The sequence below is a fragment of the Cebidichthys violaceus genome, unplaced genomic scaffold, assembly GCF_023349555.1.
Source record: "Cebidichthys violaceus isolate CVI_PGR_0920_01 unplaced genomic scaffold, fCebVio1.0.p SCAF_21, whole genome shotgun sequence".
Taxonomy (NCBI): Eukaryota; Metazoa; Chordata; class Actinopteri; order Perciformes; family Stichaeidae; genus Cebidichthys; species Cebidichthys violaceus.
In genome coordinates this window covers 10003965-10059601 of record NW_027176384.1, presented here as the reverse complement: position 1 = coordinate 10059601, position 55637 = coordinate 10003965, and the positions used below count along the sequence as shown (strand labels likewise).

General features: G+C 43.2%; 5 protein-coding genes across 12 annotated transcripts; 2 read left to right on the top strand and 3 right to left on the bottom strand.

Moving 5' to 3' along the window:
* Window positions 1-15831: 15831 nt before the first annotated feature.
* LOC137877392 (E3 ubiquitin-protein ligase TRIM35-like) lies at window positions 15832-18537 on the top strand. Its single transcript, XM_068717283.1, has 7 exons — window positions 15832-15882; window positions 16054-16501; window positions 16592-16687; window positions 16773-17003; window positions 17118-17140; window positions 17231-17349; window positions 17538-18537. Exons 2-7 carry the CDS (start codon window positions 16079-16081, stop codon window positions 18080-18082), a joined length of 1437 nt encoding a protein of 478 aa, XP_068573384.1. The 5' UTR covers window positions 15832-15882; window positions 16054-16078; the 3' UTR covers window positions 18083-18537.
* A 1960-nt stretch (window positions 18538-20497) lies between these two features.
* Window positions 20498-40281, bottom strand: tulp3 (TUB like protein 3). Of its 4 annotated transcripts, none has more exons than XM_068717280.1 (12): window positions 40204-40281; window positions 33351-33389; window positions 31583-31634; window positions 27290-27452; window positions 26799-27029; window positions 23626-23759; window positions 23335-23526; window positions 23080-23192; window positions 22498-22615; window positions 22315-22413; window positions 22060-22231; window positions 20498-21955 (listed from the first exon to the last, which is right to left on the bottom strand). In XM_068717280.1, the coding sequence occupies exons 1-12, from the start codon at window positions 40221-40223 to the stop codon at window positions 21822-21824; spliced, it is 1467 nt and encodes a 488-aa protein (XP_068573381.1). In that variant the 5' UTR covers window positions 40224-40281; the 3' UTR covers window positions 20498-21821. The 4 variants fall into 4 exon arrangements, with proteins under 4 accessions (XP_068573381.1, XP_068573379.1, XP_068573382.1 ...); XM_068717278.1 differs by lacking the exon at window positions 40204-40281 and adding an exon at window positions 36387-36543; XM_068717281.1 differs by lacking the exon at window positions 33351-33389 and having other exon boundaries at window positions 40204-40254.
* Window positions 40282-40833: 552 nt separating this feature from the next.
* On the bottom strand, window positions 40834-42721 carry rhno1 (RAD9-HUS1-RAD1 interacting nuclear orphan 1). 2 transcript variants are annotated; one of them, XM_068716765.1, is made up of 3 exons: window positions 42657-42721; window positions 42264-42451; window positions 40834-42090 (listed from the first exon to the last, which is right to left on the bottom strand). In XM_068716765.1, exons 2-3 carry the CDS (start codon window positions 42426-42428, stop codon window positions 41377-41379), a joined length of 879 nt encoding a protein of 292 aa, XP_068572866.1. In that variant the 5' UTR covers window positions 42429-42451; window positions 42657-42721; the 3' UTR covers window positions 40834-41376. The 2 variants fall into 2 exon arrangements, with proteins under 2 accessions (XP_068572866.1, XP_068572865.1); XM_068716764.1 differs by having other exon boundaries at window positions 42556-42709.
* Window positions 42722-42870: 149 nt separating this feature from the next.
* foxm1 (forkhead box M1) lies at window positions 42871-47747 on the top strand. Of its 2 annotated transcripts, XM_068717273.1 has the most exons (9): window positions 42871-43015; window positions 43940-44425; window positions 44562-44695; window positions 44840-45019; window positions 45271-45399; window positions 45605-45664; window positions 46140-46188; window positions 46302-46474; window positions 46601-47747. In XM_068717273.1, exons 2-9 carry the CDS (start codon window positions 43984-43986, stop codon window positions 47471-47473), a joined length of 2040 nt encoding a protein of 679 aa, XP_068573374.1. In that variant the 5' UTR covers window positions 42871-43015; window positions 43940-43983; the 3' UTR covers window positions 47474-47747. The 2 variants fall into 2 exon arrangements, with proteins under 2 accessions (XP_068573374.1, XP_068573375.1); XM_068717274.1 differs by lacking the exon at window positions 45605-45664.
* Window positions 47748-48583: 836 nt separating this feature from the next.
* si:ch73-352p4.8 (cystine/glutamate transporter) lies at window positions 48584-53840 on the bottom strand. 3 transcript variants are annotated; one of them, XM_068717275.1, is made up of 14 exons: window positions 53718-53840; window positions 53502-53574; window positions 53195-53434; window positions 52642-52768; window positions 52438-52553; window positions 52203-52328; window positions 51871-51970; window positions 51665-51709; window positions 51437-51560; window positions 51244-51347; window positions 51036-51132; window positions 49666-49815; window positions 49411-49588; window positions 48585-49027 (listed from the first exon to the last, which is right to left on the bottom strand). In XM_068717275.1, the coding sequence occupies exons 3-14, from the start codon at window positions 53418-53420 to the stop codon at window positions 48963-48965; spliced, it is 1458 nt and encodes a 485-aa protein (XP_068573376.1). In that variant the 5' UTR covers window positions 53421-53434; window positions 53502-53574; window positions 53718-53840; the 3' UTR covers window positions 48585-48962. The 3 variants fall into 3 exon arrangements, with proteins under 3 accessions (XP_068573378.1, XP_068573376.1, XP_068573377.1); XM_068717276.1 differs by having other exon boundaries at window positions 53195-53428; XM_068717277.1 differs by lacking the exons at window positions 51244-51347; window positions 51437-51560 and having other exon boundaries at window positions 48584-49027; window positions 53195-53574.
* Window positions 53841-55637: the final 1797 nt, after the last annotated feature.

Genomic DNA, 55637 nt, shown 5'->3' with positions numbered 1-55637 from the left:
CTAAAAGCAGACTTGTGTTCGGCATGATGACGTTTTGTAGTCTCACGTAGCAACTTGTTTGCAATCACCTTTTTTAAGACACATAAAAGAATTAAAGTTCGCTCGAGGGGTCTTAAGTGAGGTGTTTTATATCGTACAACAAAACAGTACAATCTCTTAAGCTTGTGTTGACCTCTGACCTTGTTTCAGGCATCTAACCAAAAACCCATTCAATACACTCATTGACCTTGAGACGAGGGAATCAGAAGGACAACTCATGAACCAGTTTTAGGACTCATCCCTGCAGCAATCTATACAGAGAAATACAAATGTAGTATTCAAACTTTTTAAACAGCTGCTAAGTACAATACTTACTATATAAAACCAAGAATAGCAGTTACAGATCTACTTTAATAGTTTAAGGGTCAGGCAGAGCACTTATAGCAGAGACATTTCAGGGTGTGTGTGTGTGTGTGTGTGTGTGTGTGTGTGTGTGTGTGTGTGTGTTGTCTCACTGGCTAGCTCTGGCTAGCTCCCGCTACACTGCACAGCAATCATACAGCTGTTACCACCGGACCCACAGGCCCCCCCCCCCGTTAGCGCTGTTCACGCTGTTGACTCTGTTAACTCCGTTATCTGCTAGCCATCGGCCCTGACGTCTCCGTTTACAGAGCCATGTGCAGCCGGCTATACGGGTCTGTTGCTGCTGCGGTAGAGGGTCAATCACACTTTTTTTTTTAATATATATATAATATTTGGGCACAAAAAAGGATCGATTGCAGCTATAATTTGACTGGAGAAGTTCCGATACTACTTGTTACTGGATTATTATGGTCAATTCCCTAAAAGGTATAGAGCGCCGATACTCAGCCCTACTGTTGAAGACAATATGTGATTCTTTATAGGCTAAATGTTCCACTGTGTTCAGCTAGTGGCTAATGTCTGACATTGGTAGGTTTATTAGAGCTTTTTCCCTGAAAACTAGGTTGATAAGAGCAATGCGAATAAAAGTTATGGGCTGGAAAACCCAAACAATGAGCTAAAAGAAGCTAAAACACTCCGTAAACCTGAAGGGCATAGTTAGGTTATAATTCTCTCTGGGTTTGTCCCAACAAGCGAACTCTTTCACATTACAAAAAGTCATTCATAATTTTTTTACTGTTGAAACACTGATTATTGCAGCTTTAGGAGTCTATTCCCATCACAAATCTTTATGAAATCTCAACCTTTATCTCCTGATGAAGTTTATGGTTCTCATCTATTCCGCATACGGTAATGAACGGTACTCCATAATGCCCATTTAATTTCACAAGAAGCTCAGTTTCATTAATAAAGCATAAGCTGAATATTACTATTTATATCCCTGTGCCCTAGCTAATAATGGTAAAGAGATTTTTTTACTTTCCAAAGACCATCCTCGGTATTCCCCGTGGAATATGATTGGCATGTTTTCTTTCTCTTTTGGCAGCGAGCAACTTCAGGCGAGACTTTTTCACATTTTCATTGAAAGGCAATGTAAGAAGCAATAAAGGTTTACCTGTACTGCTTCCAAGACCGCAGCTGCAATTGTTATTCAGTCCTTAATGCAGTATTTAATCTCCATTTAAAATCTATTTAATGCAAATTAATCATCATACACATCAGCAGTGTTATGGTGGAAATGTATTGATCAGCAAGATAAACAGAGTGTCAACGAATGAGTGCTGATTTATTAGCCTGATACTTTTGTATGATAATGTGGTTCCCTCGTATTGGAAGCCAGCGATCCCCAGGGATCTTGGAGGATGTCAAGTTTTCAGTTACTCTTGGGTGACAGACTGCGGAGGCTGCTACCAGTCATACAAATGGAAATCTGATACAGTACAGGGTTCATTTTGCTGTGTACAATGTCTCAGAACTTTTTCAGCTGAATTTGAATGCGACTCCAACCAGAATAATCAAACATATCCTCTCCTATACTCATGTATAAGCATGTCAGTGAGAGCTCCTGTCCTGGCTGTCCTGTTTGAACACTGCAGAACTTAATTTATGACTGACAATTAATCTGAAGGAGCCAAAACACTCGAGCGTGGCCGGCGGAGCGTGACAGCTCTCGCCCCGATTCGTCTCCCAGCCGACAGTCTGGCCCCGTCACCCAGCGTTTATCTGCCTCCATACACTTCCCTCCCAAAAAACTCATTAATCTCTAATGGCTTAATTCTGTGTTCCCGGTATGGCCTGCGTATGTTCTCATTAATGGCTTTTCAATCTTATGCTATAGAGCAGAAGCAAGATTATGAAATGTTCTTTTCTTTAAAAAAAAAAAAGAAAAATAAGGCTTAGATTGGAAATAGAAAATGTACGTGATGCTTCTTGTAGTTATTTGATGGTGAGCGCTGCAGATAATCGAGGATGAGATCTGGTAGGAGGGATGATGACAGAAATTGAAAATGTATAAAAGCTTCAAGCAAGCCATAGTTCAAACAAAAAAAATTAAGAACTTGTGAAAGACGCTGAAAGACACGGGCCGAACTAAGTTTATAGAGGGCAAGGGATTCTTCGCAGCACAGTTTGTCCGTTATTATAAGAAATATCCACAGCTGGAGGGAAAAAAGTAACTTTAGATGTTGGATCTCGTAAAGCTTCTTATTTGCTAAATGTGTAAATTAAAAATCTCAACCGGAGGTGATCAAATGCCAAGAAGATGGTCCAGAAGTCTGCCTTTAAAAATACTTTTCAAACAAGATATGTAGTTTCTGGTGTTTTGTTCTTAACTGTTGTTGGGATTATGGATTCTCTCTCTCTCCCCTTCGGGTATTTGCTCTGCTGAAATAAACACAGCCGTCCATATTTTATTCCACAGAAAATACATTCCTCCCGATGTCTCAAAGGCAAGTCAACAATCCAAACTTTCAGTTGTCAAAACAAACCAAATTCTCCAAAAGAAAGAAAATGCATGCATGGTACACAAAAGCTTTGAGGCCAATTAGTGTGAGAATTGCTGTGAAAAAACAACAACAACAACTACAGAGACAGAATGAGGGCCGGAGTGAGAGAGGTGAGAAAAACTTAAATGACATATCATCTGCCCGGTTCTGTTTGTGTCATCATCCAAAAAACACAGCGCTCTGTGCTTGTGCTGGGAGCGTCTCGGTGTTCCCGGCAGTCACCTTTGACAATAGGATTAGTGCCGAGCTTGAGAAGTGAAAAAAAAAAAGTATCAAAACTGCCTGGGATCACCGCTATCACTGATGGAGACTGAACCCCCGAGGGAGCACTCCTCTTTCTGTTTGATTTGTTCTCAGTCATCTAGTCTGTAGCCAGTGGGCTGGGGGCTGTTTGCTTGGCACTGCACAGCCCTTTTATCTACCGATTGAGAGGAAGAAGGAAGCGAAACGTGGCCAAACGCTGAACCCTCCGCCTCCACCTCCTCCGAGGGAACGCTGAGGGAAAGCAGGCGTTGACCCGAGGACATCAGGCTCCCCTTCCACACACCTGATGTCGCTGTCGCTTTGTGTCGACGCAAACATCCGATTCTGTGTGATGCGACTTGCTCCGACCGTCACCTTGCTTCAGAACTCTGTACGAAGATGACCTACCTGTGGTACTTAAGTGAATTTATATAGAAGTCAATATCCTCATAATAAAACACCTCTGTCTCACTCCAGCTGATCACCAGTTGTCAGTGTTTGGAAGGGCCTGCAGTCGCAATCGATGAGAAAATAAATTACCACTCGCAACCTCGCCGGATGACTGAGGAGAGAGTTTGAGCCACAGCAGCAATTCAACCCTGTTCCACCTATCCTAAAAAAAGATTGAGAAATACCTTCGGTAATGAGACAGCATGTGGGTGATAGGGACCATATGCAAAAGTGATGGGTTCGTCTCGATTTTTTTTTTTTATCTCTCTTCTTCGGTGGGATTTAGCGAGACAGCCAAAAGTGTCTGTGATTGGCACCGGGCCCCCTCGCCCTCATTTCTCCAGTCGCGGGCTTCTCTCCGAGTCGGCCAAGCGTGTAAACACACATCAGCTTAGCGGGCGCTGGTCCTGCGCTTTGCAGGTGCTCACTGTCAATCCAGGAGGTGGTAACGTTAATAAAAGTCCATCTGACAACACAGCTCGGACCATCTGCAATCAGCGCTCCGCAGACTGCAGATTCTTCCTGGATTACTCACACCGCTCGCGGGACATCATTGAAAACAAAAACAGGAGGGAATTGTCGGCCTTTTAATTTGCAGGACTTGCTCCAGTCTACCTGCAGTATTTGCAAAAGTCAATTTATTCCCTTTGGTCCAAAAAAAAAAAAAAAATGTACTCAATCTTGATTAACGTGACCAACATGTTTCAAAATAGGAGGCACATTCTTCAACTTCTAAGAAATGGTCATGATGCTGGGAGGAAGCTAGCAACGAGAGAGACGCACCAACGTCCAGCTCGAATTAGAGACGAGACAAAGTAGAGTCTGTGTAAATAGGGACTTAACTTTTATCACAGTACGCCGAGCTCATTTTGATTAGCATCCATTTTTAATGAAGCCACATGCAGCAGCCTCAGCGGGAATGTGCTTCAGCAGTGAACAGTTTGTCATGGAAGGAATTGGACATTCTTGCAGCAACAAAGTGTAAGGATTAGCCTTTGCATTGCAGCGCCCCGTGCTTAATGCTTACTGATGAGTTTCCATCTATCACCGAGGTATACAAATTCTGTATTCTCATTAGCAAGCATTACATGTGGTGCATTACAATGCAGCCTCCCAAATGGTCTACATTATTGAAATTGGATGAGTGGGTTTGTAAGTTTAACCACAAAGGCAGCATTTTTTATGCACTTTTAATTTCCCCCAAAAACTTCTCTGAATCTGAATGTTTTTTTGTTGTTTTTTAAAGATAAGACTTTAACTTTATTCCGACTAAGCATGAATATTGATCACAGCATTAAATATGGACCATTTTGAGCTATTTGCATTCACAAGTCAAATTTTATGGCTGGCACCCTGTGAAAATTCACCCAAGCAAAGCCGCTGCAGTGATATGTGTTTCATTTGTGTTTTATTTGGGTCAATTTTAGCCGAGCAGACGGAGCAGAGCGCCAGCCACATTGATGTCTGTATTAGTGTCTCCTGGAATACAGATGAGAATGCGTCTGGACCGAGAGGAGTTCTGGGATTTCTACTTAATGAGGTTGAGACTAGCCTCGGTCCGAGCAGGTTAGGCCAGACTGTTTTGACCTTTAACACCCCATAACCATCAGTCACAAGAGCCTGACAGACTGCAAACAAGTGACCCAAGCCCTGGCTGGATCATGCATATCGCTCACTGAAGACGTTTCAATCTGTTGGCATGGCAGAGAGGACATCAGGGTGAAGTCCATTCCCAATTAATCTCTATCTAGCTATCCACTTGTTTACATCCATTGAAACAATACACTGTTTTTCATTTTAAAAATACATGGAAAGTAAACTTTGATACACTGTTGTAAATGTGTGTTATATATATATATGGAAAAAAATTTAGAGAAAAGAAATTAAAAATCATGGTGCCAACATACGCAGTCAAAAATGAATGTACAACAATATTTCAAAGAATAAATGCAAACATTTCTCCCACACTGCCAGATTTATAATCATTTTTTTTATTGAGTAAAATGTATTTTCTATTTCCAGTCAATGTGATTTTTTCAAGTTCATTTTTATGGTTTGAACATTTTGTATAGCTTTTGTTGAACAGCCACTGAGCAATAACTTGGTTGTGACCAATAAACAGCACTGAAAATGTCAGCTTTTATTTTGAAAAGGTAAGAATGTAAGGAGAGGATCTTGTCTTTGCTGCCTTTGTCAAGGCTGGATGAAGTAATAAAGTTACCGTCGTAATTCGGACTACGGAGCCTCCGTGTGGTTGTTTCGTAGATACAAACACAACTCGGTTGGCTCTGATTGGTTGTTGTTTTGGGGTTTTTTTTCCCGGCACGGAGGAATCTTGCAAATGCCATTAGGAGCACTAAAAGGAGGCAGAGGAACCTGCTTTTTTTCACAGATTATCTGTCTCATGTAAAGTTAATTATTATTTAGTTATAAAGCTACCAACTGCAGCTTTAATGCTCCCTATCTAGCTGATGGTGTCTCTGTCTCCCTCACAGCTACTACTCCTGTGGCCTTAAATTCAATCAAATCTCCACTCTGGCTGTCTGCCAGCATTATGATAATGAAACTTTACGAGCCACATTTGCAACTGGCTGGTTAAGCGTGCACCTGAAAACACAGAAAGTCATTACCCCTGACGGATAAGCTTTTGTGTCGCCGCAAGATTTCAAAACATTCTTTTGTCACCGCATATATCAGAGACATTTTCTGAATGTTGTAAGATAGAATAATCCACAGCCAGAAACAGCGTTGATCGATACCGCTACTCCGCGTAACTGCGCGGTTATGTGCCAAACACTCAATGAGGCGTGACCTCCACCGAGGGCACGTTGTGGTCAGGGAGGGAACACCAACAAAACAATTATCTCAGCTCGTTTCCCCAACTGCTCACCCGCCATACATCATTGTTTTATCAAAATCGAAAAGGCCTGGTTGAATACAGCTACTCCTCTGTCCATGGATCGATGGCTGATTACTGCTCCTGCTGTGGTTTAAGCGCCTTTCGTCGCAAACCCAAGTGCAGTACTACAGCAGCATGAGTCGATACAGACGTTTGCCCCATTATAGGCCACTTATAGTCAGCAGCCAGTTATTGTCTCCTTCATATGAGCCTAAAAAGATGGGCAAGAAAGGCTGTTGAAAGATGTGTTTTTTCTGTTGCGAGGGCCGATATTTTGAGGAAACAACTGGAAACGGAGGAGCCTCCTTCCACCTCGATGTGACATTCATTAGATTTAGGCCATCCCAAAGATATTAATATTTGAAAAGGAATGAAAAGAAGGACCACAACAAAGACTTCAAACATTGTTCCGACTCGCCCACACTAAACCTGTGATTTTTCAACTCGAGGTACTCAGCCAAGCTTCAGGAGAGTCTAGTTATGCAATTGCTATCATCAAATGCACTCAGTCGCGGCTTCACTTGAAGACTTTGCTGTGTCTCCTCTTCTTGAAAGGAGCCGCAGTGATAAAAAGAAGGTCTCTTATCAGTTTCTCGTTCCGCCATCTGCAATTTTTCCCTCCGCTTTCATAAGCATATTAAAATGTATGTCAAGGAAAAGATTATTAGCCCTGGTAGTCTGACATGTAAATGCAGCCAATTCTCTGAGTCATCTGGGGACAGCGTCCTCCTCTTTTACAAATCAACACTAATAAGGTACAAACAGCCACCGTAATCCGATTCAGCATACAAGTTGAAGCATAAGATGCAATCAGTATATTCAGCTCTCTGGTATCCCGGCAACATGTCTGTGTCCCTCTTCCCAAGCCTCTAAATCTTTTCTGCTAACCTATACATGAGGGAGTAGGAGGAGACAGGCTGGTTACCGAGAGGAATGCGAGTTCATTTCTGCCCAGCAGCTACTGCAAACAAGATGTTGATTTTCAAAGGACGAGCAAACCCTTATTTTAACGGGTCAGTACCAGAGAATATGTCATTGTGTACCTCCGCTGATTCAAACCAGGTCTGGGTAACATAGTATTCTGGATATGTAAGTGTCTTTGTTTGGCATCTCAACTACTAGTTTGTTGGGATGTATCTTATATTTGTTTTTTCTGATCATTTTGATCTCTTTCCAGCCCGAACGAGTAGTCGCCCGTCCATATTAAAATCATTTTACAGTAGAAAACATGTTGAGAATATAGTCAATACCATTGGCAACATTTATTTGGTTGTTTTATGTATTTTCGCCAAAAGGCTTGTCTACCAAGTCCAAACTAGAATTTAGACTAGAATCTAGAATCTATTCTGTCAACTTTCTGGAGCTTTCAACCACATCGCATAGGACTTCTATTCTGAGTCTGTCTATGATTTACTTTAAATTATGAGACGGTTCATTCTTGACCTTTTTAAAATAATATTTTGACATCCATTGGTTAGCTTTCCTGGAGCTTTCAGCTGTATCACACAGTCTTCGTCCCCCATGTTACCGTTTAAACTTTAAAGTGTTCATTGTAAGTGTAAAAATATACTCTGTAGTCCAGCACATTTTCTCACACAAACATTGTATGTTAACGTGATCTACCTGCAGACACATTAAAATATATATAGTCCCATATTCATACAACTACCTGTTCAAACTTCTGCTCTGATCTCTAAGATTTCCCCCCTCTCTACTGTACTGTTTGCCCATGCCGGATTCATATTGCGTTGTGTTGTTATAATGATGGAGCGGTACCTCATTCTTTGATACTTGCTGTCATTTCCCTTTTCCCAATACATTATAGCTGAATATCACAATTCCTCTGCGTCGATTGGAGGGTGATTCAGATCACCTGTTGCGCAGGATGTGAGGAACGGCTCCTAGTTAGGAATTGAGAGCAGCTTGGTGCATTTCCCCTCTTGGCCAATCAGGGCGTGACGACGCCCCTTCTTTAGGGCTAAAGAGAGGTGATGTATTGTACAGTCGGGTCATTCTGATCCTTCCATGACTTGTTGCAGACCTCGTTTTAGACTCTAGTCTTTAAGCCCTTCTGGGACTTCTTTGCCCTGTTATCGTTTCTGGCTGAGGGTGATTTTGAGCACTCTCAAATCTAGGTGAAGTAAATATTAAATAACACAAAACTTGGAATGTGCCCAAAAGTCTATTTACTTTAGTGTATAAAACTCAACCCATCACATGTAAGAATGTAAGCACAAATATTCAAAGACAATGGGAGTGTGAACATTATCATAATCCCGTAGAAAATGCCAACACCCCGGTGATTTCAGACGAGGCTAAAATGGAGCAATGCGAGGTGGGATAGGAAGGCAGATGCGATGTGGGCGGTGGTGTTGCTGGTGTGGCGGGTGGCAGCTTTAGTCTTAATGGCAGTGCTGTGTTTCTGTATATTCTGTCCGTGTGTGTATTGTACGTACTGTTGTAAGGACCTTTTGCGGTGCTGCTGACTGACCAGATTACAGGATTACTGCCATCACGGACGGTCCGACACCTTTTTAAGTCAGGCCAAAGCTCCAATCAGTTTTCTGGCAGTGAGGATTCATATCGTTCATACTCTCCATGGAGCTAAAGATACAAAAATATATATAATATTTTAATCCCACAGAATTATCAGTGGCTGAAGTCATTCTGATATGTGCAGAAGGAATGTTAATTAACGCTGAGGTCACAAAAAGTACGGTCAAGGAAAAGCGGGGCAAGTGTTTTAACCAGCGTAGGTGATTTAAGCAGCTCTCATGTTTCTTTTTAAAGTAAGCTCTGTATTCTGCCACGGTTTCGTCCAGGCGATCGGGTCATTTATCACCCACTCCTCGATGTGTTGTCCTGTGCTTTTTAACACGTATACTGACAAACACACACACACGTGTGCACACATAGAGGACTTTCAGGGGTCAGTGGGGGATTGTGCCGCTCCATCCAGCAATCCATATCTTATATTTGCCCCAACATAGAGCCATCAAGGGCGGGGTATTTGTCACCGGGATCAGCTCGTAATGTGCACTATCACGTGGCAGAGGCCCTTTGGGTGTCATGCTGGTGGAGCAAGCACATCCATCTGCGCTTTAAAGAGACCCAAGCCTCCCTCCGCCAGATGAAATGAGAAGATGCTGGGGGCCAATTTGTTCCTGGAGAACAAAAGCCCTCGCAGGCTTTTGCCCTGGTCCTTTTTTTTTTTTAAAGTGGATTTTGATACACCAGATAAGGTCGGCCATGATGCAGGTGCTGATCACAATTAGTGCGAGCGTTCTGCAGGCTTTGAGCACGATGATGTCGCTTCGCCAGTTAGATCCCTGGCTTCAGCCCCGCAGCCTATCTTGTCATGCCACAGCTGATTTGACACATCGATGGTGACAGGCGGCTCTGGCCTGGGCTGAGCCAAATGACCCACATAGAGACGGCCAGTGGACGGTCCTCCTGGCCCTGCGACAGCCTCCACAAAGATCCTACTTAAAAGTCTACAATTCGATCTGTTTGATGTAATTGAGATTCTTTTTATATATTATGGATCTTTACAGGAATGAGAGCAATTTAATTGATATCTCACTTCGCCTCCTCAAAATGACATGAAATTGTAAGAAGATTAAAAAAAAAAAAAAAAAAAGGAACATGTAACTCAATTCCAGCAGAAAATGATTGTCAGCTATTTTCCAGACAGGGGAAACTATCTCCTGACATACTCTATACCGTTTTTTGATAGAGAAGCAGTGAAAAAAAACCTAGTAAAGATTTGGGTCATCACAGACCGCAGATTCATCCGGCTAAAACAAAATTGTCATCACTCTGCTTTGCTGAGCTAGAGTTTAAAGGGAAGGGAGGAAGCCAGGAGGGGAAATGGGTTAGCAAAGAGATAGAGAGAGCAGCTGTGCTGTGGCGTATTGCGCTGTCCCTGTCAGCCCGGGCTTATTGAATTGATGTCACTCCTTTTTAAACTCCAGTGGGTTGGGTCGCTGTGTGCAGGTGTGTGAGTGAGAGTGGAGGAGGGAGGGGAGGGGAAATACTGATAACTGTGGTGTTCCTGTGAATCTGGAGGGCCTGGCGACCTTCCAGAGACTGAAAGAGGTTTTCTGAGCCCCAGGCTTTTCCAGCAGCCTCTCCAATAAGATGGAATTCACCTCAAATTCAGTGCGCATTTGTGTTTGTGGAAATGCCGGGGTGCTCATGTGCTTTGTGTGTGTGTGTGTGTGTGTGTGTGTGTGTGTGTGTGTGTGTGTGTGTGTGTGTGTGTGTGTGTGTGTGTGTGTGTGTGTGTGTGTGTGTGTGTGTGTGTGTGAGCAACATGCAAGTGTGTCGTTTCAGTCCACACACCTCCAAATACACACTAAAAATAGCTAGCAGGGAAAAGAACTAAACTCCTTCTTACTACATCTCCTGCGGTGTCCGTGTGAGATGGCTGTCAAAAGTTTCTCAGCCATTACCAAGGGCAAAAATCAATATATGACTAACAATAAGGGTTCCTGGTCTTTGGTGAGAGTGCCTTGCAAGCCCCAGTGAAATTGTGCATTTAATCCAATTTATATTGAGCACTCAATTCATGTGTGAAAGAAGAGACGAAATGAAAGCATTGCTCTGATGAAATGGATGTATTTTCCCTTTGACACCGATGGAGCTCTCTGCTCATGAGTCACAATGTGAAGAGCATGAAAATGATTTGTCAATGCGTCACAAGTATTTTAATCTGAAAAAGATCAAATGTTCATATGGCAAAGTATAAATCAGTTCTGGTACCCTTGTCCCTCTCTCTTTGTCTCATCTCCCGGGTAGCAATTGTAATTGAGATTAATCTTATAATGTCCTCTCCACACGACGCTCTGACTCAGCTGCTGCCTACTGCAGTCATTTCAGTATTCAGAGGAATGTACAAGTATGGTCGCAGTCAAGTAGGAGGAGCGTTCCAAATTGGATACACTGAGTCACGAAGTTCAACTTGATGCACAGCGAGCGTTGACGTGTGGTCAGACTGGATTTGATGTGGTCGCATATAAAGCTAATGTCTGTGCAAATAGTACATTGGGACAAAAAAAAAAAACACACGGACTGTTTAGTCAAATTCATGCGAATAAAGAGAGGAAGAAATAAGCTTAGCTTTCAAAACAAACGCATCCTTCAGAGGTTTACAAAATGCCACCGCCACCTTCTGAGGTATACTGCTAAATGGGTTAATTAAGTTGCAAGTAATTAAGAAGGTGATAATATAGTGGGGTTTTGTTTTTGTTTACAGCTTTCTTCTGCTGCCTGAAAGTGGCGTTAATGCAGGTTTTATTAGGTTTTGTCATTTTAAATAGCATTCATTTATTTGCTTAATTCATCAACAAAGCACTGTCTATTAAAACAGGCACTAGTCACAACTTGCAAAGACTGCATAATTAGAAAGTGGGACCTTGATAAAGGGATATGTTACCAAGGGAAAACTGAACAGGTGTTGTGAAAGCATAATGAAGAGCAGGGGACTCTAAGTGGACCTGCCAACATCATCAATCTATACAATAAAATACTATACAATCTCTCTCTCTCTCTCTCTCTCTCTCTCTCTCTCTCTCTCTCTCTCTCTCTCTCTCTCTCTCTCTCTCTCTCTCTCTCTCTCTCTCTCTCTCTCTCTCTCTCTCTCTCTCTCTCTCTCTCTCTCTCTCTCTCTCTCTCTCTCTCTCTCTCTCTCTCTCTCTCTCTCTCTCTCTTCCTCCTTCCTCTTACGGTCTCCCATTATTCACTGGCTTTAGTTCACTTTTTACTGTCCAGCTTTACTGCATACCAGACTATTGACTTTTTGTCACAAGTTTGCAAATGGGCTTGTACGAGGATGAAGTAAATATGAAACCGTTATGTTTCACAAATTATTTTTGAATGCACCTCCTCAGCTGCAACCCTCAATACTTTCCTCAACCTGAGAAGGATGGAGCTCTGTCCGCTGACAGTATCCGTCAGAGCGATGCTCTCTGCAACGTATCGGGCCGAGAGACAGGTCCGACCTGGAGTTGTCTCTGCTGTGTGTTAGCCTGCCTGTCCTCATTAGATGCTGTGAGATTGACACAGCCACCCCCCCCCCCCCTTCAGCCCCTATGAAGCTCTGTGAACACTAGCAGGGTGTGAGCAATAATGAATCACTATTAGCTTGGGTCACACCGGCTGACAAGCAATTTACAGGGAAGGAGAGGTTGGCCAGGCGACGTCCAGGTGAATTTGAGCATTAAACCGCTTCATTCTGAGCTGGCACAGGTTTTTCCAAAGCAGCCATCATGGGAGGATAACACGGATTACATGTTGTCTCTTGATATTTGTCTGTTTACCTCGAGTCATTTTTGATGTGAAGCAATCAGGAGGCTTCTGCATAAATGCTGCTGCATAAAGTACCTTTTTTTTTCTTTTGGCGCTTTATAGCTGACTTCACCATACATGGGTGCATTCTGACATCTAGTGGTGAATGATAATTACATCAGGCAAATGTGCTGAATTTCATCTCAGTAGAAGGATGGTGTTAGACTTTATTGCCCAAGTTGTCATGCGAGTAGAAATATATAATTTTTTTTCCCCAATAAAGTGAAATGCAGACTTCAAGAAGTGGCAAATACTCTGTACTGCTCTGTAAAGGACCTGATGTTCTTCTGAGGCAGATTATGTAATGTCAGCAAGAAACAAATATGTACATATGGTTCATAAAGACTTGTGAAGCAGTGTAGGCGCAATAACAAGCATATAACAAGTTAATTTTATGATGTACAATGTCACATAAATTCCACCCTCGGGCATAAAATGCATTAGTGTCTTTCTGTATGAACAGTGGCAAGCTAGCAAAGACATTACAGCGTTTTCACGATGTCGTATTTACACAAAGCATCAACAGAGTAAATGCTTCATTGCCCCAAACTGAAGCGGCGCTCAGCAGGCCTTTAAAAGACTCTGAGTCATTCCAGGAGGGAAGTGAAGAAATTAACAACCAGAGCATCTGCTGGAAACTCCAAACCTCCTTTACAAATGACAAACGGACCATCTGTGCATCTTGCTGTACTCGCGTCAAAACCATAGAAGCCAGTATAGCGCTATCGGCTGAGGGAATGTGCAGCTCAATTAAAAGTTAGTTTTGGAAAACTGACGTTCTTCTCAAAGGTGACAGGATGGCCCGAGTACAGACTACCATCAATCTATGATTATTACAATCTTCTGCAGCTCCTTTTTTTAAAATGAAAAACTGGAGACTCTTGAGTCCCTGTGGCATACCAAAATGTGTCAAAGAAGTGAGTAATGAAGTGTTGAATGATTACATGAATAACCCAGCCAGTAAAATGAAGATTAAATGTAAAAACTGATTTGTGTTTGAGGCTGTGCTCGGGCATTTGGAGGACAGTGGGGGGTCGTCAGCTGATTAAGCTTGTGTGGGCCCTTAGACAATAAAAACTGGCACATGTTCTCACCCTATATGGTATTCAGAGCATTAATATAGCAGCAAACCGCTATAGGCTGTATGTAAATATACAGTGGAGTAATGTCTCCCTCTGTGTGTGTTGTTATCCAAGCTTCTCCCTTCTTTGTTGACGTCCGGCCATGCGTGCTTTTAGTGCATGTCAGTGTCCCACTGACCCAGCACTGATCTCAAATGGTGGTTGCAGCTGATAACGGTTCCCCCTCAGGTAAACACTGTTAGCTCTGTGAGCATGTTAGCGCTGTTAGCACCGTTAGCTGCAAGTCGCCGGCTCAGCCTTCGCCATGTTGCGAACTGTTGAGAGGCAATCAAAATTCTCCCAATACCGTATATTGCATCTTATGATCTTTCCACATACCACATCCAAGCAATACATTTAAAGAAGATACATTTCCTGCAAAAAGTAAATTTAATTGTTTTCTGGAAGAAAAAAAAAGTAAAATGTTGCCACCATGTCTTCTCTTTACCCACATTTCCAAAAACAGCTTTTGATGACTGGCGTTTGAATGCAAAGTTGGCCGGGGGATCTGTTAATGTGATGTCTGGTTTTTTTGTTTCTTTCCAAAATGTTCCCTATAACTCAAATGGTTATAGTGCCGACCAGGTGAGGAGTCCATGGCGCTAATCGGACACCAGAGAGGGACAATAGAGCCAAACACGGCACATTATCAGGCCCCGGGCTCCTGACGAGGTGCTTCCAAACAATCACAAGTTCCTGCTACACGCAGTTAATCAAGTTACAATCCCAAAAGCCATGTGGAGGCTGTAGATGGGTCCAACTCTCCAAGTGGACAGAATGAAAAATGAAGATGAATAGAGTCTGCACACTGATGTCCTAAAGTTGTACAATACATTCATCAAGGAGCAAGAACCCACAGTGAGCAGACTCTATCTGCTTTTGTTCTTTGGAGCATAAAAACAGCAAGACATACAGGAAAGTCTTTTTGGACAGTTAGAGCGTACTGTGTGATAAATGAGGATGAGAATCCTGAACGAAATGCCTGAGTGTGACTAACAACTTTACCCCTTCAACATGCATTATGAATGATAAATCCACAGGAAAGTTTTCTTTCTAAGTATTTTCATAAAATCAAATGATCCAAGCATAAATCGGAAAGGAACAAACTGCTGTATTTGTTGTTAAATGAAAGGTGAAAATACCAAATGAGTGTGTTGATCACTCACTGTAAAGTGAACCCTCATAACAGGCAAAAAAAACGGAAATTTTCATACTGATTACACTGCCCGTTCGACTGCATAATCAGCGGTTGGCGTTAGTTGCACACTGATGATAAACTTTTTCCTGCTTTTTGACACTAGATGGCAACATATGCTGAGAGCGGTTTACAGGACTCAGTAACACCATCAGAGACTAGAGAAGAGGCTGCTGTTTGGGACCAAAATGCTACATGATTATTCAATATTTCATAATGCACATGTTTTCATGTGTGGCTTTTACTGCATAGCATTATTTACAATTTGAAGATTTCTTATTTATGGCTTCAATTGTTCAATTTGAGCTTGGAATGAAGGCTTTTTGAACTATTATTCAGTGTAGATTATGGATCTTACTAAACCATGAAGCAGACCAGTGGTTCTTAACATTTATTGGCTTATGGAGCGGTTTCTGCTTGTGCCCCCCCCCCCCCCTCTCATAATGAGAGTTGAACGCAGTTCAACCAAAGAATCTTCTCAGATTGTTTCATTTGAAGTGTTTTTAGAGGCCTGGAGAGGTGAAAGTACGCTGTGTGCCTCGTGGTCACCCCACACGGAGCCGCTGATTTGGACTGCAAATAACATGTAAGGGTTAGTTAAGGGTTAAAAACTCCTGCTCTGCCTCTGAGACTCCGCCCCCTTTGGGTGACTCATCATGACAGGAAGCAGGAAGTGTCTCCGTCTGAGCTCGGATATCTGTTACAGAAGTCTGGTGTGAGGTATGTTTTCCTCTGACTGTCAGTTTCATATCAGAAAAGGTCATCAGTGTCACTCAAATGCTTTTAAAGACTAATGTGTGGGAAGTAAATGGACTACAAGGGAGTGTGGGTGTGAAGAAGGGCTTTGTGGTTTGATCTGTGCCAGCACCTTTGCCCTACTTTCATTTTCAGAGCAAAACAAGAGCAGAGTGTCAATATGGCAGGCAGGCTCTCCCTCCAGGAGGTGGACCTCTCCTGTCCCATATGCTGCGAGATCTTCAGGGACCCGGTGGTCCTCAAGTGCAGCCACAGCTTCTGTGCGCCCTGTCTGCAGCAGTACTGGACCCAAGGGGCACGGAAACGCGACTGCCCCCTGTGCAGGAGCCAGAGTGTGGATGAACCCGTGCCCAGTCTCACCCTGAAGAACCTGTGTGAGGCCTACATCCAGGAGGGCGAGGGTCCGGAGGACACCGCTGGCGAGCTGTACTGCGATCCGGGGGAGATGTGCCCTCTGCACGGCGAGAGGCTCAAGCTTTACTGCCTTCCGGACAAGGAGCCCATCTGTGTGGTTTGCCACACCTCCAGGAAGCACAAACAGCACGATTGTTGCCCCGTCAGCGAGGCTGTCGTGGATGTGAAGGTAAATACAGCAGCTGTTACGTCTAAAAACCAGTTTTATGATCAAACAAGCATTTGAGTCGAGTCAAGTTTCTCTTATTTACCTTCTCAGGAGAAGATGAAGTCTGCCCTCGGCTCAATGCAGGAGAAGAGGGACGCTTTTGACAAAATGAAGAAAAACTACGAGGATGCTGTTGCATACATTCAGGTGACGTTTCTGCTGAAGATCATGCACTTATTAAAGCGGCGCTGAGCCCTTCCAAGCCATGCTCACGCAGGGTTTTTAACCTCAGGTCCAGGCTCGCTTCGTGGAGAGACGGACCCGGGAGGAGTTCGAAAAGCTTCACGGCTTCCTTGCCGCCGAGGAGGAGGCCAGGATGGAGGCGCTGAAGAGGGAGGAGGAGCAGAAGAGTCGAGCGCTGATGGAGAAGATCGAAGAAATCGCCGGGAATATAACGTCGGTGTCCGAGTCCATCAGAGTTTTAGAGGAGGAGATGGCTCTGGAGGGCATCTCTGTCCTTCATGTGAGTTTGTAAACGTTTAAAATCTGAATACACGCAAAGATAGTCTCATAAATGTACCATTTCTTTTCTTAAAAATGTTGTGACTTTGCGTCTTTTTTTTTTTTTTTTTTTCAGAAATGCAAGACGACATTGGCAAGGTTAAAAAAAACAACGTACTTTTCAATTTTTCTGTCTTTTCTCTGCTTTCATATCAAGATGCATAAACTGCCTATTTCTGCCCCCTGCAGAGCTAACAGCCCAATCGAAGATCCAGTCATGCCTCCCGGAGCACTCATAGATGTGGCCAGATGTCTGGGGTCCCTGAACTTCCACGTGTGGGAGAAGATGCATCAAACCGTCAGATTCAGTGAGTACATCCTCCATCCTGCCTTTCAGCTCTCGCTTTATTCTGTAGCCTTTCAGACTCATTTTGGGTCATGTATTCCTAAAGGTGGGGAGAAGATTGTGATGCTGAGTGGACTACAGTCAGAGTGTGTTACCAGAGACAGCTGACAGTCTGCCATGTTTTTTTTTTTTTTTGTTTTGTTTTTCCAGCCCCGGTGACTTTTGACCCAAACACCGCCGCCCCGTGGCTCATCCTGTCAGAAGACCTCGCCAGCGTCTGTGACAGCGACGAGAAGCAGAAGCTGCCCGACAACCCGGAGAGGTTCGACCCCGACACCGGTGTGCTGGCCCGCGAGAGCTTCACCTCAGGCAAGCACGCCTGGGTCGTCGGCGTGGGAGGGAACACGGCGTGGGTCGTCGGCGTGGCCAAAGAATCCATCCAGAGGAAAGAGAAAATGTCTTCGGTGCTGAAGAACGGCTACCTGAGCGTGTACTTTTACCACAAGATGTACTTTGCGGGAACCTCTCCTCTAACGAGGCTCAACCTGAAGAGGAACCCGCAGAGGATCAGAGTGCAGCTGGACTGTGACAAGGGCCGGGTGTCTTTCTACGACCCGCATGACAACACGCACATCTACACCTTCAAGCACGGCGTCGCCGAGAGAGTCTTCCCGTACTTCTGGGTGGGTTGTCAGCAGTGTCCTTTGACGCTGGAGCCGCTGGAAGTTTCTGTGAAGGCTGTTGAATATTTCTGAAAGGGCAATTCCGCTTCACAACTTTTACTTCTGCTCAGCACAAAAGGAGTAGGAACCTTTTCACACAGTATGAGGGGAACATTCAGAAACTAAAATCAAATTGTATTATTTCAGCACTTTCTTTCCTGGTCCAATGAAATGTCTTATACAACTAGCTTAAAACATAATGAATACACAGTTGGATCTCAGCACTTTAAACTTCTATAAAAAAAGTCCTGCTATTTCTTCAAAATTGTTTCACACAAAATGGCATAGTGTGTGTGTTTTTTTGTGTTTTTTTTTTAACAAGTTTGTTTGTAACATGATTCTAAATTTGCATGTCAAACTCTGAATGTTGTTTTGTGAAGCCCAATTTTGTGTTATAGCTTCAGATATATTGCAAAGACTAAATATGCTTTATGTGCAAATACTATAATGAGAATACTAATCTACAAATAAATTATTTGCTGATCTCATTACTCCCACTTTATTTTGTACAACCTGCAAGTCCAGACTGTAGTCTAGAGCTACATGTTCATGCATATAATGAAAAGTGTGAATAATGTTCTGACCTTATGGGTTATAAGAATAACCCATAAGATGACTTCCTGTTAACTGCTTTAACAAACATGACAACAGGAAATACAAACGGGCCCATTTATTAAAGAAAAGTGTCAAGTTTGAAAAGGTCTATATGAACCTATACAGACTTAAATGTAATGTGAAATATTTGACAGCTTTATTACTTAAAATTGGATTATTAGTCGTGTTGCAATATGCAGGTATTGAGTATAACCATGACATTTAAGAATTAAATATTAATACAATGTTAAAAATACACAATCCAGTGCCTCTTAAATTATGTATACAGTTATGGTTACAGACTCATCTCCTCCCTTCACTCATATTTAGAGTGTAATTCATTTTACCCAAAAAGAGACAAAACGCACAGTAAACAAACTTACTGATAGCATTATTATTTTCAAATTCATTTTTTAAATATGTGATTCCACTATTGAAAAAGTAGATAGTTCGGAAATGATGGGAGATTATTTTGTACCACCTTATATAAAGCAAAACCTATTATATTGGTTTGTATGCTACAGTAAATGCAGTTTATTTAATCTGCACGTGCAATTACTACTCTCTTACTGGAAATACTTTCAACTGGTCACGTCAACGTTTCGTTTTTTTATTGATATGCACCTCAACCCTCCCACTATCGATGCATTGTGTCATTCGACACCTTCTTCGCTGAGAGCAGAATTGTTGCAGCCAGTCTTTAATTTACTTCTCCAAACAAAGTCGTGAAAACTGTCGGACTGCAGTTAACGCCATCACCAGCCTCCCAGCTGTTGGTCCTGGCCAAAGTCCTGGTGCGGAAGGTGAGTCTCGGAAGGAGCAACTACCGCCAGCCGCCGCCGCCGCTCAACTCCAGGACGAGTCAGTTCCTTCTCTACGACGCCTGCGTGGACAACGTTGACAAGCCCGCCATGTTTGTAGTTTTTGACAGCCGTCGGTGCTACCCATACTACCTCATCCAAGTACAGATACCTGCCCAAAGCGATTGATATTCGATGAAGAGGAGGAACAGGCCTCGATAGCGGTTAGTTGTTGTCGATTGTTCCGACATAAAGTGTTAAAAGTCCTGAAATGTTTATCAAATGTTATCACTTGCAGAAAGCGCTCAGTTCGCTCAGATAAAATGTACAATATGTAGATTATGTGCAGTGACGTGACCACGTATGCAAGCAGACGGTTCAAATGTAGTTCAAACTTTTCGAAGCACTTTTTCAAAATGTTTTTTATTTTATTTTGGTTATTCAAACATTTTACATCGATGTAAATAAGTACTTTTTGTTTTTCTCTTCAAGGTGTTCTGAATCAAATTGACATTGGTCATGTTTATGAAAATAAACTGTTCACATTTTAACATGATAAACGAGTTTGATCACACACTGTTATACTTTCATCTGTTCCAATAAAACTGTATAAACATGTCATCAGACTGGAATGTGTTTCACAGAAGTCTCCTGTAGTAAAAGCATTAATATTTCAAAATATCTGCTATAAATTCTTTTCTTTTCTCTCTCTCTTTCTCTCTCCAAAACTCCATTGCACACAACATGACAAAACAGGAATTTCATAAATTGCTGGCACACTTTTTTTTGAAAAAATGTAACATTAATTTCCTTAAGACATAACCAGGTGTTTGTACTGTTGATTACCATGTTATCTGTGCCCACATGAAGTAGCATTTATATTTAACCCTAAATAACACGCAACATGTTTTTCTTTCGAGGATCCAGATTAGACTGATTTAAAATAAGTGAATTATTTAGGTACTATACAGATGTTTTTTTACATGTCCCTCAGACATACAGTACACTGAATTAACAAAATATTAGAGACATTTAATGATGACATATAGACCCGTAAAGGACGCTATCCTTTATTGATTTCCCTTAAGTTTCCTTTATAAATCTAAAGGGAAGAGACACTGGCAGTTATATTGGTGGAGCTTTAAGACGAACATGTGAGCTGTACATAACGGCCTCCATCTCAGCTCAATAAAACCTCCCGTATATCTTGAATACTCAGTGTAAAAACAGAGTTCTTGATTTTCTTCATACAAACAAAGTCCTGGGGCGACCTCTGTATTTGTGCACCAATGAAAATATAAGCTCTATCTCGTGTATTAACTCTCCAATATTTAAAAATTCCATGTCTTGAAATAACATTTAGTAATTTATGTTTTTTTAAAAGACTGCTAAAAGGGATCAAATAAGGCATCACCTTGTGTTTTTATATTTTACATGTGCAATTCTGCATTTTTTCTCTCATGATAATCCAACTTGTCACTGATAAAAATTACACTTATTCACAAAAAAAACAAACAAAAACCATAACACAGGTCTGTTCTGAATAATGCACTTTCCACACAAGAATATAAAAAGGGTTGCCAAAACAATAACAGAATGTCGAAATGAGTTCGAAGTAGATCGTCACATTTAAACACGTAATAAAGATTGAAATTCTGACCATGATGCAACTCACTTACCAGAAAAGACTGTTGGATTTATGAAAAACATAAAAACAACTTTGCTCTCTTTAGTCCCTTGTTACCAAATAACTCTGACGTTTGGCCTGAGGGTGGCGCCAGAAGAAAGGCCACGTTGTTACGTAGTTAAAAATGGTTTCTGCTCTGTAGAGTCAAATCTCAGCCGACATTGCCGTCCTTGGAGCCAAATCACTAGTGTGGCAAAAACACGCAGTGAAATCAAATTCAAAAACAACAGAAAATACATCGTTAGTACGCACATCAGCCCCTGCAAACATTGCCCGAGTCATACATCTATTATCGTTGTTTGTTTGCACCAGATGTCTGACAAGAGCGGTGTGTTCTGCTTTGTCTTTTCCCTTTGATGTTGTATACATATCTACATGTAAGCTGTACAAAATGGCTAAATTGATACTGCAATAACCCCAATAAAATTATATGGAAAAAAAAAACATCCGCACAGAAACAAAGAGGGGTTTTTTTGGATCGGCACAACAGAGCACCAACATCTCTTATCAGTATCTTCCTGCTCTTTTCTTCAGTTTCATATATTTGTCTCTTGACGTCCGCGTGAACCGGCCCCTGGTGATGTAAGCAGTGTAGCTATGGGCTTCCAAACAGTCCCGTGAGAGGAGATCTGACAGGGGTCGGGGGGGCCATCAATAATAAGGTGGTGGTGTGGAGCTAAAAACCGGCGGTTCATTCACAGGCCAACTTGCTGTCGAAGCTCGACAGGCCAATGGCGAAGGCCTGAAGAGCGCACATGGGATAGTTGTAGTCCAGAGTGAAGATGTCTTCAGCCACTCTGCCAAACTGCATGACGATGTAGTCCGCTAGAGGGTGGGGGACGGTAAAACAACCGCACAGTCCTGTTAATCATCACTGTAAGCCTGAAAACGTGTGGGGGACAAACAGTGAACAGCGGGGGAATACTTACGGTCGTTGTCGTGAACTATTTGAAAGTTTTTGACCGAAGCTTGGGTGACGCGGCCGTGGAAGTTCAGCACATACGACTGGGTGTCATCGTTCCACACGGGGGCCTTATTGTGCAGCTCAATCAGGTTGTCCAGCGAGTGATTCTGCCACCTGCTCAGGAGGCTCTCCTGCTCCTGTAACACAATCACATTCACGTTTACGCATTCGCTTCATGCTCTCGTTCAGACGGAAATGATTCCGGCAGCATCGGACTCACATTTTGAGGCCTTACGGGGACTCTTTCAAAGTTCATGTTCATGCCGGGGATGATTACGGTCATCTTACGTGGTCCCTTGAATCCCAGCACGTTGGTCTCCTGCCAAGTGGTACAGAGAGCGTCACAATGTAACTTCATATTAGGAATGAACGCGGGACGCAGCTGCTTTTGTCATTCACTCACGTAGCAGATGGCAGCCAGTTCCTGTCGCGTGTTGCTCTCCTCCAGCAGCGTCCCGGGGTTTTTGCAGGGATTGGTGCCGTTGTCATACACTGTGAATTTGGTGCCCATGAGGTTGGACCTGATAGAATACACACCCGAGATGAAATGTTTACTCCGTTTCACATTTGTCAACTGCTGGCAGCATTTTTAACATCCTAATCACGTGGAGAAGGCAAATCATCTTAAAACCAACCAAACATAACCGCTGCAAGGTGTAATTTCATACCGGTACACAGTTTAATAACAGCAATTACTAACAGTCGCTGCACAGTGTCTGAAAGATTAAAAAAAAATCCAACATCTGCTATCATAAAATCTTATGGTTAGTTAATTTGCTTCCACACCGTATTTCCATGCGGTCTCAGCCTGCTTGTTGGTCCACAGCAGGGTTCCAGTGACAGCTTTCACACCAGCCCAAAATTTACTGTACTAATCGGGCGAGTTTGTTAGGTGTGAAAGCACCCTGAGATGTATATTCAGGTATACTATCAGCAAAAGTACTCCATGGATGCAGGCAGACCTTAGAGAAAGTGTGCTTTTTACCTCAGCTTTCCTATGAAGCTCTCTCCCTCTCGCGACAGATCAGTGGCATCCACTGAAATAAGGTAGTTAGACGTCTTACTCTTCTTCCTCTTCCTTCCTGCCAGCAAAAAGACCTAAAAAAAGAGACAGAATTTTTTTTTATATATCTACTGTACACAGATGCTGTACTCCTGAGAGGTTAATTCTTTGCTCATCTTTAAAGTAAGTAAGTTTTGTATATTAAAGTTGTTTGTTTTTCTACATGGATACACTCACTCTCTTGCCATCCTCTCTCTCCATGTGCATGAAGTAGGTGGGGTAGAGGCCGCGGTCCATGCCCTTCTTGTCCCGGGTGATTCGACATTTAACAGTGACGCCGCGCGGAGCCGGAAGCAAGACGAACTCCTCCGGATTGTCCACATCAATTAGTGAGCTCTCTGCTGTGGGCGATCCGGGGGATACCACCTCCTGGGTACAGCACGGCGCAGGAACACAATATTCAGTGTTGGGGTTGGGATTAGTCTTTGTTAAAAGCTTGTCGGTGAGTGCTTTTATTGCACTACTCACTGGAATGTCCTTGCCACTGGCGGCGGACGCGGGTCTGGTGTTGTCTGCGTTGGGGGACAGAGAACGTGAACGTTCTTCGTCCACGTCGTCCTCGTGCTCGCTGTCTTCATCGAAGTTCATACTGCCAGACAGACCTGGTGAGAAAGAAGAGGAAATGGTGCGAGGGAGCTTTAATGCCACATGAAGGCCTCTATAATTTCACAAAAATACACACCAGACTAGAAGTTGAAACTAAATCCCAGAAGCTCAAAAAAGAATCTCAAAGAATTCCCAGAGGGTTTCTTTAGTTTTCGTACAAAATTGTCCCCAAGATGGATTTCATCTACGGTCTTTGATATATGAAAGCTCAATTAGAAATGATGCAATACTTGTGCAATGGCTGAAGCAAAAGTAGTGCATTATTAAATAGGAATATATGTCTCAGAAATATTAAGCAGGGTATTTTGTTTACTCAGGGGAAACTTGTTTAATCTCTTAAAACAGCAAAAGAGGAAAAAGAACAAAGCATTGTGAATGTAACTGAGCCATCGAACTAAATTGTAAATAGTTCAATATTTATTTATTTTTTTCTCAATATTGGTTACACTTGTGAGCACTTGGAAAAATGTTGTTTATATAGATACATTTTTTTTTACAATTTTTGTAAAATAAATTATCAAAAAAATTCAAATTGTCTTTTTTTTTCTTTCTTTTTTATGATTTATGGCATCACAACTGTGTAATACTGCACAAGAGACATTTTTGAGTTTTCTCAACTTCTAACTGTTGTTGTGCTGTTTCCATAGACCTTTAGGACTTCTTATATTGCAGAGAAAAAAACACAGACACAGTGAATAAAATGTGACAAGAGCACCAAAAAAAAAACGCCCTGAAACTGCTTGGGGTTCAGAGGGCTCTGCTCAGCGCTCACCCTACCGAAAGGCCACATCCGGGCATGGCCTCGATACCTGTCACAAACAATGCATCTGTTTTCTAAGTCAGTTTCTGCAATGGTGAGATTAATGTGAAGAGATGCACAGCTTGCATCTGCGTGCTAGTGAGGAGACGGCTCCGCGCAGTCACGCAGATGTAAAATGGGCCTTGGTTCACTGCAGCCAGTCGAGACTGCTTGAGACATCTGTCTCTTCATTGATAATTGGATTTATCAGCCGGGACGCTACTCTTGGCTGCAGCTATAGCCCATTTTAATGTGCTGTCAGAGGATGGCACTTGTCCACCGGTATGGAAAGATCTCACTAAGCAGGGGAGCTTGTGTCACCAGAGCTTTGCAATGTTTAAGAATTGTAAAATGAACTGCTTGACCAGAAACTACATTAACGATAATAATGTGGTTGGTAGAAAATTATAGAGCATGTTGCACCAGTTTCCCAAAATTCCTTGAATTGATTAAACGGCAAAGCCCACTTCTTTACACAGAGAGCATTTTCTACTTGGCACACAGAAGAGCCAATCTGCCACTTCTTCCCTCCACCTGGACCAACACGTCATCGGCCGGCTAGAGAGTGTGAGCGGTGGGAGAGCACTGGCCTCTGCAGTATTGAACAGGAATAATGATGTGACAGACAACACAGCCAAGCACAATATTTATACTGGGGGTATTTACAAGAGACGGATCCAGGATATGCAGCTATCCCTGAGAGACAGGGAGTACCATCATGAAACACAGACTGCAAATGTTAGCTTCCCTCTAACTGTGACACCAGGGCTCCAATGAAACCGCCGCGCAGAAGTCGGCCAGTGGCTTATGAAATCAACCATCTGGAAATGTCAGAGAGGACCAACAACCTACTGAATAACCCCCCCCCCCTAAAAAAAAAAAAAGATTCACATGATTATCAACACGCAGCTGGTGAAGAATATATTTTACAGGAAGTCAAAAATGAGCTGATCAAATATGAGCATCCCACAACTTTTCTGTTTCTCGGGGGTTGGGGTGTTATGCAAGGACAAGGGAGCCAAAAATACCTTCTGCAAGTCCTGAGGACATATTTCTATGATAAACTGGGCTGGCATTAGCAATGAGGCCTTGCATTATTGAGAAGGACAATGACATTTGCCACCGCGGCACTACGTCTCCCTAAAGCCCAGTCAAAAAACAATATGAGCAGCTTTTGGTCATTTGACCTCGGATTCAATTATGCAAACACTAAGACACTTGTGGAGCTGCTATAAAATGTAACTTTATGGTTTTAAATGAACATGTTTTTAGGATGGAGAGACTTGTTTTTGCTCCACGGCAGCAGGTGGATCAGAAAAGTACACGACCCATTCGGGCAAGGTTTTAATTCAACCTCCATAAACTTTATAAAAATCCCCGCCAGCCGGCTGGTGAGTGTGGGTGGCCGTATCTATAATGATGCCATAGATGAGCGCTGCAGTGTGAACAATGCCCTGGCCTATTATTAAATGACCCATTTCTCACTGCGTCGCCATCAATCACACCACTGTCTCCATCCCCTGTTCCGTGCTGCAGCGGCAGAGTGCTTCGAATTCTAGGAAACGTCCAGAAGTCTGGCAACAGCTGCTAATCCGGAGTGACTGAGAACTCCGACTACATCAACACAGAGTGGATCGTGAAACAGCATCGGGGGACTCCAGAGTCAGCGGGGACGGCAAATAATTAAGCAGGCGTGCTCATGAAACCAAATTATATTTGACTGAAGACGCATCTTCCCCTAACACAGGATAAAAGTCAATCAACCGATTTAAAATGTTTTAATGGAGAATTAGTGCCTCACTAATCCTTCAGTGAAGTGAATTAAAAGGATATTCAAGCCTTAAATGTAATTTCCTATTAATTACTCAACGTTCTCTCTGTCATGGAGCCTATTTTCTCCTGCCCAATATGTAATTTACTTTAAATCTCGACCTGCCTGGCCCTTTAAGAAGAAGGAGTGCGCTTCCCCTTTTGAAATGTCTTTGTGGCTGATTTTTCCTGCTGCATTGTTCCAAACAAGTTTACGTTTACTTGTTTCTCAACTTCACTAACAATATCTATGTTTTGATTGTGCCTCTTAAGATTGCACATTAGATTAATGTATTTTGTCAAAGTGCATTTGACTACTAACTGGGTCCAAATGAGGGGAGGGTTAGAGTCTGTGTCTCTAGGAAAATGGAGGAAGTGTAGTTTCTCTTGAAAAGTCAATAAAGTATTAAGCTCTGCCAGGACTCACCTTGTTTCTGCAGTAATTCATGGATATCTGTCTTGGGTTCTAGCAGCGTCTCAGTGTCTCCATCTCTCTCAGGCTCCTCGGCAACAGGGGACTGGGGCTGAGACTGAGGCTGTGGTTGGAACTGGGACTGGGACTGGAACTGGGACTGGGATTGGGACTGGCTCACTGACAGGATTTTTGTTCCCAGATCAGGGGCTTCTGAGCCCAAGAAAGCTGCTGGGCCATCGATACCTGCAGCAGGGGAGACCAGTCAGTTGTTACCTCAGCTGTTAATGGTCTCATGTTGTAGTTAATTACATAAAACTGTCTTTTTTTTGTATTTTTGTTTATGCAGTTACACATTATAATGCTGCCTTTCAAACACATAATTCTCATTCTGTTCATATAAACAGAACATAGCACATCAAAGCCAACTTCATGCAGAGAGGAAGGAGCACTCATGTGGTGTTCAGAAATGATGCAACATAATAACAACAGGGTTATTTCCTCACCATCCATGATGACATCGTTGGTGATACTGACTTGGGAGTCCACCAGAGGGGCCTGCTCCTCACCACGCCGCGTCCTGGAGCGCCGGGGCCGAGCCTCTGTGTTGGGCTGCACCATCAGAGGTTCCTGGCGCTTCCTCCGCTGCTTCTGCTCCAGCAGAGCCCTCTGTGGACCAAACGGGGGGGAAAGGAATGAGTTTCATGGAACACCACTGGGAAATCACACACGTATTTACACATAAGGCTTCTATTAAATGTTACAAGAGAGGATTTAGCCAAGCCGGAGAACATTGACTCTATGAGCTGAGGGTAATTACATTAGTATGCATGATGAGCTCCAACCTGTGCCTATCAGTAGGAATTAAAAATAGCCAGAAAGGAAATATCAGACATGGGGACACTTTCAAAGATACAGTCGACAACTGCACAATTAGAAATATTCTCAATAAACAGCTGAGGCTAAGGGCATTTTGGTTATAATCTTTAGAGATATCTTGCAACACAGTGAAGTATTGGACAAATTAAAATGTTGACTTTCTGGTGGCAGATGATGAAAAGGCAATTTTTACCATTCACCTAAACTTTTGGATTTTCAAACATAGTGTTGCAGCCACACGAATAATTAACATAATAGACAAAGCAACCTTTCATGGTATAGAAAACTTGAATTGCTTTATTTACCTATTGAGTATAGTGAACACACTGCATGGGTGATGCAAACACTCAGTAGAGGTGATGTGAATGTGAAGACAGGATGACTCACACAACAGAAACAAACACCCTTAAGAAGCGTGAAAGGCAAAAGATGAAGGCAAAAAAAAAATAAAGCCATAATAAAACCCAACAATCATGCCGAGGCATGAATACCTCTGAGTGCATTGAACGGGTTCACTGAATAGCCAAAATCACGGCTGCTGCCAGAGTCTCATTTGGTGGTATGCTGTATTATTCTATAACAAAGAATGGCCGACATTCCATCCAATGAGGTTTTATAGAAATGAGGCGGGTCTCTCCGGATCCAGGCCTGTCGTGATAATTGCGTTATCGACTTATCGTACAATGTATGAACATAACCTCGATCATTGCGTTTTACTTTCACATTCAAATTCCAGTGTCTGAATATCGTTACATTTGGAAAGGGTGTACTTGCATTATTTTGCTTTTATATTACCATTATATCAGTGGCATGAAGTGGTCTTAAAATGACAATAATATTGTTTATCACAATTATTTATGGGACAATATATCGTCCAACAAGAGTAGTTTCCAACAAAATGTGATCAGTGACATTACGTTGTTTTTCCTTTTCCTTGACTGGTATTTTTCCCTTCTTGACTACACAGCATGGGTGTATGCTTTAGGTGGCGGTGGTATATCGTATGGTGATTTGTGATGAAGTTTCAGTGAGGGCAGAAAGTTCACCGTGGACATGCTGTGTCCACTGCCCACAAGCTCGTCTCTGTGGTCAAAGCAGCCGATGGATTACGCAAGCACATTAATTAGCGCGTCAAGTGCACGACGAGTCCTGTCCGGTGAGCTTGAAGAAACCAGGAGGCCTTGTCTCGTATTTGCAGGACCAAAAAAAGCTTCATAACTCATCAGTCAGTCTCTAATAAATCTGTCTCACTGTTTCTGTACAACCACAGCAGCATCTGCTACCACTGTTACGACTCACCGGTGAAAAGGTTAACGGATAAATGTGAAGATTTTACATCACCGGCACCATAAAAAAAAAAAAGAAAAATCTCCATGACTGCAAAGAGGCACGGCGCATTAACCAACAGATGGGAATATATAAGAGGTATAACTAATAAAAAAAAATAAAAAAAAGGTATCACTGAATACATTCAGTTCTTTAATGCACACATGTATGAAAAGAGATTTGTTACCGTTTCAAAAGATTCTGCTTTCAGAGAACCAGGGTGTGCATGCTCCCTCTGTGGCTATAAATAAAGGCGACAAATGAATAAAACATCCAGCTAGATTATCATAATGACCGTCATTACTGGTAGGGTCATAAATAGATGTGGAAATGCAGCCAATTTTCCATGGTGTTTGGGGGAAAAACACAAAAGACTGATGATGGCGAAGCTGTATGTAAAGATGAATATGGCCTGAAGCCCATCTTTTTATTAAATTAAACATATCGTAAAGATTCTTTTGAATTAAGTGTTATTTTCTACATTCAGTTGGCGTGATCTGACTTATTCTGTCTTTTGTTGAGATAGTGACTTTTTAATGAATTGAATTAGATTGATTAGACACAAACTGAAAACAAGACAATCAGTCTACACTCTGGACTAATTCTTCATACAATCAAAGTCTGAACAGTTTGTGAAGCCCTCCCTTCTAGTTGCTATTTTAAGCCCCAATCTATTGTAACATTGCATTCTTTTTTTTTGGCATTTTGAGACCAGGATGTGACTTCATTCAGGCTGTAACAGCCTTTCCTGTATCAGCCAAAACATGAAGTAAAGTAGACAAAACTATGAATCTGATTAGAGGAGACATACGGTTTATTAATGTGTGGCTTCTCAAACAATCTGACGACAAAAGTGGAACTTAGACCTCAGACAGAAAGTTTGAAAAACAGTCAGACAGGAAGACTGGGTAAACAGCCACACACTTCATACAAACTGTTATCCTCACAAACTGAAAAATCTATATCAGAAACAGAGACATTAGAAATGACCAACCCGTTCCATTGAGATCCTGAGTGTGAGCCAAAGTGAACCGGTTTCTTTATAGAACAAACATTACAGGTCCCACTTGTCTTGAGGTCAGATGAAATCACGTTCTCCCCCAAAGAGCAGCGCTCCTGCTGGGCATGACTCTGTGTCCCTGTCCCTGTCCCTCCTTCCTCCTCTGGAACTGGAGTTTTACAGTCGATAAGCCAGCAGCCTCCTCTGCACTATGTGGTCCTCTGACAGGAAAAAGGTCTGGCTCTCAGCCAAACACTGAGCGCCAGTGTGTGCGTGTTTGTGTGAATGTACGCGCGGTCGCCGTTGCTAACTGAATCAGCCGTCATTAGTGCTCCGGCAGGAGGGAGAGAGGGAGGGGGGGGGGGGGCTGTGAGGTGCGCTCAAAGTGAAATACGGTCACAGCCACAGTGCTCCTGGTATTATTGTCTGAATGGTTTTCATTTTGAAATGGGGTGTGAAACCGTGAGAATGTAGAAATAAGACGGATTAACTTTTATTTAATAATATTTTTTCCATAACCTGCATGTGACCCCCCCCCCCTTCCGGGAAGAACAGCATGTGTGTTTGTCCTCATGATGAGTTACATAAGAACAGAAGACTCTCAAGTGAGGCTGTTTGGACTCAACTGAAAGTGTGCAGCATAACTGAGCCACAGTGGGACCATGACACACACACACACACACACACACACACACACACACACACACACACACACACACACACAAAGCCAGGCGCCCCGCACTAAATCCTTCCCTCTCTTTGAACTCACCAATCTGGCTCTCCCGCTCCTTTCTGCCTAATGTGTGAGATATTGGAGAACGGCTTCCAGCTTAAATCAAAGCTCTACATCGTGGCTCTTCAGCGAGGTTCGGGATAAAGCGTCTTACAGAGACTCGGGGGACGGAGGGGTTTGTTGAAAAGAGAACAAATGTGTGACAGAAGAAGGGCTATGTCAGGTAAAGGGTGGATAAGAGGAAACAATTCAGTCTCCGGAGTAAGTAAGCTGTAAAATTCCAAGTGACTGGGCAGGTGAAAAACAGGAGATTTCCTGTGCCCGCGGTTAATCACTAAATTGTGCGCCGCTGCGGCGGTGTTGAAGCTGCTGCTGCCAACAGCAGGCACACCTTGGCGACACCAGAGTGGCAGAACCCAGAGTCATCTCAGCCCTTTTAATGTCCCAGTATTAATGCTAAATCTTGGCAGGTGCTTCCAAATACAACAGGTTAGCTCTAAAAAAAACACCACCTATGTGTGAGTTGGAGGGCTTAATCAGGCTAAAGGTGCAGCATAACAGCTATGAACCCGAGCAGATGTTCTTTGAAAGAGGGATGCGACCGATCCCACTTTTCCAGTCCCGGTACCGATACCTGACCTTGGGTTTTGTCTCACTGTGTGGAAGTGACTGGCATCATTCTTTTAAGTGCCACCGAGACCCGATCCAGCTATTCGAGTCAGTATCGGCCCGATATCACCCTTGCTGCTTCCCTGCTTTAAATCTACTATAATAAAAGAGTTGAGACGTCAAGGTCTTGACACTAGGAAACCAAGAATTGTCAAAAAAGTGTGCGTTAGTGAATGAACTTTGGCTTCCTACCTGTTTTTCCAGCTTCTGTTGCATAAGACTGGCGCCGTCATCTTCGATGCCACTGCAGAGGGAAAAAAAAGAAGAAACCTTTCTTGTAAAGAGTTAAAGATTTCACACACGCTAATCTTTGAAAGGATCGACACTTGAATTTGATTTTCCACATCAAACCAGCAGAGGTCACCACTGCTGTTGCACAAGAGGCAATAAAGCCTTTATCTCTTGCATGGTCTTGAATCAAATAAACCAATTAAGGCGTTAACAGGGTTCAGTCACAGTAGCGGCAGTTTGAAAAGTGTGATAAAAAACAAATAATGACAAATCTGCAGGTGAAAAAGTGACCGCCTGAGCTTGTTGGTGAAACATGGCATGACTCATTCTCTGAAAGTGACAGAAGGGGAAGAAAAAGAAAGGACAAAGCTCCAGCTGAGAGGATGCCTTGAAGTCTGAGTCCTCTGGGAATTCACCCTGGACACCTATCTGAAGCTTAGCTACCGTGAGGAGAGAGAAGGGCAGCAGCAGGAGTCTGAACTGTCGAAGTCAGAGACCTACAGTATCCCAGTCTCTCACATAGGCTGATGTAACGTGTAGGCAGGCCACTAACTCCATTTCTCTTTTCTCTCATCTTTTCCTGTCGGCTAAATCTAAAAATATCTCATGTTCTGTTGGGCTGAAATTAGTTTTAGAGAAAAGGATTAAGGGTATAGGATGAGAAGTGGTCAAATCAGGCTGCCTATCTCTCCATCAGGTATAAGCCCATCCGATATCTGACTCACTCATCCACCCCCCCCATTTCTATTTCCCTCAGTTACATTACATCCCTTCCACAGCTCGAGTGTGTAGGTGATGACACACACACACACACACACACACACTACTTAAAGGACCTCAAGCCCAGTGCTGGCTGACATCACTGCTCAGCACTGGAGGACGGTCGCTGGATGTCAAAAGGTGACAGGTTCCGAAAACCTATTTCATTTTTATAGGCCCGCTCCACTTTTCACAGCCTGTAGAGCAACACCTCTGATCAGTCCATTCTCCGTCAAGATGGGTCATCTCGCGCCAGCCGCGTCGTCTCACTTGTGAATCCCTCTCCAAATGTCAAGGCCATTATGGCTCCTGAGAACAAGTGCTGGTCACATGGAAAAGGTAATTGAGGGTGGAGGACGGTAGTAGTTTTTAATTACACATGCGGGACTGCCATTTAGGAGGGTGGGGAAAGATATGTGGGCAGAGTTGTGCAGGTGAACGGCGAGACATGGCAGAAAGCACTACGGGTCTCTGCATGAGTACGTACTTCTACCAAAGGACAACCACAAAATGTTGACTTAGATTTCCCATTGGGTTGTGCCATTAATAATGCTGTTTCCATGCTACAAAGTACAGTCTCATCAATGGCTGAAGACAACACCCTCTATCAGAGAGTTTCCCGGATGTCTTCAACCTCAAACCCAGTGTGCGGTTCAGCCCCGAGGCAATCTTTGTCCGAAAAGAATGTGATTAAATACATTTACGTTTTCCCCACACAAAGGCGTGCCACTCTGTAGCGCTCTAGCCCCAAGAGAGCAATCATAAGCGATGAAAGAGCCTGAGCAGCATCTCTGACATGACATGAAGCCATGTGTCAAATATGGCGTTTACACAACGGATAAAATGCCCTTTTTGAAAATGGGCATTTTCAAAAAGGGCATTTTGACAGACGTCTGTTAAAGTGGTAGTTCAAGACACGGGTTGTGAAGAAGAGAGTGTGTGTTCGTGCGAGTGTGTAGTCGCTTTCTACCTTGCTGTTGAGTTAGAGAAGCTGGCAGAGCTCGAGGGTCTTCGGGGACAACGGCAATGTGGCACCGAGGCGGCAGTGAGGACAGGAGAAGGAGACAAGTTCAGAAACACGATCAAACACGAACAGAGGTTATGCTTAAGGAGGACAGTAATGATTAAGACAGAGGACAGCTGAAGAACAGGTGCAACATCAAATAAAAGACAAGAGTATTATCATAAATACTACAATCTGTCAGGGGTTGAGAGAATGTCCTCTACTGCAAATGTTCACACACATACACACACACACACACACACACACACACACTTCCAGAGTGGCTCATCACAGCTGTGAGTGATCAATGTTTCATTAGTCCATCACAGCTTGGGTGACAAGAGAAGGACGGGCCCCTGTTGTCCCTTCCTTGTGTAGCCATGGAGACTTGAGCTCCGTCAACAGCGCACCTCCACCACCATTGATTAAAAGCCTGCAGCCAGTTCTTGGGCTTCAGTGTAATCGGAGGTCTTAACACTGTGCTGTAAGGATTTACAGAGCGACAGAGGGAGGGGTCTAATTACTGCTGGGCTGCACATAAATAATAGATATAATGTGATTTTAATGCTGTAAATAATGACATGTTAATAACTCTCCATCACACCGCTGTGGATTCAAAGGAGGACGAGTCGACAATATCAAAGCTATTAAAAAAATATTGCATGGCATTGAGCAGAGGGATCTTATCATCGGAGCGCAGTCCATTTTTTGTCTGTTGTTCGTTTTAATTAAAAGCCTTTGCCACTTCAAAAAGGAATTTGAAAGTTGAATGAGCGCAACGTAATGTCTGCCACGGGCCATTCAGCTCCCATCTAAGAGAGGACACCGAATAAAAAAGGAGGACGGATGAGATTAAATGCCTAATTCCCTGTGGAGTTTTACATAGCTCGCTTGTGTAAAAGTGATCTGAAACAGCAAACCCCCGAGTAGAACCACGTCCACGCTAAGAGGCAAACTCACAAAGAATGGATTGGGGCCGCTGATAGCACCATGTAGATATTGAGCTAATGATAAGCCCATAAAGATGTGCTGCACGAGTACAATTTGCCTCCCCCCCACCCCCCTCTGCCTGTGACAAAGTCTAAATATTGCATTCGCACCAAGAACACAGCAGGCAGAACAATGGCAGAGATGAAAAAAAGAAAATGAAAAAGAGCTGAAGGTCGTGAGCGACGAGGTGACGAGGCAGAACTTCAGGCCACGAATTCAAAACGTGACGTGAGAGAACCAGTATTCGGGATTCGATATCCCCGTCTGTCGGTGCTGTCGGACTGTAAAAGAAGATGGCGTGACGACGCAATACAATCACTGCCGCCATGATCACTGGGAAGTCTGAGAGACACGCCCCTCATCAATGCGCTTCAGTTCCCAGAAGATGTTAATAATTTCACAGTAACCGCGTGGGACTATAAGTGCCGATCTTTATGAATTGTACTGTTTTTTGCAATGTGGGCTCATTTGCATAGAAAGGGGACAGTTTTGCACCAACTGTTTGCATATTACCTCATGTGCAAATAGCACAGGAGCACCGAGACGCAGCGCAGTTTAGGGGGTTCATGTCACCCTTTTGTTGGTGCTTCGGGAATTGTTTGTTTACAACCGAGCGAGCATAAAACAGTGAAGCTTATCCTTCCGCTCAGTACTTCCTAACTGCTTGTAAAGCACAAATTGTGCTTTCCACATTTCTGTTTGTGGACTGATTATTCAAACAAGATTCACACTGTTCCTGTTCACTGAGCTTCAGAGATGTTGGTTGTTGTTGTTTTTTTTACTTTGGTTTAGAGCCAGGCTATCTGTTATTCCCCTGCTAAATTACGTTCACCACGTTTTGACTTTCTGTTTAAAAATGGTGCTTAGAGTTTAGCAGTCTGGAGTCTTTTTTGTTGATACATGAGCTTCAAAGTGTTCAGAATTGTGAGCGTAGTTTCATTTTTTTTTTGATGTATAAAACGGAGGAAAACTGAAATACAGCATTTCTTCCGGGAATGTCGCCACAGACGTCCAGTTAGTAATCCTGCAAATATATCAATAATGCAAGACAGTGGGCCGAAGGCTCGATCACCATTACGTCACCTCCTTCGTCAATAGCTAGTGACTTAACAGACCTTCATTTAAATAGGTTGACGCTTTAACGCATGTTCAATCAATAACACAATATCAACCGTCTCCTCAAAGTCTCAATATCAAACTATTCCTTTCCAACGTTTGGTTCACGTGAAGCAAGCAAATGATGACAACTGTAGTCTGCTATTCTCTGTCCTCAGCATCACTTCGTCCTCTTATAGAGCTTGACATATTAGGTATATTTACCATGGGAAAGCCTTTAAGAAGTGTACCAAGTGTTTCCAAATACAATGAACAAAGTGTAGCTGGACCCTCAACACACTGGATCACTAATAAAGGACGTACTGCCGTTACATTAGAAACTAGACATCGTTGAGCCCCGACGACGGAAACGCTAAGAGGACGCATTGAACAGTCATTTCAGCTGTTCCAGTAATCAGTTGGATGGATATTCTGAGCACATCCTCGGTGACATGAGTGGTTCAATCAAGCAGCCGACAGCTTGGACACGTAAATCACCAACTCTGGTTACAGCACGGTCGCCGGCCTGAATAAGTAACGACGCGGTGGCAGAAACATGAGCGAGAGGCGCATCTTTGACTGCAGCTCAGCCGTTCAGCTGGCCAGAGGGATGGAGCGGCGGCTGGAAGAAACATTCTGGTAGCGCTGACCTCTCGTCCTGGCACAGGCCACTGTGCAATCCTCCATCCTGCAAAGTCAATACAGCTTGGAGGACTAAAGGGAAAATGTGTTTGGTCCGTGTGTGTGTGTGTGTGTGTGTGTGTGTGTGTGTGTGTGTGTGTGTTAATGCAGGAGCCAGTTGTCCTGCTGGAACAAATAAACCATAAGTCTTGGAGAGCACACAAGGAAGGCTATTTTCAAACAATACTCTATCGTACAAAGAGCATAATGTATGTATGTGTGTCTGTGCGCAGCTACCTGTACGACCAGCGGCTGTAGACGGGCTGAGCTCCCCCGTTCTTTATAGCGTCCATGGATGCGGCTGCAGGAATGCTAATCCAGGGCTCTCCTATCGCAGCGATTTCTTCATTCACACTGGAGCTCAGAGTTACTGTGCGGTCCTCCCTAACGGTAAGCAAGCCCCGCAGGCACCAAGATCACTGACTATGAGTCGCTACGTCCCACCCAGGGGAGTGACAGCTACCGACTGAGGTCGGGAGGCTTCGAGCTGTTGCTATGACTTCACGCCTCGGGCAACTCACGAAGGGTTCAACTGGGGGTATGGTGTGAAAATGACAGGGCCTGAATACGAGTGTGGCACAGGCTGAGTTTTCTATGAATGTCAGTGAAGTGACATAAGCAGGATTGACACCATGAGTGCAGCGGTTGGCTGTTTGAGCTTGTTTATGTGTGATATAACATCACCCTTATCCCAGTGGCTGTATATATTTCCAAAATAAAAGCAATTTGACAGCTTGCCATCACCTGAGTTCTTCTTATTTTACTGCCCGGCTACTTTCCAGTAACTTTCTGAAAGACTCAGCAGGCACAGCTCATATCCTCTGACTCATGATATATCAAACCGCGGATGCACAATCTGTCTGGCATCTCACTTACATGCAATAGTGGGAATTTATTAAGCTTTAAATAGCCTACATTTCAGCATATGAGTAAGACATGCCAGTAGGTGTTCCTCATATTAATCGAAAAGCACATGCTGTTTATATAAAAGGTAACTCAATGGAGTGAAACCTATAGATTACTCCTTTCTAAAAACAGACATGGTGTGGGGACCTTAATCCAGTTGCTAGGAAACCATGAGCCTCCCAATCGTTTTTTTTTCTGAGCCTATTTGCAAGAGCGGGAGGAAGATGAAGATGAAGAATGTGTTTGTGTATGTTTGTCCTGAGAGACAGCTCTGACATACAAGTCTACTGATTATAAGCAGGGGAATTATTCACCACAGGGAGTAATTATTGAGCTCAAAACAAATGATGGAAAAAAAAAAAAGCAACAAGAGAGTTTGATAATGATACCGTGTCCCTTTAGGGACGCCAAAGGGACACACTCTCTCCGACAGTAACGCTTCGCTTTGAAAAAAAATGTCATTGAGTCCATTTGTCAATTTGAATCTCCTCGTGGTGGAAGGAGCCACTCGGCACTGATCGTAAAACATCATGCAGAAACATTGACTTAATGCTGTAGCATTCAACCAGGAGACAAAGTGAGTCCATTACAAAATACCAGGGATGTTTTTTCAGTGTCTCAGTGGTTGAGCAACAGAGAGGATTATACTCTGGCCAGATGGGCCGTGTGTGGACACCACAGTGAGTCACAACTCAACCACAAGCCACGGTGTAGTTAGAAAAAGGTCCTGAAGTACTGAATTCATTTGCATACATACATTCCTCTTGGGGAACCGACACAATTATACATTTGGCAGTTCAGTCAGCTGCATTTCCAACCGTGCGGACAATTCCTGCACAAAACAGTGAGTTGCTCGTTAACTCCTAAATCCATCATGTGTGATCTTTCTGACCTTGTTCGACACTGTTAAGACATTGCACCCACGCTATAGGATATTCTGGACAGCAATAATGGATGCATTTGTGGCTGTTATACTGATGGTACTCGGTGATACGATACCCAGATTCATAACAAAGAAAAGCGCCCCGCTAGGGTTAAGAGCCATCGCAGACATAAGCTTCAGTCATCAACAATAACAACCTGTAAAATTGTTGGCGACAATAATGCAACAGGGGAACAGAAAACTTGATCGGCGACTCACTTTCAACACTACACTCATTTTATCAGTCCGTCCAACAATGCAACTTGCGATGCTGTTATGAAAGACTACCACTCCTCAGATGTGGCAGGTCGGCAAGCAGGCTATTTGTAAAAGCTTCACTCTTACCTCCATGTGCTTTGGAAATAAATCTGCAGTGACACAGTACTAGTAGGAATCAATACATTTGTAAGAGATAGTAAAAAAAACAACAACAACAAGGCACAGAGAAAAGATCCCTTATTCGACTTTCTACGAAGATTGATCGTTACAAATGCTGAGTCAGCCAACTGTGAACTTTATAACACAAAGTGTCTGGGTTCGTGGAGCCTATGAGCAGAGTGCATCACAGCGTGTGTGCTCATAAGGAGCGAGTCCATTGCTGTGTCTCACATTTCAACAAAGCCAAGAGTTTTCCTTTTTTAAAAAGCCCAGTGTTTGTTATAGACATCTGGGGGAAACATTGACAGGGTGGTAGCTCGTCAGTTTTCTAACACCTGAACCCACTGACGCTGACTGGCACCACTTAGGATGAATGTAGTACAAAGACAGTTTAACGAGAATATACCACGGATGTAGCAAGCCACATACATGTTCGCAGTGTAATAGGCAATTCAAACACTTTTCAACATCACTGTAACGGCAATAAAAAAAAACAAAGATGTTGCATTATGCGTCAGTGCCTTGAATGGCAGCTCTGGTTGACAAACTGGAGAAGAAAAAACAACAAACAATCAGACTGGGAATGTAACAGGAAAGGGTGGGAGTTACTTTGATTTGTATCTATCTCCCTGCAAAATGAAAGCAGACCTCTGCTCCAGTGCTTGAAATTGTCTAGCTTCCATCATGCACATGCACACACACACACACACACACACACACACACACACACACACACACACACACACACACACACACACACACAAGATCCTTTTTCCCAACACCTGTTTGCATTGACCAGCAGAGAGTGGACATCAGAGAGAAAGTGTGATAAGCACTATTGTGCATTATGCTGAGGTGAATTATGTGTTTCAGTCTGACAATGGCTACCAAGCTTTTGCTACATGTTTACAATCGATCCCTCCTGTTATTTTCAAATGCCCTACTTCCTTTCACTTGGTTATCAACATATTAGGTCAATAACTTTAGCTGCTCGTTTGGGTGGTGAGGACGTATAACGTAACTACTTAACAGGAACTCTTTGACACAAGAATAAACAGATGCTACAGAAAGGCATGCTCCAACATGACATGCAATCTTTTGTTTTCCTCACGCCTCTTGCTTCACTGGACTTAAAACTACTTCAACCTACAGCCAGGGCTCTGAAGTGGCCGTGTTGCCTTTGCCCCATCTGCGAAGCATCGCACTCGATACATTGTAACTAAACAGAAGGCGCTGCATAATTCCACATTCCAAAACTCCACGCAAAGCTACATATTGGGGGAAGTTGTTGTTACATTGTAGCGACGGGAATACCGCAGGAAAAATCCGTCAAAATACAGAAATGCTAAAAATATATTACGTAACTAGACACACATGCATTTTTTTTACGTTCTTAAGTAAGATGTGTTCGCTCACTGCTACTGCAGTCCATTGCTTTCCAAATGTGTTCCATTCGTACTGGCTAGCGAGCCATCATAAACATCATAAAAATCAATTGTAATAGCGTAAATGTAGCTGAATGGTTAATTTATTTCCTTTGTTGTGCTGTGACACTTCGACCGTTAGCTCGCTTACTTTAGCTTGACATTAAATGAGTCACATATATCGTCAAAATGACGAAAAAATAGACATGTTATCCGTCAGCTGTGTTTATCCGCCTGCTGGGAAATATTACAGCTAGCTTCTTGCCATTAGAAGCTAACGTTAGCTGCCTCTACTGTATGCAATGGTGCCTTTATAAAAAAATAAAAGTTTTTACGGGTAAAAGAAAACGGTAGAGACACCGGTTAGCTTCTCGTGCCAAAGTTACCCAAACGGAACAAATACTAATACTATCTTATACTTTACCTTATACTGTAGTAACTCATGTTTATCCACGGTTACTAAGGAAGATCCTCGTGCAGCAGAACACTCTTTTGTGGATGAGCTCTGTTACTCGGTCCTTGGTTACCGAGCACACTAACAACGGGCGTTCTTATTGGTCGGCCGATTCCCTACGTGGATTCTGATTGGTGGACATCCTGGAGGAGGATGGAGAGAGTTGTCCTGTTATTGTTTTGTCCTTTAACCTTGAAAATATACATAAGCAATCAAAGTAACAGATTAAAATATAATATTAAGTCTAAAAATGCACAAATATACAATAAAAATATTAAATACAAAAAAATATTTAAAAAAAAATTGTATATACTGGGCATATTATATGTAATATTTTTGACTGTTATTTTTATTGTATATTTGTGTATTTTTAGACTTGATATTTTTATTTTTTACTCTGTTACTTTGATTGCTTATGTATATTTTTTTTCTGCTGTAGCGAACAAATTTCCCCTTGCAGGATTAATAAAGTAACTATCAACATTTAGATCTTGTAATAACATTTGAGAGAGAAATGGGCTCTTCGTAATAGTTTCACTATCCCTGCCATCATATCACTAAATGTAGTCTAATAGAAGTCTTAATAAACCAAGAATTCAGTTTGACCTTTGGACACATACATTTATTATGTATTTTACGTGACACATTTGAAAGAGAAAAAAAAATGGGTTGTAAGTTACACAGCATTGCTCACAAACGTTCTTTCAGCAGCGCCCTTTGTTTTATTACACCAGTGAGTCAAGATGTCATGTCATTGACAAAATGATAGTGTCTGCTCAATATAGTCCATATGAACAAGAGCTTTTCCCACACTTCTGCCATTAAAGTGTAGGAGTGTAAGAAGAAACAAAAGGCTGGTGTTGCTAGAAGTCAGGATTATTCAGAATGAAACACAAGGACTCCCTCTAATTTGCAACATAATCCATAACAGTACAGTATAAATGGGATTGGTCTCAATAATTTCCCACTCATGGAAAGAGCTTGCTATTTGGATATTGCGGTAATTATTGCAATTTGAATTTGCTCCATTCAGTGCAAAAGAATAGTTCATAGAAAGAGTTGTGGTCACAGAAGTGGTCAGATGAATAATCTGTGACATTCTCTGTTGACATTGCCTAATCATCTTCTTACACAATCCCTACATCAGCTGTTAATTGAGGCATCTGAATCAGAGAGATGGCCCTTCTCTTTCAACATCATCATCAAACCCCTCCTCCTCCTCCATGTCACCTTCACCCCATAATCCCGCTCTGGTGTGTCCGCCACTAAAATGTCAGGTGGCTGATCACACGGTGGTGTACATGGCTGAGCCTGGAGCAAATGCAGAGCGGTGAAGGGGGGACTGCTACTCCCTCCTTGAAATACTTTTGGAGTGTCCACATCGGGTGGTGGACTGACCCTGCTGACCTCATTGGAGGCAGGTGTCGACGCACCGTCTGCTGGAATCCTGCATTTCTCGGTCACTTGAATAGATGGAGTTTCAGGCTGGTCCAAACATCTGCTACAGGACGCAACACCATTGGAAAATCTCTCCTCATTCCTTTTTCTGATTGAGGTCGGCTGTTTCTTTGGTGTGTCAGAGTACTGCGCACTCAAAACCGTCTTTTTGATTTGGCATGATCCCTGTGGTTGATTTCCTGCGTCGGACTCCGTACATTTCTTTATGCGCGTGCTCTTTGGTTGATGAGATTGGTCTCTTGACCTCGTCTGAAACGATAATGAGGGGAATTTGCACACGCTCGTCTTTCTGGACAGCTGACTGCAACTGTCAAGGATGCTTGTGGCAGAGACGCATCTTCTCCTCCCTCGTCTCACCGGCAGTGCCGCTGCAATTGAACGCTCAAATTGTGGTCTGACCTGAAAGAGATCAGTACAGGAACATCTGAATAAACACTTATGTCACATAAAACAATCATTAGTCTGTGAAATGAATGCGCAGGAAGCTCTGTTATCTGCGGACCTTTTAAGCTAGAACAGATTCAGTGATATACTCGAGGACACTAGCAGTGTCAATGAATCAAACAACTTACCCAAGAATTAAGAGTTGCGCTGTTCTGTGCCGGTGTCTCTGTGAAGAACTCTTTGGGGTTGAGTGCTGCTCGGACTTCAGGCACATTTTGGAGTCTGGCTCCACACACAGGCTGCTCCAGGAAGAGCAGGGGAGGCTTCTCTGTCTTTAAGGCTTTACGGGGCATTAATAGAAAGCATCCCTGAAAACCTGGTGCAATAAAAAAACATCACTATATCAATGGACTTGTCTGATTCAATGTACGCAAACAAGATTACGGTTTACGGGTCAGATGTTAACAGCCAGCTGAATACCTTTGAACGTGTTCACTCGTCGCTACTAACCCGCCATTGTATTCACCTAAATGCAATACTTAGAGCAAAAGGTATCCATTATTGTAAACAATTAATAAAACCTTAGTTATTCCACCGTCGTTGTCTTCTATGAACTTCTTTTGTTTTCCGTCTTCTTGTTACTTATTATTTCCCGGTTTGTACCACCGACGTCTCTGATTGGTTCCGGCGCGGTCTTGCCTAGCTTCCTATTGGTGCAATTTTATACCCTGTGACCAGAGTGACGGGGGTGGCGCCCACAGCGCCAAAATTCAAAAAACGTTGCTGAATCGAGCAGACAGCATGTAAATAATAGGAAATGAAAGAATATGATCGATATCTTGGGGTCCTCTGATACAGCATTGGATATGAGGCAAGTGTTGCAACTACTAGCAGGAGTCCAGCCGAGTGGAATCGCCTGAAACATCACATTAATATGAAGGTATGGCTTTATCTAGCTTTGCTATTCGTTACAATGGTGTCGTTAGCTGACGTGTAGCCACAGAGCTAACTTAGCCTAGCTTCCAAACAGATGGCTGATGTTAACCTAACCAAGGGAAAGTTGTAATGTTAGCTAAGATCGGCGAATGCAATAGCCGAGCTACATTTTCCCCAGGTATTAATGTATAATAATAATAATAAGCAGATGTTTCCTCCTTAACCCTCATTTCGAGCCCTGGTGCATTCATGTCAGTCAAATGGATGTCACATTGGACTCAGTTTCAACAATTTGACATGTAATGTTTTCATCTTCAAATGTGCATCTGTATTTAAATCAGTTGTAATGTATCAATAATTACAATGCTGTCTTTGATTCGGCATACCTCACAAAACAATGCAGCATTTTGTTTCAATAAAATATGACTCCATTACTTAATTGCACCGCCTATTGTTGTCAGATATGGATCCATATAACCGTTAGCTGTTAGCTGGGAATCAGCGGTGAACGTTACACAAATCACGTCGTCACCTGCAGACATGTTAACGGTTGTTCTAGAAGGCGATGAGTTGCCCGGCAACATATAACCAAGTGATCTGACAAGTAGCTGCTAAACTGAGCAATCGCACAGCTAAAAGACGTCCACGGGGATAACAAGCAGCTTTAATTTCATTTTAAGGTCTATTATTAACACATAAACAGTGTGTCCAGACTGGTAACGTTATTTGATATCTGGTTAATTGATTTCAATCGTGTCAATATAAATCGACCAGGGGACGGAGAAACGGTTTGAATCCAGCCTGGTTTTCTTAACTGCCAGGTAAACCTTATTTACAGGTAAATCAGGTGAGCACAGTGTGGTGATATGACGCACACATGTAGCTAGTTGCAAATGTTCACATTGGTCTTTGTGTTGTTTCTGTGCAGAATACCAGTGAACACCAAGGAGCATTTTCAATCATTTGATTACCATGAGACGGAGCCCGAGGAGACCCCTGATCCTCAGAAGAAGAAAGTTGCCGTTTCAGCAAAATGATCCTCCGGCGGCTGAACCGCAAAGCCGAGCTGATGCAGCGGGCTTCAAAGAACCTCCCAAATCAGCTGCCAGTCAGCGCTTCCCCGATGGTGTCCGCATTATGGATCACCCCTCCATGTCTGATACACAGGTGGTTTTCGTCCCCAAAACAGCAGACCTTCAAAGTATCATTGGGGCGCTCGCTGCCAAAGGCAAAGAGTGTGGCGACCAGGGACCGAACAAGTTCATCCTCTTGAGTGAGAACGGCAGCCGGGACAATGGATCTTTTTGTCAGCCTGCTGCTGAGGGGGCTGACGTCTCTGCCGTTGGACAACCAGTGAAAGAAGAATCTGTGCCCAGCTCCCTGGATGTGAAACCTCTCACTGGAATCAATGCATGTATGGAGATGTTTTTATAAGATGATATTTCAAGTATAATTGTCGTGTTGTATTGCCTCTTTTAATAGCACTGACGTAGCTATCTTTAGTCCTTCCTTTTGTTGAAACAATAATGGCTTTTTCTTTTCTTTATTAGTGAATAAGGAATTGGAGTGTGGTCCTTTGGATGACAGCCTCACCAATATTCAATGGCTGGGCACAATGAAACCAATCGAACAGGATGCTGCCAAGCAGATGGCCGTCAAGGAGAACCAAAGCTCAAATTCCCAGGTCAGCTGCTCCTCGGTGTGAATCATACTGTTGATGTGAAAATACATGCGTGTGTGGAGGCGGGGACACTGATCTCGGGCATGTATCTCGAGAGAAAAAAATCTGTCGACAGTTTAAAACAGGTATCGTGTTTTTCTTTTACAGGCACAAAGTGCAGAGGCTGTTCAGCAACCCATGTCGGAGAAGCCACCGTACTCCTACATGGCCATGATCCAGTTTGCCATCAACAGTGTGAAGAGCAAGAGGATGACGCTGAAACAGATTTACATGTGGATCGAGGACCACTTCCCTTACTTCAGAGAGGTGGCCAAACCAGGATGGAAGGTACTTTACAACGGACAAATATAACTCGTGGGCGCATAAAATGCAGCAAGTTAAAGTCTTTTAGGGTGACTTGCTGAAACACGCATTAACGGTCCCAAACTCCAAATTCGGAGCATATCTGTGATGGAGGGATTTGTCTCAACAGCTATATCATACAGCAAGTAGTTTTTGCTGTTATATTGATGCTCTGAATTTCCGATTTAGCAGCTTTTAAAGATTTTCTTTTTTTTTTTGCTCCTTTGTGATTGCAGAATTCTATCCGCCATAATCTTTCTCTACACGACATGTTCCTTCGTGAGACCTCACCAGATGGTAAACTTTCTTTCTGGACTATCCGGCCTGAGGCCAACAGATGCCTCACTCTTGATCAGGTGTACAAGGTGAGCACAACTGGCTTTATTTTCCTCATCTAAAATAAAGGAAGAAGCCCTGACACTGAATTGAGTTATTTTGTTTTATTTGTTCATCGTTTTGTATATTGGATACCATCATTATCATCCATGGTGTCGTGGGGATCATTTTGGATTTTTTTGTTTTCTGATCTTCATGGTTTTCTTCCCTCTTACTCCACATCTTTCTCTACAGCCCGGCTGTGACCCGATGACTGCTCCTGTTCTGGTGCCACAACTTTTATTTCCCAACCAAGTAAGATGTCTTTACCCTTTCAGTCCTCTAGGAACAGTCTTCATCAGTCAGGCAGAAGAAAGCAGACAAGGGACAGAAAATCAGACGTCCACTTTCACTTGCCCTTTGTTTTTTGTCATCCGACCCTTTTGATCCAAAGAGTGCAGCTCCAGATTGAGGTCTGAGGTCTAAGGTCTAGGGGATTCTTTTTATTGCAGGAGGAGATGATGTGAGCAGCAGGGAGGCTGAAGTCACACCGAAGTCAGCCTTGTCCAACGAGGAATGCTTACACTCGGACATAAAAGTGTCCATCATCCCTCCATAAAGTGCAGGGACAGTTGTGAGAGGTCTTACTGTGGACCTTCGTCTGTTCTTGCTTGCCAAAACATTGTAGAGAACACAGGCTGTGGTCAGGAATGAGAGAGCACAGCAAGGCCACTGAGGCAGTCCGCTTCCACTGTATAAACTGATGTTATGTCATTTCGTTTTTTCACAGCAACAAAAGAGGATGCTTCCTGATGCAAGAAAAATGCCAACTAGCTCTGGTAAGTTAACAAAGATGGAAGCACTTTGACAGAGAAAACAAATTCACACAAATGTCAGTCATTTGAAATTCAGATGCTCTGCTCTGAGTTGTTGTCCTCTTTTGTACTTTCAGAGAGAAGGATGAAACCTCTTCTCCCTCGAACCGATTCCTACTTGATTCCCATCCAGCTCCCCCTCACCTCCTCTGTCTTCCTGCCGTCCTCGTTGGCCCAGTTCCCCCCCTCTTGCTCGCTGCAGAAGCAGAACACTTCGCGTGGAGCCAAGAGAGTTCGCATCGCTCCTAAGGTAGAGGCTCCCTCACGCATTCCAGATGTTTGGCCTGAAATTAAAATGAACCCTAAATTATGTATTGGGATGTGATGGACACAGTTACTGGTAGAATTGTAAAGTGCATTGTTGTATGTCCGACAGGTGACACAAAGTGACGTCCCAGCTGTGGTAGCGTATCCCCAGAAGGACAAAGACCTCGGGGTGAAGGTGACGGAGGAGTCGGAATGTGTCCCGATTAAATGCGAGACTCCCAAAGCCCCTCGGAAGAGACAAGGCAGCAGCTCACGACGCAAACAGCGCCTGGTTCACTCCCGGCACGAGGAGCCCATCCTCCTCTGCCCCAATAACACTTTCTTTGACTCCGGCGTAGTCTCCGACGCTTCGACTTTCCAGGACATGCGGGATACCCAGCTGGAGGAGCCCCAGCAGGAGCAGCACAGCCCCGATCGGGACTTCTCCTTCAAGACGCCCATAAAAAGCAGCAGCCACCTGACCTCCTCCACGCCCAGCAAGCCTCCCACTCACGTCTTACCCGAGCCGTGGAAAGTGACCCCCGTGGGCAAAGGGAGCCAGAGCGTTCTGGACTTCAGCCCCATCCGCACACCCGGCGGGCCCGCCGTCACGCCGCGGCGCAACTACTCCACCTTCAGCTTCAACAGCACCCCCTTTAAAGACTGGCCTCTGTTTAGCTCCCCCAGAGAGCTGCTCACGCCGGCTCTCGCCAGAGGCACGGGACCATCCGACTCTCCCGTCGACTGCTTCAGAAGCAGTTGTTCCAGAGAGCTGCTTCAGGCGGGAGGAGGCGCCGCTGCCGCTGCCGCTGCCACCACCGCGTCGCCCGCCAACCACTCGATGACGGAGGGCCTCGTCCTGGACACGATGAACGACAGCCTGAGCAAGATACTGGTGGACATTAGCTTCTCTGGTCTGGATGACGAGGATCTGGGTATGGCCAATATCAGCTTGTCCGAGTTCATCTCTCAGTGTAAGTGGCCGGAGGGACAAAACACATGACATTTTAATCACATCGATGAGTCATCTGTTTTCCAAAACACTATAGGAGAAGATGGGAATAATGACGGGGAAACTTAGTCAAATTAGCATGCTGCTTACTCGTCGTCCCTCACATTAGATGTTCCTCTCCACCTCTGGCTTTTTATCGGTTCAATCGCTCTTCATCTGCTTTTGTCTTGTTCTCTTATTTCTACTAGTAAAGCTATTGGCGGGTCCGGTTTTCTTCGCTACCTTATCCTACCCGTCATATTATCTGTCTGGGCTCTTGAAGGAGAAATATATCCATATGTATGTGTGTATGTACACATACACTTATGTATGTCGATTTGCACATTTTTAATATATAATTTAGCTTTTGCATTTGTGAATGAAAAGACAATATATTTCCAGCGAGACGCTTCCGTGCCGTTTTGGTTCAGGCGGCCTCCTGGAATGGACTTCTAGGTAACGGCAATGGGATTGTCTCTGTGCATCACTCCTAGAACTGTCTTCTCCACTTAACTTTATACAGCCTGGTTTTTCACTAGTTTGCCATCAGTAGGCACCGTGCACCTGCAGACGGGGACATCTTGCATGCAGTTACCCCTCATGTCAACACCTTAATTGAAGGTAATCTTTGGGAGCAAATTACTGAATATGTAGTGTCCATCTAGCAGATTTGATTAGTTTGTAAAGATGCAAATGTATTTTTCTGTAAGCACAAATGGGATGTAGGGAAAAGCACCATCTTTGGCGGGCAGAATGGGAGAAATTCCCATTTTTGAAAATGTCTCAAATGGCTTAAAATCATTCCTTCTGGTTTGTTAGCATGCGTGTTCATATGGGAGAGGTTTTGCTTTGCACTGAGTTGATCTGTTCACACGCTGAATGGCATGTTGTGGTTGCGAACAGCGTGTGCCTTGTTCTGTTTCCTAAAGTTGGTGTTTCGTTTTTTTAAGACTGCATGATAAATCTGCTGGTGTCGGTGCCTCAGAGAGCATGAAGGTTTGCCTCGCTCTTTTCAAAATTTCAAAAAATGTAAATAAAGAAGGTTTTTGATCCCTGTACGATGTATTGCATCTGATAAAAGACATAGCCAGGTTGCCTATTTTTTATTTATATTTCAATAAAGGTTGAAACCATTTATAGATTTGTCTTTGTGATTCAAGAATGACTTTATTGGTCTTACAAAACTTTGTAGGCAGAGATTTCGATGTTCATAGAGAATGATAGTGAGCACCTCTTATTGCAGTGGCAGAGGAAGTTTAAAACTGACACTGCTAAAGTGTCCAACATAAGCAATTTATAGTCCAATGCACACATATGAAGTACTAATAGAATTCTACAAGAGAAGTCGGATACACAACCTGTTTCCAGCATTGTTTTGTAATAGTTTTCTGTAAAATAAATCTTATTACAATATCCAAATGGACGCTTAAAACGCAGACTTAAAATCGAAACAAAAAAGATTCTTGGACTTGTTAAGGTGGCATCCAGTAGAAAGAGATCTTCAGAATGTCTGGACTTCCTGTTGAGTCACTTCTAGAAGGATCTGCAGTTGCTTGCTGAAGTAGTCTGGGAATATTGAAGAGAATCAGAGTTATGGAAGAGTTGAAAAGGCTTTTTATTCTTGGCAAAGTTAGGACAAAATGTCTAGAGTGGGTGTTAGTCAGCTAAACGGGGAAAATGTTTTGGGAAGAATAGTTCGTATCGGACCAATTCTTGTGTGAAAAGCTTATTTCCTTCTCTGTGTTACAAACAAACTGCCCGACTAACCTATATTTCACACATTACATTCCTGAGGAAAAGCTTTATTCCACAATGATGCATTTTCACCTTCTGCTCTACACACAGTGAAGATGTAATGGATATATAAAATCAATAACTTTTACTGTTAAGTGCATTGTCCCATGAAAACTTTAAGAAACGACAAGTTTGCAGTTTTTGGCACGGCTCACCACAGATGCGTCTCAATCTATGTGGTAAGCGGTAGCGGTAGATGGTCACGTAGTAAACCGGGATCCCGGTCAGTGTGAGAGCACAGCTTATCCCGGTGTTCCAGGGGTCCGAGTACAGAGACAGACCCACAATGAAGAAGCAAACCACCGTGAAGGTAACCACGAGGGCCAGGGGCACCTTTGGGTCATCAAAAAGAGCAAATGAAACATATTTAACAGATTAATAGAGAGTGCTATACAGTTTGACTCGCTAACCTTGAAAGGCCGTGGGTGGTTGGGGAAGCGATGTCGATGGAGGAGCATCCCCAAGGTTGCCAAAGCGATGAAGAGCCAGCGAGAAAAGGAGACAAAGTTGATGAGCTGGTAGATCTCTCCAGTGATTAACACCACCACCATCAAGGGGTACTGGAGACAGACAATACAGCTATAATGACAAATCCATACTCAGTCTGTGGTGACCGCTACATATAGTGATGTAGTGGAGAGTAAAGCATATTTGTGCATTTCATAACTTGCTGTTACATGATGGGTACCACTAGGAATGACAATTAAGAGTAGGTTTCCATGTCAAAAATGTAAGATATCTTACCGATAAACAAGCAGAAACAAAAGTAGAAATGATAATTTAATGAAAATTGAGTCAATATAAGTTACCACCGAGAGGAGTCTCCATATCCATTTTGTATAACAAAAAAAAGTTGTAAACTGTACTGTGTTTAAATTGGACAGTTTTTAACAATTCTCCTAAAAATGAAGACAGATAATACATACACATGAACATTGCAGTACATTTCACAGTAAAAGGTTATTTCAATTAACTTCATTTTTATATATTTTTTGATTCAAATAACAAATATACAAATACATTTTTGACCTTGGCGACGGTAGATTGACAAAAAAATTGCAACAAGTAAGCTTCATCTGCTGATGAAGACAGTGAGATACAGTTGAAAGCCCTTGAAAATAATTAGTCAGTGGACGTTGAGTTAACATATCATGCTCACTTTTCAGTTTCATACATTTATTTTGGGTTTCTACTCGAACATGTTTGAAATGCTTTAATGTTCAAAAAACACATTATTTTTCTGATACCCTCTGCCTGAATATCTCTGCTGGCTTGTAAGATAATTATGGTGCACCTTTGCAAAGGTAGTACTCAAGTCACGGATGGAGATCCTCATGTGGGAGGGGCGGTATATTCTAATGAGCCTGCATGGGGCATGAGAAGGGGGAGGCAAATCTGAACGGCATGTTGAAACCAGGCACCAACCTTCCTGTGATTGACAGATCGCCGCCCGTACCACAGCAGCGTCTCTACGTCACTCCTCCGTATTCCAAATATGGTAACTTCCGGTCATTGGTTGCAAAAAGCCAAGATGGCTACGGCCAAATCTTCGAACTCGAGGCTTCTTATATACAGTCTTTGGTCTAAACACATGTTTTCTGATCCAGGCAGCCCACAGAAAATAGACTGGGTTGTCTTATTTCAAAGGTTGTAGGGTTTGTTGCCCCTACAGACTGAAAAAGTGAGATTTTTTTGTTGTCTGTTTATGTGGTGACACTGATATTAAATCAAATATTGCCCGCTAGCTTTGCTGGTTTTTATTGTTTGGAAAGTATTTTACCAGGAATAGCACAGCCGGCAAAGGTGTGCGTCTGCGGATGTGAATCATGGAAAAGATTGGGGGCCAGTGGCCCTCCCTGGCTGCCACAAACAGCATCCTGCAACACAAACAGTAAGACTTCCACTCACGCTGTAAGCAGTCACTCTTGGCTGATTTAAAGCACACGCTAGAGTACAAAACAATAATAACACATCTGTGCACAGATCACCTGGGTGACCCAAAGATGCCGCCGTTAAGCGCCCCAAGGCAAGACATCGCCACAAGGAAGGGGATCACAGAAGCCAATCCCTGGAGAGCACGGTTCGCAAACGTCTGCAGAGACAGAGGATGACAACGGCCTTCTAACACATACGTACGTATTCCTTTTTAAAGGCATGCGTGTTCTACAGCACAGCACTGACCACAGCCACAGCCTCAGACAGCAGCAGCTCAGCGGGAGTCATCATGGTGAAGTAGGCCACATTAACAAGCACATAACAGACTGTCACTGTCACCATGGAGCAGATTATTGCCAGCGGAATGTTTCTGTCAAGACGGGATACATGCGGAGAGATGCGATCGTATTTTCAAGGCAACAAGGCTTTTCGAAATAGATTTGAGTTGGAGTGAGGGTGTCAGATGTGAAATACCTATTTGGGTTTATGACCTCTTCTGTGATAAAGTTCAGAGCAAACCTAAAAGGAAAAAAGAAAAAGTCCGTCCACACAAGCATTTTTAAGATTACTGGTTGATATAATACTGTCATAGAGACAGTAAAAAAGGTTCCATGTATAATTAAAGAAGACAATGTTTGGAATTCAAGCCAGTGTTAATACTGCAATGAATGGTCGCTTACCAGCCACCGTAGGCATATAGGCCATTATAGAAGGCCAGTGGCAACTTGTCCAGTTTAAATGAGTCAACCTCAAAACCATTCTGGAAACTCTCTGTTTTTCCTGGAAAAAAGAAGATGCAGAGAGAGAGAGAGAGAGAGAGAGAGAGAGAGAGAGAGAGAGAGAGAGAGAGAGAGAGAGAGAGAGAGAGAGAGAGAGAGAGAGAGAGAGAGAGAGAGAGAGAGAGAGAGAGAGAGAGTGACAGAGCATCATCATCAAATAGTAATCATTTGACAAGACCTAACAGCTGGAAAAAACATCTGTATCCTCAGGATAAACGATGACATCCTCCCACCTTTGGCCAGTGCGATGCCTCCAGGGACGATGATGAGGACCAGAGCGAACATCTTTATGAAAGTCAAGGTGATCTGAGTGCGAGAGGCCATGGTCACACTCCAGCAGTTGATTGCCACGACTAACGCTACAGAGACACAAAGGCAAACAGCTGGTAAGAGAACTGTTTCTGAATCTATATTTGGCACTACATGGACTTACAGAGTGGTATGATGGTGTTGTGTAAAACCACTCACACAACCCCAGGATGCTGACCAGTTTGATGAGCCCTATGGGAGCAGCACATGGTGCAAAGAACGGCTCCACCACATAGCGGCCAAAAGCCAGGGACACATAGGAAGCCACAGCTGGCCTGGACATGGAAAACAGGCTTGTTATGTGGTGTGATTTAACTTTCAGTCAAGACAAACAGGGCTACACTAATCCACCTAAATCCAAACCTGATGAATAAGCACTCAGACCAGAGTCGTAAAAAGGCAGTCAGTGGCCCCAGTGTCTCCAGCAGATAAGTGTAGTGGCCCCCTGATTTTGTAAAACTGGTGCCCAGTTCAGCGTAGCACAGGGCCCCTAACGGAGCACAGGGCAGACCAGAGAAAACCACATTACGAGTAATTCTCGTCCCCTGTTGTGTGAATAACTTGCAGCCAAATGAAATAGATAAATAAACACATTCAGTGATTAATTATTATAATAATAAATTGGTAAATTGATGCATGGAAAAATGCATTGACTGACATATGGAAAACAAATTATGATGCTTAGTTAATTATTTATATCAAAAAGAAGAAGAAATGAATGCATGTTTGAATGATTCAAAAAAAAGTGAAAAAAGTGAATATTTAAATTTTTTTAATTATTATTTGACATTGTGTTTTCCTAAAATATTCCATTCCATGTCTGCACCAAACACATGCTAATTGAATACAAGTAAAATTCAGTTCTATTAACACATAGAAATGAACACTAACAGACAGCATCTGGCCTCTATCTCACCGAGCATCGAGAGGACCCCACACAGCACCCACACCAGCAGGGAGAGCCCCACGCTGCCGCTGTTCACCAGGACTCCCTTGGGCGCGATGAAGATCCCGCTGCCCACCACCGAGCCGATGATGAAGCACACGGCAGGCAGCAGGCCAATCTCCCTCCGAAGTTGCACCACCTCATCTTGCGCCTTCTCCTTCTTGTCATCCTCTTTCCTCATGCGTGTCCCGTCCATTTGGACAACTTCAACTGAACACACTTAGTTTCCTTAATTCTGCTGATTTGAAGTTTATGCCTACATTGTTTAAGTTCTCACCTCTTTTTTTTGTGTGTCTGAATCCTTTCCACTTCTCCAACAACGGTCCTCTCCGTGCCTCCTGCTAAACCTTCTGGACACACATTTGCAGAAGTTAAAGAATGTGCATGAGGCTGTGTTAGGAATACACAACACTGGCCTCAACAACATGGCCCCCTCTCCCCCTAACTTATGCTGAATGTTTTTCTCCTCCTCTCCTCCCCTCGCCCCCTTTACCTCATCAACCAGTCTGAGCAGGAAACAAAGCCAGCACTCTTCTAAACTTCAGAAAGTAATTACTGCAGTTTAAAGACTCGACACGTTCCTGCATTGCACTCTGGGTTTGTGCTCTTACGTGTGTGTGTGTGTGTGTGTGTGTGTGTGTGTGTGTGTGTGTGTGTGTGTGTGTGTGTGTGTGTGTGTGTGTGTACAGCTTGACAGAGGCCTTTCAGGCCTTGGAGGGGAAAAGGGACAGGGTGATGTAGGGGCAGCTGCACAGACTGTAGGGGGCCGCTTTCAATAACAACACACATTTTCATCTTGTCCCATCCGAAGCTCTGTTTCACAACATGTAATTGCTTTGTAGTCCTTTATTAGAGGCTCGCTTTTTCCCAGCTTTCACGCACACGTGGCTTCGGCTAAACCTAAAATATTTGTGCAATATTTCAGCTCAGCAGAGAGAATCACTGAGGCTTGTTTTTTGTCCCTTATTTCTACTCGACTGGCCACTGTATGGATGTCAGTTTCACTTCATCAGCGCTGTAACTCTGCTTGTTAAAATTCCTCCATACCCACTACCAATAGGTTCCTTTGGAGATTCGTGAAGTGTGACCAATTTCATCTGCAGTCAGATTGTGAGGACACATCATATTGATACAGAAGATAATGCAGGACTATGGGATGTTATGGCACACAGATTCAGCATAACAGGATCATATGATGGATCACATGTCTTTGTTTTGTTGAGAGGTTAAGAAGCTGACAGGTGTTTGTTGCTGCTGTTAAAGGCAATACATGATTTAACATTTATTGCAAAATTCCAAACCAACATAAGAGCTGTGTGCAAAGACCCAAAACAACATCTGTTATAGCATACACACATAGAGCCAACACTAACGCTGATTTACTTAAACATACAGGAAGTTATTAAAGTCTTACAATATGCACCAACCTTTTGCCCCTTCGAGGAGAGGGTGGAGCTAATACGAACTCGAGGGTCCCCCATTTGGACACAGAAGTCCAACAATTGTGCACAGTTTAGTGTACAAATTGACTGCCAAAGAACCCACGAAGAACGAATATAATGATGCTATAGTTCTGGAAAAACCTCAGCGACCTGGGAACAACATGAATTAAGCCACTTCTACATGAGACAAACACAACTCCCATACGGCAAGTTTCCAAATAACTAAATCATAACTCCATAACTCAAGAACTGACCAGAGAAAACAGCTGCAACTGATCGTTAGCTACGTGCTAGCTCCGGAAGAGCAGCATGAAAAAGCATGTCCACTCGACACAGATTACGGCGATATATTCCATTTCTCTCCCCGGTAAACCATCGCAGAGCTGTTCAGCATCAAACACAGAAAAGTCACACAGCTTTATGGAATATTGTACTCACTTTTGGTCGAATCTCTGCGAAAAAACGATATATTTCCGTACTTCCACGTCTCTGTGTTCCAGCTGCTTCTGCTCTGTGAGAATCCATAAATTACGGAAGTCTCCGACATTCCTCGCCTTGTTGGGAGGGATGGAAGTCTCAACACATTGGATTTCAGCTCTGACATCAGATAGGACGTTTTTCATTCCCATTGGCTAATAGTGCTGTAAATCATCTAATTCTAATCTATTCTATAATCTAAATCATCTTTCAATTCCCTGCAAATCGGAGAAAGGGGGGCTGAGCTGCAGCCCTGAACAGAGACACAGAGCTGGATCTGAAATGAACACAGAGACTAGAAAGGGCCTAGAAAGGATCCTGGCCTTCAAATAAAGCCCAAACTGCTCTGTTTAGATGTATTGAACATCATTAGTGATGTATACAAGTTAAATATATAGTTTGGTACATGATAAAGTTAAAATAACACACATTGTACAACATGTGTAAATGTGTAAACATTGGAATCCTCGCCTGACATTTCTGTACTGGATCCT

Coding starts and splice junctions, on each gene's coding strand:
- LOC137877392 (XM_068717283.1), top strand. CDS start 16,079: ATGGCAGGCAGGCTCTCCCTCCAGGAGGTGGACCTCTCCTGTCCCATA. Junction 16,688..16,772: donor ATGCTGTTGCATACATTCAG/GTGACGTTTCTG, acceptor TTTTAACCTCAG/GTCCAGGCTCGCTTCGTGGA. Junction 17,004..17,117: donor AGGGCATCTCTGTCCTTCAT/GTGAGTTTGTAA, acceptor TTTTTTTTTCAG/AAATGCAAGACGACATTGGC.
- tulp3 (XM_068717278.1), bottom strand. CDS start 36,442: ATGGACGCTATAAAGAACGGGGGAGCTCAGCCCGTCTACAGCCGCTGG. Junction 33,390..36,386: donor TACAGCCGCTGGTCGTACAG/GTAGCTGCGCAC, acceptor TTGTCCCCGAAG/ACCCTCGAGCTCTGCCAGCT. Junction 23,193..23,334: donor AGAGAGAGGATGGCAAGAGA/GTGAGTGTATCC, acceptor CTCTTTTTTTAG/GTCTTTTTGCTGGCAGGAAG.
- rhno1 (XM_068716765.1), bottom strand. CDS start 42,428: ATGCCCCGTAAAGCCTTAAAGACAGAGAAGCCTCCCCTGCTCTTCCTG. Junction 42,091..42,263: donor GCGCAACTCTTAATTCTTGG/GTAAGTTGTTTG, acceptor GATCTCTTTCAG/GTCAGACCACAATTTGAGCG.
- foxm1 (XM_068717273.1), top strand. CDS start 43,984: ATGAGACGGAGCCCGAGGAGACCCCTGATCCTCAGAAGAAGAAAGTTG. Junction 44,696..44,839: donor ACCAAAGCTCAAATTCCCAG/GTCAGCTGCTCC, acceptor TTTCTTTTACAG/GCACAAAGTGCAGAGGCTGT. Junction 46,189..46,301: donor AAAAATGCCAACTAGCTCTG/GTAAGTTAACAA, acceptor TTGTACTTTCAG/AGAGAAGGATGAAACCTCTT.
- si:ch73-352p4.8 (XM_068717275.1), bottom strand. CDS start 53,420: ATGGACGGGACACGCATGAGGAAAGAGGATGACAAGAAGGAGAAGGCG. Junction 51,133..51,243: donor GGCATCTTTGGGTCACCCAG/GTGATCTGTGCA, acceptor TTTGTGTTGCAG/GATGCTGTTTGTGGCAGCCA. Junction 49,589..49,665: donor ACCACCCACGGCCTTTCAAG/GTTAGCGAGTCA, acceptor GATGACCCAAAG/GTGCCCCTGGCCCTCGTGGT.